This window comes from Centruroides vittatus, unplaced genomic scaffold, assembly GCF_030686945.1.
Source record: "Centruroides vittatus isolate TY-2023 unplaced genomic scaffold, ASM3068694v2 contig_680, whole genome shotgun sequence".
NCBI classification, from domain to species: domain Eukaryota; kingdom Metazoa; phylum Arthropoda; class Arachnida; order Scorpiones; family Buthidae; genus Centruroides; species Centruroides vittatus.
Window position 1 is genome coordinate 3,482,192 of NW_027122427.1, and position 55,369 is coordinate 3,537,560.

General features: G+C 30.0%; 4 protein-coding genes and 1 non-coding gene across 8 annotated transcripts; 3 read left to right on the forward strand and 2 right to left on the reverse strand.

The window, feature by feature from the left end:
• Positions 1-891: 891 nt before the first annotated feature.
• TRNAL-UAG (transfer RNA leucine (anticodon UAG)) lies at positions 892-973 on the reverse strand. Its single transcript has one exon. It is a non-coding gene; the product is annotated as a tRNA-Leu (tRNA).
• A 1,207-nt stretch (positions 974-2,180) lies between these two features.
• On the reverse strand, positions 2,181-15,179 carry LOC136980199 (regulator of microtubule dynamics protein 1-like). The gene is made up of 9 exons (XM_067276270.1): positions 15,026-15,179; positions 9,736-9,847; positions 5,434-5,690; positions 4,417-4,506; positions 3,697-3,752; positions 3,534-3,621; positions 3,324-3,354; positions 2,327-2,460; positions 2,181-2,229 (listed from the first exon to the last, which is right to left on the reverse strand). Exons 1-9 carry the CDS (start codon positions 15,107-15,109, stop codon positions 2,188-2,190), a joined length of 894 nt encoding a protein of 297 aa, XP_067132371.1. The 5' UTR covers positions 15,110-15,179; the 3' UTR covers positions 2,181-2,187.
• A 40-nt stretch (positions 15,180-15,219) lies between these two features.
• On the forward strand, positions 15,220-20,471 carry LOC136980198 (uncharacterized UDP-glucose epimerase YtcB-like). The gene is made up of 2 exons (XM_067276269.1): positions 15,220-16,472; positions 20,094-20,471. The coding sequence occupies exons 1-2, from the start codon at positions 15,335-15,337 to the stop codon at positions 20,150-20,152; spliced, it is 1,197 nt and encodes a 398-aa protein (XP_067132370.1). The 5' UTR covers positions 15,220-15,334; the 3' UTR covers positions 20,153-20,471.
• Positions 20,472-24,595: 4,124 nt separating this feature from the next.
• Positions 24,596-26,172, forward strand: Kyat (Kynurenine aminotransferase). Its single transcript, XM_067276271.1, has one exon. The coding sequence runs from the start codon at positions 24,804-24,806 to the stop codon at positions 26,148-26,150; it is 1,347 nt and encodes a 448-aa protein (XP_067132372.1). The 5' UTR covers positions 24,596-24,803; the 3' UTR covers positions 26,151-26,172.
• A 5,955-nt stretch (positions 26,173-32,127) lies between these two features.
• Positions 32,128-53,924, forward strand: LOC136980202 (uncharacterized). Of its 4 annotated transcripts, none has more exons than XM_067276275.1 (7): positions 32,128-32,218; positions 42,224-42,324; positions 44,788-44,874; positions 48,672-48,755; positions 50,834-51,033; positions 51,114-51,386; positions 52,656-53,924. In XM_067276275.1, the coding sequence occupies exons 2-7, from the start codon at positions 42,263-42,265 to the stop codon at positions 53,843-53,845; spliced, it is 1,896 nt and encodes a 631-aa protein (XP_067132376.1). In that variant the 5' UTR covers positions 32,128-32,218; positions 42,224-42,262; the 3' UTR covers positions 53,846-53,924. The 4 variants fall into 4 exon arrangements, with proteins under 4 accessions (XP_067132376.1, XP_067132373.1, XP_067132374.1 ...); XM_067276272.1 differs by lacking the exon at positions 32,128-32,218 and adding an exon at positions 32,317-32,412; XM_067276273.1 differs by lacking the exon at positions 32,128-32,218 and adding an exon at positions 32,412-32,517.
• The last annotated feature ends 1,445 nt before the right edge of the window (positions 53,925-55,369 follow it).

The following is a 55,369-nucleotide window of genomic DNA, read 5'->3' on the forward strand; positions in this document are numbered from 1 at the left end:
ACTTTTAGTTTAGTTATTTATCGAACTTTCTTTTAAAATAAATTACACTCCTGATCAAAAGTACATACTTGGTGGTGGACTTGCGCTTCCAAGAATAAAATGACTGATTTTGTATGGCTGATTTTTCCTTTTTTACACTGCTTTTATTTTTCAGATTACATTTTTTAAGATAAATCTTGCATAACTATGCTTTTATATGTTGAAACATGGACATGTAAAATACGTTTATTTCATTTTATGATATCATAATATGAATTAAATCTAATCTTATTTAATTTTTATTCCATTGTATTTAAACTTGCGGTTTATATAATTTTATGAAACTCAACACAATTATTGTAGTTTTCTAACTTGTTATCAAATAACAAAAATTTAGCGACGAGTTGCTTAACTTTCCTGGCAACCTCGTTTAAAACTGCACGTGACGCCATCTGTTATGATATTTTGGCATGCCAGTTTAAGTGAGACTATACACCCCTCTCTAGAAGGTGCATTAAAAAAACAACGAGTTTTTATTCTAAAACTGTGAAACTGTCAGCATCAACTACTACGATTATACGTTTAATTTCTTCATTTTGTCTTCTTTCTAACGACGTAAAATTCTATTGGAATTCCGAAAGTGCTTATTTTATTGTTATTTCATTCAAAAATGCAAAAATGAACATATTAAATTTAAGAAACTCGCTGTAAATTATCTCGGATTACACCGATTAACATCGGTTTTATGTGAAATTTGAGAGGCAGTGTTATTTTTAAGGTGAGGATTCAAACGCTTTGCTTCAGCGTTTGTTCAACATTACCATTAAAAAAAAAAACGCAAAAATTCTTAGTACAAATGATGTGGAGGGTAAAAAGAAAGCTTCGTGTTTAAAGAATGCAAAAAAACAGTGTTGATAGAGGTGGGATTCGAACCCACGCCTCCGAAGAGACTGGTGCCTAAAACCAGCGCCTTAGACCGCTCGGCCACCCTACCGGTCGATCATTTTTGACAAATGCCATATCAATCTTCCTAATACTCACCCTAAGGATCAAGTCGATTTGTAAAATTTATTTCTTTATATCTGAGTTTAAATGGTTAGTGAATTAAAGTGATTATTCTATAAACGAATCAGCTTTCGAGTTTCATTTATTATCGACACCAGTAGAATATGGATAAAAGCAAGTAGCCTGTCGGTATCGTATCATCTCTATTCATAACGTATTATCTTGTTTGTTATATAATATTGAATGCACTTATAATAACAAGCTGTGCAAAGTAAAAAGTATTATGGAGTACCTTTATATGAGTGTAACGTGAAAATATAGATTGTGACTTTACAGATAATACAGATTTGAACAAAGTTCAGGGCAGACTTTGCCTCTCTACATCCCACATGCTCCCCTTAGTGTACATATGGAAAAGGGACCATTATCTATATACAAAATATAAAAATATATTCATTATTTATTTAATTTCTTTATAAATGTGATATCACGTGAATATTGTATACTTTGTAGATCGCATGATATAAAGTATTATTGATCTCAGTTTATCGACGGATCAATTCTATACCAACTTTATCGCTCTGTATAGTAAGGTATGCAGAGCGATAAATGGAAATCACACGAGTTCCAGACTAGACCGGAAATTCGTATATAGTTAATTGGGACCTCTGGCTTCTATATCTAAAGATGGGGAGTCAGGAGTAGAATCTTATGGGATTTATGGGAGTCGTGTATTTTTATGCCGACTTTCCTTCCCTTCTGATCTCGATTTTCTCGAGATTAACAAAGAACGGACGGATAGACAATGACTGTGGGAATGCATAGGAGGTCTGCAATTTGAAAATTGGAGCCCAATAACAGTGATTATTTACTGTTGAATTATTGTATCGATGTAATAATAACAGCAAAATCTTCGATATAATAATTTACAAAAACAAAAAATAATAATAATAATAATAATCCTTTATAATGAAATAAAAGTTTATTTAATATCTTTAAAAAATTCTGAGATTTTATTCGGGTACAGTTGTATGATAATTTTATTCTAAATATATATATATAAACTAAGTTCTCGTTTAAAAATTATTATTATGTGTAATTAAACATATCGATATACATCTTAATAATATAAAATTATGAAAATTCTTAGTTTTAGATACATTATTTTTATAAAAATTATGATGAAATATTTCAAATTTTCTTTTATTTTAGTGATTTTAAGAGCTCAACAGCTTCCTTGAATGCCTAACAAAAGTAAAAACGGTGTTAAATTCAATAATATAAGAATTTGAATACTTTGTTTAAAACATATTTAAATATATTTTAAAATTGTTGTTCTTACCTCATGATCATCTCTGGTTTTTAGTGGATAATTTTTTACTTTCTCAAGACAAATAACTGCTTTTTCTTTTTGATTTAGTTTTAAATATGTTTTTCCAAGATATAATAAATTCATACTATAAAAGTTCGGCTCGACTATGGAATAAATTTTATTTTATAAATTATTAACATCATTATCATAACAAATTCTAATTATAAAAAATTGTTTATAATTTATTTATTTATTTAATATAAGAAATAAATATTAAAATAATTTAATTCATCATTTCCTCCTCAGTTTTAAAATAACGGTGTTTGAACCGATTACGTATTGAGATTTAGTTCCTGTTTAGGTGTTACAAACGTGAAGAGAATCCGGAAAACTCTTTTGGTCAGGCGCAAACCCATCAACTACCAATATTCAGTAGTTTTATTCACTTTGGCCACTGGTGTTCAAGTGAATAAAACCATTGAATACTGAAGAATCTATGCACAAGAATCCAAGATATTCTTGTGCTAGAATCCGCATAGTGTATCAAACATATACAGTGTTTGGATCAAGAAATCAAATAATTTCTCAAATTACAATATATTATCAGTGTTTTTTGTATATTTTTTCTAGGTTTATTTGTTTTTCTTTTCAATCTGCTAATTGAAGAAAACATTGTTACTTGATATTTTCCATATTTTGAAGCAAAACATTCTTCTCAAATTAGAGGTATTAGTCGATATTTATACATGGACGTAGCCAGGAAGGGGCATGGGTGGGCACGCCCCCCAGTTAACCTGGTGCCCTTCCCCAGAAAATTACAGCCCGGCCCCCCAGTTAACATGGTGCCCCTTCCCAGAAAATTACATCCTCTACTAGGCCCTCCATAACAAAACCCTGGCTACGCCAATGATTAATACACGAACAAATTTACATAAAAACTACTCGTATTTTAACTAAATTTTTGATTTATTGTATAAATGACTATTATATTAAAATAAATACAACTAAAGAAAAAAAGAAATCTTACTTTCTTCCGCTTTTTCAAAAAACTGTAAAGCCTATCAATAAAAATACATTTCTTTTTAGATTATCTCAATAAAATATTAAACAAATTTATTTAAAAAACTAAAATGGCATATAAAAGACTCGGAATATTTCATTGTTAATTTGTATTTACAAAATCTAAAAAATTCTATAAATAAATAAATATAATCTATAGAGACTGAAAGAATCTTACTTCTTCATACGTTGAAGTTGGTGGAGAGGCGAAAATAACAGATGCAATTTTTCTTTGATACCAGGGTAAATCAGCAAACGAATAACACCTTGATATTTATTGATTCGTACATTAATATTTTACATATATATATATATAATTTGTGAAAAATTAAAATACATACCAATTCCCTAATATATAAAGTGAAGTCGTATCGGTTGGACATATTTCTATCGCTTTCTATATCAATAGATTAAATTTTAATGATGATAAAAGTAATAAATTATTATACTCTTTAAAACAAATTAAAACTGTACTCTTAAATCTATAATTAAAGTATGATATACAGTGTATTCCAGATAAAAATCGGAAGCTTAATTCTTAATATCTCCTGAGCAATTCATTTGCCTAGATATTTGTATTCTTATAAAACATGTCACCGTAAACGAAGGATAGGACTACACTTCACATAGAAAACAAGGTTTTACACTTTCTTATACGGTATTCGAAGAGCGATTTCTCATTGCTATCCAGACAAATTCAATAATGGTTACAATTGGTCACGTGTGCAGACATTATCGACGTGATTATTTTTCGTGGGATCTTTTAAAAAATGAAGTATTCAGACGTCACATAACAAGCCTCGAAGACACGAGAATCCGCATAATTCAAGTTTTACAGACTATTATACCAGAAAAACGAGATCGTGCCATCACGAATTTCTGAATGCGGTTACGCGAATTAGTGTTTTGCAATGGCAGATACATCGCACAATTTATTTGACAACATCCGAAATAAATAAGTGTATGAATTAAATCCTAATAAATAGAACTTCAATTTATAAAAACGATTTGTTCAGGAGATATTGAGAATTAAAATCCCGGCTTTAAGCGAGGATCATTACCTCTATGTGCTTTCGAACAAGTTTCGATTTAATGAGTCGTTCTTTCGTACCAACTTCTTTTGCAACAAAATCCAATAATAAACCATACCACTAAATAAAACATAAAAAATTATTTATTGATTTACATATAGTTTAAATTGTACGGTAATTTGCTAATACAACAATAAATATTTTAAAATTATATTAAATAAAAAATATTGTTGTATTTTGACTTTTCTACCTGTGGGGCCTAAAAGAACCTTTTTACAGGCCCATACCTGTTATGATATTTTGGCATTAAAAACTTTTTATATTTTTAATTATTATAAAATGGCAAAAAGCTTAATTTTGAGAGTTAGGATGGGTTTTATAAAATTTGTAAATGCTAATAACAAGTAAAATCATCATTAAGTCCTACCCTACTCGAGATATGACACATGACTCCCCTCTATCTCCCCACCCCGTCGACCTTTGATCACCAAAATATAACAACGTCGATCTCCATAATACACAAACCTCCCTGCGAAATTTCAGAAATTTTCTAGAAAAATTACAAGTGTTATTAAGCTTCAAATAGGATAAATTAAATCGTACCCCTCACACAGTAACATCCATACAAACAAAAAAAAAAATTTTTTTTGCATTTCCGCCGTTTCAAGGTGTCCCAAGTCCAGGGGCGGATCTAATAGAGCCTAAGCCCTGGGGCCCAATGTCACGGGCCCACAAAAATTGAATTATTATCGTAAATTTTTAATACTTTTTCATTACCAATGAGCACTTATCGTATGCTAAAACAGACAATATAATAATAATGATAATTTATAGTATTATTTGTATTAACAAAAAATGGGATCCCATTGGACTTCAATAAGTCCTAGGCCTCGAAAAACCTAGATCCGACCCCGCCTAAGTCCAAAAATGTAAAAATATTCGGGGTCATTTTTTGACCGATCGCCATACTTTTCCTCTGTTATTTAATGCAGAGCCAAAAAGTAAAAATTAAATCTTAAGATATTTTTAAAAATTACTTAAACGTACCCTGTGAGAATTATTATTGTTGTCATTAATTTGAATTGCTTTTTCTGCGTAAGAGAACGCTTCGCTTAGCAAAGAAACTTTTTTTTCGTTTGCTGTTGTAACGTGAGCTAATTCATAACTTATCCTCGCTAGCCTCCATAAAACGTCATCGTTTTCCATTAAACTTTCTTGGTGTAGAAGATCATAAGCTTCTTTATACTTCTTATTATCGTACATTTCATCGGCTGTTTTAATAACTTTATCGAACTGTCTAGAATCTATAAAAATAAATAAATAAATAAATATAACATAAAAATGAATTGGGCTTAGAGTTGCATATGACAAACACCCAAATATCCTAATTATGACACAGTGGTCCTTAATCTAACGCAAACCGCTAGATGTATTCGTCTGATTTATTTCCTAGTATTAAATTATCAAGTATTTACTTACTCATATCATTTGATTCTGCTATGAACAAATTCTTAGTTAATAATTTTAGTTAATCATATCTTAAAATTTGTTAGAATAAACATAACAATGTTGCTACAAGTTAATTAAAATTCCTGCAACCAGTTGCTTAACTTTCCCGGAAACATTTGGTAGCGCCATCTGTTGCGATATTTTATTTTAAAACCTTTTTATACTTTTAATTATTATAAAATAGCAAAAATACATAATTTTGAGGGTAGGGATGGGTTTTATAAAAAAATTATAAATGCTAATAACGAGTATAATCATCATTAAATCAGACCCTACTCCAGATATAACACATGACTCCTTCTATCTCCCCACCCCCTCGATCTTTAACCACCAAAATTTAATAGCATCAATCCTCCTAATACACAAATCCCCTCACAATTTCAGAAGCACAAGAGCTATTAAGCTTCAAACAGGGTGAACAAAATCGTCCCCTCACAAACATACATACTAACATCCATACATACAGGAAATAAATCCCGAATTTTTCTCTATTTATCGACGTTTCAAGGTCCCCTGAGTCAAAAATGTAAAAAACTTCGGAGGTTACTTTTTGACCGATCGCCATACTTTCCCTCTGTTAATTATAACAGCTGGGAAAGTAAACGTATAAAATACATATAAAGGACTAGACATCGAAAAATGTCACACTTAGCTGATCTGAAAGTTTGATCTATGGCACGTGATCTATATAGGGCTATGTTTGCATTCCGGCAAAACCGAAAATGCCGGCATTATTTGTCTCTGACTCGTGATTTCGTGCCTGTATAATAGGTTATCTCGACTGGACTAAACGGTTCCTCGAAACTGTCTAGAATACGTTTCACGGAAGGAAATCAACGAATAGAAAACATTATCCCGTTTTTACGTGGAAACGGAACCGCAAAAATGAAACGTGAAATCACATTACTCTCAAGTGTGTAGTAATAAATAAAATATTGATACAATATTTGCATGCTGTCTGTTCTATAAACACTTCTAAATTTTTTTACCGATCTGCCCCAAATTTTTCATATTTATTCTCCAGAATCCTTCGAAATATAACTTATAGGCTACCATAAATCCTTGACACTTCCCTGATTTTATTCTCCTTGACACACTTTTATTTCCATAGCAATGATAAATTAAAATAATAAAACTTTTAATGTTTGATGTTTATCCTTCTTACTTTTTCCCGGGCAACGTCGAACATATGTGCTAGTATATCCGTAATTTATCATTTGAAATCGCTAGAGTTTAGAAATTTTATTGACGTATTTAGTTTTAGAACATTTCTTTATCTTTATTATTTTTCCTGCAGACTACAAAAATATAAATCGTTAGAATTCAAAATATTTCTTAGAGGTAAAGTTCGGCAAAGCTCGGCTCAGCTTAAATATTTGGAAATATCGAGCTGGCTGAGCTGAGGTCTGGATAGGCAGGCTGCGAGCTGCGAGCTGAGATGGAGTGTGTTGCAGCAAAGCCCATTTTTATTGTACATTTTTACTCTGTTATCTCTCCAGATAAAAATTTTGTAACTGAATTTTCACCTACTTCTCAACTTATGACCTACTTGGAACTTTGCATATGTGTGTTCCCGATAACAATACATTTTATTTTTTAGTTTCAAACAATTTTAGCGATTAGCAAAACTTAGCGAAAAATTAAATTTGTATATAAAATCTGCTTACAGAAGATGCCATACGTAGCTTAATAAATTGAGTGTACCCTTTACGTTGTGCAAAAGTGACAAGATGGGAAGGGAGTCTCTTTTACCTGATAGGATCGAGGTTGAGGAAAGTTTTTTTTTTTTTTTTTACTTTTATGTAGGCTATATTTCATTGTGACACGGGATGGTAAGGAAAAGTAATACCAATACTGCATTATAGCAGTAGTGGAAACAAAAGCAGCAATTGAAATAAAATGTTGTCGCTGGCTACAGATTGCAAAATCGTAAGGTGAAAAAATTCAGCTCGAGCTGCGGTAAGCTGTTAAGCCAATCTGCGATTTTGGACTCCAGCTGAAAGCTGAACTAATCGTCAAAATTCTGAGATATAGCTCAGCTCAGATCAGCTCATTTGGTAGAACTCTACTTAGACGAAAGTATTATTTCCACGTGCATACTATTTCGACACAACACATATATCAATGTTATGCGTTTATCACGACTTAATCAGCAATTTCACGCAATAATTTCTTTATTATTATTTTCTTTCCTGAAAATACATAATTGAAAATAATATTTTCCTGGAAGTAAAATATATTATTTTCCGCTGTATATTTCAGAGAATTATATTTTCCTTGAGGAAAATATTTATTTATGCTACTCTATCGAGTTTGAAAGAATTTTAACATTACATATGTACTGTACATACATGATACAATTCGTACAATAATCAGCAACTATTATATGTATATACAAGACTCCGACAGTTTAAGCTCGTCGATTAAGCTGCAACCATGTCAGGAGTATCTCATGCGCGAATTAAGTAAATACATTAAAAGGGCTACCGGATTGTAGAAAGACTTACATAAATTATATGATCTAGATTGCTACTCTTCATTTTTCAAGTTCGGAAAACAATCTATATACAACAATCCTGCTAATGGGTAGTCCAATGGCAGAATTGTTATGCGAGTTAGTGATTAGAGAGGTTGAAAGGAAAGTGCTAATCGGATTCGTGGATAATATCCTTCTGTACAGACGATACGTAGATAATGTATTAATAATTAAGAGAAATAAACCTAAGGTGAACGAATTTATATCTCACATAAAACATATACGAAAACGCTACATAGGTTACACTAGACGCAATCTCCCCATAAGAATAACAGAACATGAATACGATGTTAGAAAAGAAAAATACAATACAGTGTTACAGCGCTAACCTCGATACCCGAAAATACTCCGCATTTTGATAAGGCTTTTACGCATCATTGTAAATCCACGGGAAGGACGAACAACTGAGAAAAGTACCGTCTACAAGCATGCTATGAACCACAAAAATACTTACTTGTATATTTCCAATACTCTAATTTATTCAATTTGTATGCAATCCTGAAGATGGCTGCAAACCATCTTCAGGATTGCACCACTGTCAAAGTGTTGTAATAGCTTATATATATACGATAATACTAGTTTAGGAAAGTCACAAAATTTAAATTTCTATTGTAATTATAAATTTATGTTTAGATATAATTATGCTTTAAACTCTATTTTTTTAAGAAAAACAAACCTTTAAAAATGCTTTAGACAGTTATTTTAAAAAATCAGCAACGAGTTGCGTAAGTTTCCCGGCAACATTTAACTACCGAAATTTAATAGCATCAATGCCCCTAATATCTAAACCTCCCTGCAAAATTTCAAAAATTTTCGACAAAGGACACGAGAATTATTAACCTTCAAAGTGAGTGAACAAAAACATGCCCCCCCACACAAACACTAACATCCATACATATGTTTCGAGGTCCCCTGAATCCAAAAATGTAAGCATCTTGAAAAGTCATTTTTTGACCGATTCTTTCCCTCTGTTATATATAACAGCCTGGAAGGTAAAAAATAAGACAGTTTTCGATACACATAAAACTGCAAGTACATTTTACGGAATACACATAAAATATGTAAGGAAACCTGTTTCCCCGGCGCGATGTATATGCCAAGCAGCCTGCTACAAGTGAATAGGACATTGTCTCGATTTTGCTCTATAACTTTTATAAAATTACTTTTTAAAACTTAAAAAGAAAATTATTTTATCTTATAAATTATATTTCTGTAACATTTAATAAAAACTTTCCCAAGTTGTAAAAATATTAACTATTCGTTGAATAATTTTAAAGAATAAGTAGTTGTAAAATTTTAATTACCCAGTTTTTCGTTCTTCTTACAAGCAGCAATGTATAAAACAGTCCAAGATGGCAGAAAACTTATGAACGATGACCTTTGAAGTAATGTACCCAACTGAATTATCTTTCTAAACTGTAAAAGTTAATAATAGATCAACTGTAATTGACCACATAAAATAAACACTTTATACTATTTGTTATCATATCAGTAATACAAGTTTACATAAATTGAATTTACTGTTTATTCGGTTAAGAAGATAGTATATCAGATTACATGCTAATTCATATCAATTAAATATATTGAAAGTATTTACAGTTTCAGTCGTTCTAAAATGACCTTGAACTTTAAATAGGGCGAGTCACGTTGAAAGTGTTTTTGGTTACTTAAAAACTATGAGAAAAATCTCGGATAAGGCATAAATTATGAATCACTATAAGCTGGTCTATTTAACACAATGAATGAAGAGTATCAACTATGGTACAAAACGAGAAGAAAGATGATTTTTCGAAAAGTTAAAAAAAGAAATGAATTTTTATTGAAATTTCTCTTAATATATGAAATAAATAGTAACGTGTAAAAAACAGCAAAATATAAAATTGAAATTTGCGACTTATTTAAATATTTTCGAGTAAATCTCATCATCTTCATCACCATAACCAGCCTAACGATCTATTACAAACCATCCCAATCAATATTTTCTAACAAACGCAATCTCTGTAGTCAAATCGTTCCTTAATTTTTCAGATCCATCAGTCAAAACTACGTTGCAGATGTTAGTCTTCACTATTCTCGACAACCTTCGGTTTCCTGTTGTTACATATAACCGTATACTTGCTCCTGATATAAGAAAGGATATTTGCTTTGTTAAATAAAAAAACCCTGAGATTTTCGTTACGCCTTATTTAATATGTTTCAATGGTTTACAATGTCTTTTCGTCCTCTATTTGGTCAATTTTTGCAACAGTGGAGGATCAAACTAGTGGAGGGCAATCTAGTTTTGAGTCCCTTTTGCTCTAAAATAAAATGAGATCTCGATTTAACGAACAAAATTTCCGGTTCGTATGTCATATTCGAAAATTAACACCCTGTTAATATTAAAATGCTTTTTATACGTAATTAAATTAACATGTTTTTTTCAAATTCGAGAGTCACTGTTGTAACTTCACGCCAAACCGGGAGTGTCTCGATATATCATTCGGAAGATGAATAAATAGGAAATTCTTTTTGTGCTTTTGTCAAATTTTTAAGGACATTATTTATTCGTTTATTTAAATACAGTTAAAGTGTATTTTCCAAAAAAATGTTTGTGTATTTATTTTGATTTAGATCGTATATTTGTTTATTATAGTCTCGGAAGTACGGTGAGTGCGTAAACAATAAATATATACAAAAAAATTTTCTGTGAAATTAAACTTCTCGCACATACTTAATTTTAATTACACAAACAGATAAAATAACGAATGAATTTTACGTATGAAAACGCAGTTTTTTAACGCATGAATTTGGAAAACCTACTTCATCATTTAACGGACTTTCCGCTTTAATAAACACCTTCGCCCAAATTATTCCGTTAAATCGAGTTTTTACTGAACTAAGTAATGTTATCGAATCAATTTATTACTTAATTGAAAAATATTAATCAGTCAATCGTTTCCTTAAAAATATATCTGTAAGCGTCTAGATGAAGATGATATCTGTGCCTGCGATGCGCAGAATATATCTCTTTTTGAAGCTGCCAACTTCCGGAGGTCCCAAGCGCGCACTTCTTGAACTTGTCACTCAGCCATTGTTTCACAACCATATCTTATTATTGATCTCAGATAATTTAGATATAGTATTTCCTTACATTTTCTCAAAAATAGTTTTGATTTCGCAAAATAACATCTTTCCCATTATCGATTGATCTTTTCCCTGTATTTTTTTCATTGTTTTTACAATTATATATACTCCAAGATATTTAAAATTATTTTCCTTAAACAGCTAATTAGTTATCTACAAACAGGTTAGTTGGGTTTTGAATACCTCTTAACAAACGTATATATATACGTATTTTTTTGTATGATGTTTCAATCAGTTCTATTTATTGTTGTCCCTTTCTGAATGAATGTTTTTCACAGCATTGAGCACCCCGAGGGGGGTCAAGGGGTCTTGACGTCCTTCATAGAAAAAAAAACAAACACTAGAAAATTTTCCAAAAATCTTTTTCTAATTAAACTTCATTTTTTATTTATATTGTGTCGTGCCTTCTATTTCTAGATTACTTATAAACTGGTAGTCACATAAGCTGGGAATTTTATTGAATTTACATTAAAAAGTTTTTATCCGTTAAACTCTGCTCTCTCCAAGATTAAATCCGGAGTGCGCCACTGATCTGAGCTCACTGAAACCATCAATACGTCAACATCATCAGCAAAAGTAAAAATTGTATTATTACATGTAAGACTGCATTAAATTTCAACATAATATTATATTTTACATTGTTCCATATATTGATCTTTACCCATTTCTTTAATAACCTTCTTAAGAGAAAAGTTAAAATTGAAGAAGAGCAGGAATGGCGAATGTATGGCGTGTCCAAAGCGAGATGCCTGGCACACAACGTATTGTACAAATTCGTTTAGGAATTTAACTGCAAGAATCTTAAATTCTTTTTCTATTCCTTATTTTAAATTCGATTCTGTTTATTGTCCTTTTCTTCATCAACTCTTTCAAATTTATCCTAATTAAATACATTCAAATCATTACATTCTATTTGAACTCCAAATCATCAGCACCTATGTCTTTTGAATTTAAATATAGGCATACTTTGCGGGTCGTAGGAAGGGAAAAAAATGGTATTCCGGCGCAAAAAGAAAGGTTGTCATGATTACGCCATGATCTCTTAATTTCTCTATAAAGATTTTACTTTCAATAGTTACCTTATCTAGTTACTTTTCTAACTTCTAAATATTCTTAGGAAAAGATTAGGGCTGTCTTAACCCAAAATCTAGAATATCGACATAGTAAACATACATCGATTTCGGTTTCATATATAGGTTATCGGCGCAGCACTAGTAGAGGTATGTGTACTGCCGAGAAAATGATAGTAACACTTTAGAGATAACCCCTTTTCCCTATGAAAAAGTTTAGTTGTGAAGGGAGGGAGAATACTTTGAAAAGCGCTGATGCCTACAAAAGTGCCAAAATGTAATAATTTGAAATTTCATAACACGGTGTACTGGCTGAGAATAATACCGCCTTTACAGACCCGCAATTTTTTTTTTTTTTTTTTTCTTTTTCCTTTTCAGTAGCACGAACCCTCGACAGCCATTCCCGATATCTTTATTGTGGGGAAATATAAATTCGATACTTTTCTTGTAACAATCTCTTTTTGTGACCTCTGCAGGTCACGGTACATTTTTCCAATTATAAAAGATTTCCAGTTTAATGAAGTCCGATACTTCCGTCACATACTCCGTCAATAATAATAATAAGTTAGCTAAGTGCCATGTTTTCTTGGAACAAAACGAAAGTCAGTAGGCCTAACTTAATTGTACGAGTTTCTAATTTTAAAAAATTTACAATAATATTTCAGAGTTAGGAAAGAGATTAGTTTGACACTGTTGCATGCTAGTGAGTAATTTGAAATTACAATTGTATTCGTAATATTTTAGCAAAAAGTAATTGACCATGGCCAGACCGGCTGGACCTGTTCCTAGTGGCTTGCTTTTTTTTTAACTCTTTCCGCCCTGTGGGCACTAAGAGGGCCTCTTTTAGTAGGCCCATTATGGGTTCGGCCAGGCCCACAATGGGGCGACCGGGTGGTGAGGGACGGGGTCCGACATATCCGAACAGACCACCCCCCGAAAAATTCCTGGGGATTATTCGACCCGTTCGGATTCGATCCCGGGTCCCCCAGAGCGGTAGGCCGCCACCTTTACCGCTCGGCCATCCGGCCGTCCCTAGTGGCTTGCTTTCGCACGTAGACTCAAATGCAGAGTTCGTAAATGCAACGTTTCGACAATATTTTCTATGTCAGCAATGTGTGCTTACCACGAGAAAATGAGTGCTGATGATTGCGGTGGTTAAGATATCAGCCTATCGCTCTAGTTCACTCGAAATCGAATTCGGACGGGAAATCCCAAAAATTTTCATTGGCGATCTGTCCCAAATTTGTTGTCACTCGTTCTTTTCCATTGTGGGCCCGACCGAACTGCAATGGTATAGAATAAAGGCTTTCTTAGTGTCTTTTTTAAAAAGCCCTGTGGGCACTAAGCCTCGTGCCGCCCTGTGGGCACTAACAATGTAAGAGGATCCCCTTTAGCAAGCCTATTATAGATTCGACCAGGCCCACAATGGGGCGGCCGGGTGATGAAGGACGGGACCCGACGTATCCGGACGGTCCAATCCCCGATAAATTCCTGGGGATTTTTCGATCCCGGGTCGCCCAGAGTGGTAGGTTGCCACCTTCACCGCTCAGCCATCCGATCTTTGCGCCTTCTTAGTGTTCACAGAACACAGTCAAGACGGTCGGATGGCCGAGCGGTGAAGGTGGCAGCCTACCGCTCTGGGGGACCCGGGATCGAATCCGAACGGGTCGAATAAACCCCAGGAATTTTTCGGGGGGTGGTCCGTTCGGATATGTCGGGCCCCGTCCCTCACCACCCGGTCGCCCCATTGTGGGCCTGGCCGAACCCATAATGGGCCTACTAAAAGAGGCCCTCTTAGTGCCCACAGGGCGGAAAGAGTTAAAAAAAAAGAACACAGTCAAAAAATGAAAACACAAAAAGGGAAACAAATATTTTCATTTTTTGACTCCACCGAGAGAGCCTTTTAATCTGCCAGGCAACAATGCATCCCATTGTTGCCTGGCTGGTAGTGAGAAATGGGGCCCGTGGAAAATTCCTGGTGTTATTCACCCGAATTTGATTCCGTGTCGTTAGAGCGGAAGGCAGACGCCTTAACAGCTTCGACCATCCAGCTTTCAGGCCTTGCCGTCTCGGTCGTCCGGCAGTCAACAAAAATTAAAGTTAAAATCCTGGAGTCAAAAAAATAAAATTAAGCGTTCCAGTTTCGTAGATTTTTATTATTATTTTTTATTTTACACTTTTTTTTAAAATAAAGTTTCATTCCCGCGAAGTGTTACGATATAATCTCGTGTATTTTGAAACGTTGAACAATACTGCAATAATGATTTAAATAACTTATATTACGTCTAATATACTACTGTGCTATTATAATTATACTGTATATATAATACAATACTATTATTAAATACAACTAATCAATAACAAATATAATTTTAAACGTATAAAGTAGTTGCATTCTTACTTCAAATTTAGGATATTTCCAGTTGATATTTTTCATTCGAAAAATGGGAGTTAATATCCTGCTAAATTTTGTTACACCACTCATACTAAACTCGTTACAGTACAGTAGTTCTACGGAACGACGACAAATACGAAGTAAACATTTAATCGAAATATTACTGTTAAAATATAATAAAAGATGGCGGTAATGTCGCTTAGTGTGGAAGAAACGGAAGTTCAATTGACATCTTCCTGTGTGTAACATGATGAGAAGATTGAAATCGACAGATATAATAAATCCTTCATTTTAACATTGCACGCACACTAAAAAATGCTTTTGATATTGGTAACTACTTGTTTATTAATTCAATGTGTTTCTGCTAAAAATATCCTTGTGTTTGGTGGTAATGGGTTTCTCGGATCTGAAGTGGTTTATGATTTGATACTAAAAGGATACGACGTTACAATTGTTAATCGTGGAACTCCTTATTGGGACTTTGAAAGTAGGATAAAACCTTTAGTCAATCATATAATATGTGACAGATACACTGGATTGAAACATTGTTCCTCTTTTGTTTCTTTCATACAAAATGCTAAATTTGATTTTGTCATAGATTTCAGTTGTTATCATTCTAAAGTTTTGGGAGATTCTCTCTCTCTCCTTACTGGTAAAGCTGATCTCTATATCTTTATCAGCACAGATTCAGTCTACGAAGTATGTGTAACTAAGACCCCGGCTACTGAATCTAGTGAAGATGATGCTGTGAGACCAACGAATGAAGAAGAGAGATCAAATCTTAATTCTAAAGATTCTTATGGACATCGTAAATTAGCCTGTGAAGAATTACTGAACAAGCAGCGTTCGGAAGGAGGAATACCGTTTGTGATACTGCGTTTACCCGACGTAATTGGACCGCGCGACAACACCCATCGCTGGTGGATGTATCAGTTGTGGATAAAATATCACAATATCACTGGAACTCCGATATATGTTCCTCAAAAAGTTCTAAGAACTTTAAGCAGCATGGTATATGTTGGTGATGTTAGTAAAGTTATTACTCACATTCTTCATAAGGTTGATAGTAAAGAAAGTAATAATATTGTGAATGAAGTCTTTAATCTAGGTTTCAATGAAAACTTTAATTTGAAAAAAATTTTATACAAAATTCAGACTTTATTAGGAATTAATGGAGTGGAATATCAATATCCTTCATCTGAAGATGCATTTCATCTGTATCCTTCTGTATATCGTGGTCCTGTTAATATTACAAAAGCACAAAAATATCTTGATTGGAATCCCACACCTTGGGATGTTGTTGCAAAAACAAATGTTGAGTTTTATAAACAAGCCTTTTATACTTTTGAACAAGAAAGAAATGAAGTATTACAAAAACTTGAAACTTATGCCGTAGCACCATCTCATATTGATATATTTCAACAGACTACTCGAAAAGATATAGAAAAGCATTGTAAGTAGAAAGCCAGGCCAGTTTTTATAATTACATTATAAAAAAAATATTTACCAGTAATTTTAAATATTCCAGCATTTTGAATAATGTATTTGTATTTAATTGATATATGTATATATGATGTCACAAATTTTTCTTACAAGTAATATTATATATATATATATATATATATACAGTATAATGCTTTTCATAAATTTATATGTTGACACACTAGATTTGAAAATGAATCACATATAATTAAATAACAAATATGGAAACTAAAAATAAACATATGATAATTTTAAGTATATATATATATTTAAAATTATAATATGTTTATTATCATATACATATACAGTGGAACCTCGGTATACGACCTTAATCCGTTCCCGATGTTTGGACTTATACCAAACCAACCTTTCCCATAAGAAGTAATGTAAGAATGATTAATCCGTTCTCATGTAAAAAAACCCCTCTTGATATGGTATATTAATGGGGTTGCAAAATAATTTAAACACTGTTTGAGCACACAGTTTAAAGTTATTACAGTATAATGTATTATATTATTTAAATCATTAAATCAAAATCAAATCAAATCAAACTCTCCTTAATATTAATAATCTGTTTAGAAATTGATTAAACCCCTTTTGCAATGTTAGCAGATTTAATAATGTCTTTATTTTTCACGATTGTCGATATCGTCGTTCTCGGAATACGGTATGCAACAGTTAAATCTCGACACCCATGCCACCTTCATATTTCTCAACAATCTCTTTTTTCAGTTCTGTTGTGATTCTAGTCATTTTTTAGTTTTCTGTTGCTTTTCATTTGCCTTTTTGCAATTCATGATTAATAAAAGCAATAAAATTTTATTTACAAATTAAAATCAGAAGAAATTTAACAAAGTTATAAACCGTGGCACTGCGAACATTTAGTCTGGTCTAGTACACCGATAGTGCTATTTGTTCGTAGATGGCGCAAATAATTGAATTAAGTCGTATACCGAACAAAAGTCGTATACCGAGCAAAATTTGTTTCGTCCAAACAGGACATATTCCGAATTCGATGTATTCTAAAGCAGACGTATATCAAGGTTCCACTGTATATATAAATATAATACTAAAAATTATCATACGTTATTAAAATTATCATATTTTTAGTTTATACTTGTATATATATTTATGATTCAACAATTTTTAATCCATTCTAGACTTTCAGTTAATATTTTGGACTTTATTGACAATTTATAATCTATCAATGATGAAAAAAGTATAAAGATGATTAACTTAACAAAATGAAAAGTTTTCTGAATGAAATACAAAAATTTTTTAAAGTATCAATTATTAAAATAATTGTAAAAATTAATAAGAAATCAACAAACTTAAAATAAATAGAATAGTGTAGCATACTCAAATTCTGAAATATTTGAGAAAACTTCTAGTAGTAGTTTAAGCTTATGTATAATGTTTTGTTCTACAATTTTTGTTTAGAGCTTTTTAAAAATGCTGCAATGTGAAAGAAAAATCAGTTAATGTAACCATTGGTGCCAAGATGGCAGCTCATCTCCGATTCCAGCAAGGAAACAGTGGGATGCAGGTTCTAACCTAACCTAACCTAACCTATTCTAATAATTTGGTTGCTAATAATTATGGTAATTTATTAGAATAGGTTAGGTTAGGTTAGAATGCGTGTCCCACTGTTTCCTTGCTGGAATCAGAGACAAGCTGCCCTCTTGGCACCAAGGGTTACATTAACTGAAAAATCAAAATACTAAGGATTTACTTTTGATTGATTGATAGAAGTTTATTTGTATGGATTAGATCATAGGTTGGTAACTGATGGCAAATGGAATGATTTTTAATTGCATGTAACAGCTTTTAGGTTCAGAGTACAGAAAAACAAACACACGAGCATTGAAAAATAATGCAGAAATATTATATTCATAATTAATTTGTTAACAGTTCACAACAATCTTTCGTCCATTTTGGAATTCCATTTATTGTGTTTAGATCACAAAAACTTTATTCAGCACATTACTTACAAGATTAAATTTCAAAACTTATAAAATTTTAAGTTTGTGATGTGTAACATGAGCTACATAATAGAACACAATAGAAGAGTAATTTATAAGGTTATCTTTTGCTGCTCTTTCATAGTTGTTTACTACCATAACAGTTGTTGACTAAATAAAATGCAACAGAAATAGTAATTTGTTTTTCATAAAATCTATTTGTGATTAAAAGATACAAATATGTAATGCTTATTCTTTCTTCAAAATTATATACTGTCCTAAATGATACTTTATTTTTATTAATGGCATCAATAATTCATTAATGAAAAGTTTATTCATTTATTTCTGATTTTAAAAATGGTTAAGTTAGAATAGATTGTTCTACATTCCATTATATCACTTTTTCTTGAGTCTTAAAAATTATACATATATTTTTCTTGAAAACAGGTGTTTGAGCCATTACATTCTTTTACTTTGGCACGAGAATCATAAAAAGATTGCTGACTCCTGGTTTAGACATTTCATTCATGGTTGAATGCCTATTATAGCAGAATTGCAATTCTATTGTTTCTGGTTTAAAAATTATTAGTTTTTCTTTTTTCTAGTCCAAGCAAAACAACATACAAAATCTACAAGATATGATACAGTGATTCACAACCAGTGTACCATGGCACAACAGCTGAGAATCACTGCTTAGAGTTTTCTTCCAAACTTGTTCAAATTATAATCAAATCAATTTCTTTTTAAATCAATTTACATAATCAGCTGTTTTACAAAATAATTATATTGGAATACAATTTTAGATATATATAACATTTCAAATTATTCATTTAAAGCAGTGATAAGAGTCACTGGCTTAATATAATATGGTAAGAAAGATTACAACAGCTTTCATTTTTAAAAATTCTTATATAAAAAATAATTTTCACTATGTAGAAATCTATAACAGTTCTATTCTATTAGCATATACAGGTAGGCCTCCTACAATGCGGTAGATACATTTCTTGAAAATACTGCGTTATGGGAAATCACGTTATAGGAGACACCAACTTAATACAAAAACTGGGATTCAGTTCTAAAAAGAGAAAAACTGCCTTTTATGGTGTAACATTTTCATCATTTTTTAAAATTTATGTACATAAAAAGCTTAAATAAAATTCGACATCGTATAAAAACCAAAAAGATTATGATTTCAAGTCAAAATCAAAAAGAAACATAATGTTATGCTCACAAATTCCAGTCCTCGTCGTCACTTATTATAGTTGTTCAAGAATGTTTGACTAGCCTTATTTCAAGATCTGAGCTTGTTTCATCAAGTTCCACTGCACTTATGTGATCCGTTGCGATTTTTCTGTTATGTGAAAGATAATTCGTTTCTAAATACCCTAAACCGCATTGTAAAAGTACCGTGTTGTAAGAAAATTTCCGCGTTTTTCCAACCGCGTTGTAAAGGTACCACGTTGTAGGAGGCCTACCTGTATGTAATTATAATCTAATATATAATTTAAAGTTGATATAATTATTGTTAGTCATAAATAAATTTTATATTGATTTAATTAATTATTAATATAAGTTATTTTTTTCACATAAATAGTTTTAAAATACAGGTAACTTTAACTTATTTATTTCAGCACATCATGAAAACAATTGCTTTCAAGAAAAAACTGTTAATAATCATGAAGAACTGTGAATAAGAGTACTTACAGTATTTTTGAAGTAATCCTTTGATATTGTTTAAAATTTTCATTTAATATTGATATGCTTATATATCATTTATAATATGATACAATTGCAAAAATCTTTTACTTAGTCAATTTATAATTTGTATTGCATTTTTTTTTTTATCAGAAATGTGGCCGAAGTATATTTTACAATTATTGCTCTCTTTTATACAGGATTCCATCATATTCAATACATATTTTATATAATTTTTCATTGAGAAATATGCAAATGAATAATTGTATATGTTTAGTAAATAAAGTGTTTTACAATTTTTTTTGCTATATAAATGTTTCATTGTGCCATAGAAAGGGAAAGTAATCATTATGTTAGCCATAAACCTTCTTCATCAATAAAGTGTAAACAGTTAATTTCTTCAAAAGTTCATAAAATACATTAAAGAATATAGGCAACTGAAAATATTTGGATATAGTATACATATACTGTATATTTCTTTTTACTTTAAATGAAATTCAGTCAATATCTTGATTATAAAAAATTAAATGTTATATACAATAGAACTTTCTTTATTCAACTCAAACAGAACCTGGCCCAATCCAGATGACCAAAAACAGATAATCCAGAAGATTTTTAACAATACAAATAACACAGTTTATATACATTTTATTTTATATTTCTAATTTCTTCTCCATTGTAACAACCACTTTTTTTTGTTTAGACATCATTTTCAGGTGTTTGCTTTACATCACAAAAGATTGAAGGTGACTGAAAGTCTGCAAAACAATAGTAACGTGGGTGTTGAGTGAATAATAACTTGTGAGGTTACAAACGATAGACTTATTAATATGTTGAGTGATGAGCAGCACATTTTTATTCAACAGAAAAGTAGCAATTTTTTATAATTGAAAATCTTAAAAAGATTAGAAAAAATTAGATATTAAGTAAACTCAAAGAATACTTCCAAGGAATGAATAACAATCAATGTCATATTTCATCATACACTAAAACCTGTTTTTGTGCGGTCTATTTTTGTGCAATTTGTTTTGTGTGATTTTTTGTGTGCGGTATATGAATTTCAATCAAATTAGTATACTGCACAAAACACATTGCACGTATAAAAAATCGCACAAAAAAAGACCGCACAAAAACAGGTTTGAGTGTATTCTAATTCACAGAAACCAAGTCTATCCTTGCAAGCGTGCAATGTTTTCAGGCAAGAATGTACTTAGGAGTTTTTTGATTTGTTTGCACTTATAGGTTTTCCATATGTCTATCTTTCATACTTCTGAGATTGTGATTATGTTTTATAATCCATATGAACTGGCAATCCAGATTAATGGGATTAAGATAAACATGATTTCACTGTTTCATTGTATTATAATATTTATAAAATTTAATTGAAAATCAAACATTAAATAAAATATAAAAAAATCAAAACTTATGCATATCTATTTGGGTTTTTAAGAATCATTAGATCTAAAATAAACTTTTTAAATCAAAATTTACTTACTAAATTGTTTTATAACATAAGTTAACAAGGATAAAACCATAAACTAATATTATATTACTTTATATGATAAAACAAATACTGCACTATGCTTTAAAACTTTTTACTGTATTTAAAAATATTGGCTAACATGCTGTTAAAACAGTGTGGGTATTAGCCATATGCATTAAATATTATAATAATAATTATGAATTATAAGTAAGTTTATAAATTATTGTAGGTATAAAATAATAAGCCAAATAACAAAACTTCTTCAAAAATTGAAGTTATTTATATATATATTTTTTTGAATGCCAATAATAATTGTTTTTTTTCTAATAAGCTAAAATTATCCTTTACTTTTGATGTTTTTGGGATTAGGACTTTTAAACACGAAGAAATGTTAGACAATCAAACTTTGTCCTGTTAAAATACTTTTCCTTTACTTACTGCTTCTAAAAAATTAATTTAATAATTATCTCAATTAACCAGTTGGTAGAGATATGAAGCTTATCAAACTCTAAAGGAGCCAAGTAATCGGGATCATATTGAGAAATTAACACATTAGTTGAATGCATTTCGGTCATCAATAGTCATCAGTCACAACAATATAAATACAGATACTTGTAATATCCAACATATTATTAACAAGCCACATGGTAACACTGTGACTGTTTGCACCTCCATTCAATTACAATTTCCACTCACAGGAATTGTAATTGTAATAAAACCATAGTTCTTTTAGAAATTCAAGTTTTACTTATTTCTTTGTTTAAAAAATAAATTAACTCTATCTTCAGAATGTCATCTTATGTTTAAGATTCGTAAAGATCATCAGTACCAAGGTGTGCGTGACCATCGGAAATAAAAAATGCCGTGCCGACAAAACCCTTTATGTTCATGGTTTGGAGCACGCAGCTGCAGCAACGGAGCAGCGCGTGTTTACAGAATGTCCAAATGAGCGAACATTTTGTTCGTTGCATGTCACATGGTGCTGAGCTCTCGTCTGTTGCCGCCTTACAAAGCTAGCGACTAGCGAGTAAGCACACCGGTTTGTATCATTCTATTGCTAGTGGTGGGGCTGGGATTAAGTGTTGAGACTTTGAAAGCCATATTATGTGTGAAATAGAATTTAACAAATTCTTGCGAAAAATTTCATGACATTTTAAACGACAGCGATCTATTAAAAAATTCACTCAACTGAGAAATATGCGAAAGAATAAAAAGGTTTTAAAGATTTATAATAGAATATATATTTATTATATTTGTAAATTTTACATATGTTGAAATTTAAAAAAAGGGTCTACTATAGATTACCACCTATGGAATTTCGGGACTTTGAGTATATATTTGAACTCAGAGGACCGAGACGAGTTCAACGGTACCCCTACTTTTGGGCCGGAGGCAAAAAGTAAGAAAGTTATCATAGTTTTTTCGGCGATCGCGCGATATCGGGAGTCGAGTCGCTCTCTCCGCTAAGCCTATCGCGTGTTTAACAGGCAGTCCGGCAAGTCGGCCATATATACCTTCAACAAAGGCAGATGTTGATCCACGAGCATACCGATCGTCTACAGTTCGAGTTAAGCCTTTTTTGCACACCCTCGAGCTCGTCGACCTCGGGGGCTACGGCTCCTCAGTCTCGCTATCGCTCGCTGTCGAGAGTCGCAATGCTTGAACAAAAGAAAAAAAAAGAACTGGTGTTTGTGCTCCCGACGGACTCCCCCCGGGAGGGGAGGCGCCGGCAGGCCGCCGATTGTTTAACGTCACTAGTTATTGATTCACGGTAGTTCTTTAACAAAAGAAAAAAAAGGAAGTGGCGTTCGACTGTTCGTGCAATTTCTTGCCTTTCAGAGTGCTTTTTTTAAAATTTGTTTGCAGACTTTACTGCGAGATGGCAGCACTAGCAACTATGGTGCCGTCTGCATGAAAGCATTAAAAAAGTATGATAACTTAAAAACTATGATAACTTTCTTATTTTTCGTCTCCGGTCCAAAAGTAGGGTATTGTTGAACTCGTCTCGGTCCCCTCAGTTCAGATATATACTTAAAGTTCCGAAATTCTATAGGTGTGATCTATAGTACTCCTAAAAAAATATAACACAATACATCACAAAGCACTCAGCAAAATATATATATTCATACACTTAACACCTTATTCTTGCCGAGAAAATATAAATTTAAATTTATTTAAAACAAACAAACGTTTTCAGCCTGATTCACAGGCCATCTTCAGGTTTAGAATACATTTGAATTAAAAATTCTATCATTGGAACACAAAATTCAAATTCAAAATTAATAAGATACATTTAAACAAAAATTAAATAGACAACATAAATACCAATAAAACTAAAACATAAAATATATAAACATGCAAGAAACGAATATATAAGTATTAATATAACACAATACAATTTTTGCGTTCTTTGATGATAAAATTTTGTTGCTCTCGAACAATTTTTTTTCAACAAGACAACCACTCCCTCCCGTTAATTTTGTCACGCTTCATCGATGTTAAAATTTGGTAACCTTACCTAATGGACCTTGCTAAAAGAGGTCCTCTTATTGCCCACACGGCGAAAAAGAATAAACAAGAGTTATTATTATAGGAACAAGAAATTCAAAATAAAAAATAAATTTCACAAAACGTATACAAACCGTACAAATATTTTAAAATATATATTCATATAATTTAAAAACAAATAATTTAGAAATATTGATACATTTACGAAAGCAAGATATAAAATATTCTGATAAATTAATATATTTTTCCAGTAAATTATGAGTTAAATAATACTAGATGTCGCTGCGTTCGTCATTAAGAGCGGTACCGAAAAACATATCATTTTCTGAATGAACACTTTTTTTAATACATAATTTTAAAAAACATTAACGAAATATAATTAAATATTAATATTTATATTTTTTATGAAATTATTTTTTGTTATTTAAAAATCCAAAAGCAAAAGAAGAAAGTTTAGAATATCTACACTTAAAAACATTGGATGGTGGCTCACCCTATGAATAGTTTCGACCTATGTATCTCCTTGACGGGCTTTAAACTGGATGGTTGTGATGGAGTAGACGGCGCACTTTAAAATGTTTGCTTAATTTACTTTCAATTTGCGTAATTTCCTCGACACTTCTGTAATAACGTAAATATTTTTGTCTATTCGGGAATGATAACGAAACTAACGACTCATCTGAAATACGCAAGACCGTTGTTATTGTTTAGTAATATCAAAGGCAAACAGATAAAGATGTCTTCTTATTGTCCAGCTGATAGACTTAAAGGTATGAAAGAAAGTGTTTGGGTTGAATTTATCCAGCTTGCATTGGAATATAAGCCCGTCAATTTGGGCCAAGGTTTCCCAGATTTTGCTGCACCGACAGAAATTGTCAAAGCTCTGTCTGATGCCACCCAAAGCTCAAATGTTTTGTTAAATCAGTATACAAGAGGTTTTGGTCATCCTAGACTTGTCCAGGCTCTTTCCAAACTGTACTCTCGATTGGTCGGTAGGGATCTGGATCCGATGAAAAATATATTGGTCACCGTCGGAGCGTATGAAGCCATTTATTGTACCATCTTGGGATTAGTTAATCCGGGCGACGAGGTAATAATCATAGAACCTTTCTTTGACTGCTACGAGCCCATGACGAGACTTGCGGGAGGAGTGCCTGTTTTTATTCCGCTGAGATGTGATAAAAAGGAAGGGCCAAATTATAGTAGCGATTGGATATTGGACTTTAAAGAATTAGAATCGAAATTTACAAACAAGACTAAATTAATTATTGTTAATACGCCCCACAATCCTCTTGGCAAGATATTTTCGAGATCGGAACTAGAAACGATTGCGGATCTTTGTAAAAAATATAATGTAATTGCCATAATGGATGAAGTGTACGAATGGATTGTTTACAGGGGACACGAACACGTTCGTATGGCCACTCTTCCCAACATGTGGGAAAGAACTATTACCATTGGTAGTGCAGGTAAAACGTTTAGCGTAACTGGATGGAAATTAGGATGGGCTTACGGTCCCGAAAATTTAATGAAAGCTTTAAGTTTATTACATCAGAATGTCGTATATACCTGTCCGACTCCCATTCAGGAGGCGGTGGCCGTTGGATTTGAAAATGAAATTGAACGATTGGGAACGCCAAATAGTTATTGGAAAGAACTTTCTGATATGTTGGAAGAAAAGCGTGATAAAATGGCAAAATTTCTCTCTTCTTCGGATATAGTACCTACGATTCCCGACGGTGGATATTTTATGATTGCGGATTTCTCGAAACTTGGTTCAAAAATTTCTATAGATGAAGATAAAGGTACTAAAGATTATAAATTTGTAAAATGGTTATCAAAAACTAAAAAGTTGCAGGGTATACCACCAAGTGCCTTCTATTGTGAAGATCACAGATATTTAGCTGAAGATTATATACGGTTCTGTTTTATAAAAGATGATAGCACTTTAGAAAAAGCTGAAAGTATCTTAAAATCGTTAAAAGATTCGATTGATAAATAAGTTTAAGTTATCTAATAATTATTTAATTATAAATTTTTAGAATGGCGAAGCTTTCAGAAAAACTTATTGGTACATAAGTTCATCTCTAAATTATTTTAAAATCCAATAATAAAAGGATTTTAAAATGATCCGATTAGAAATTGATATAGGTAAAAAGTTGATACCTTTAATGAATAGTTATCATTGATATAAATTATAATTTGTTGAAGTTTGTTTAATATGATTTTTTAAAAAAAGTAAATAGGAATATTTTAATACACAAAGTGCTCTGAACTAATAGAATGACAGCTTGGCTAAGTGTGAAATCTTTAGCTGCCTTATTACTTCCTTATATTTTACTAAAATATTAATTGATTATAGTTATGTCTGTACTTGTTTGATAGAGAAAACAACTTATACTATTTTATTGCATAAAATTATTATTAAATATAGTTTTACAAAAATTTTTGTAAACAATCTGAAAATGAATTAATGACAATGTTGATTATGAATTTCTGACTATACTTTTGAGACATTGAAAAAAAATTTTGTAATTTTTAGATTTTAAGAATATTCTAACACAAAATTTGGTTATAAATGTATTCCCATTTACCTTTGTTTATTAATACTGTATTCATAATTTTACTTTAATCAGAAGTTTTGTTGCTGGAAAAACAATGTTTCTGAAGCATAAAATTTGAAGGCTTTTGTTTCAGATTAATTGAATAATTAAATAATAAAAGGTAATAATAATTATTCAATTGTATTTATTAAAATTATGAGCTATGTATTACAACCTGAAGTTAATTTGTTGATTGGCAATTTTGATATCAAATTAAAATTTTTCTGATACAAATGATTGTTTATAATTATTGAGGGGAATATTATTTTTGTAATGTAACAACTGTTTTGTAAAATGGAAGCCTCTAACATTTCAAATTTAATGTTTATTTTACAGCTGCTATCTTTGATTACAATAAATTTATCTGCTTTCTATTTGGATTATAGCAAAACTTTGAAGCTTCTAAATTAATAACAATGAGCAATTATTTAAGTCATTAATTATCAAATACAAATTTTTACTAGTTGGAAAAAAGTTAATAATGAAAGCAATATGTGTTGCTCTTAATTAAACAATTTTAGAAAGAAAGAAGAAAAAACTTTTGATGGGTTGGTAATACAACCCCTTGTTAAAAGTATGGAATAATATTACAAATCCCTGCATCACAACATTTCAAAGGCAAGTTTTAAAAAATATTTAATGTTTGCTTGTCGATTGCTTTTGCAAATTTTGAGATGATATATTTGCATAAACCTGTGCTAAAATGAAATCAGTTTTATGCATTATAAAAGAAAATATTCATTTACTAATAAAGAGTAGAGACAAAAATATGGAGTAATAGCATAGCAGGGACAAAAGTTTAGAATATGATGGGCACGTTCCATATTAAAATTGTGACACCGTTATCGCATAATATCACACTTTGAAATTGAATCTGCAGAACTGTAATGCTTAATGTTTGCATTCTAAAACTATGCCAAAAACACCAGAATTGAGTAATGCAAAGACACTTGATAATTTCATATTTCAGATATGGTGAAAAGCAGCAGGTAATTACAAAACATGTACAATGTGCAAAAATTGCAGTGTCTAAAATTATAGCTTGATATTATAGCACAAGGAACTGTTGGAAAAAAGAACTGTCTCAAATCAACATAGATGTGGATATCCCTACATAACTATGGCGTGAAAAAACAGAAATCTTATCAAATTTGTTAAAGGAACATTCATCCAGAGAGAGAAATGCTGAATGGGAAGAAGCTGATATAGATGTATCTGAAAAACAACTCTCAGAAGGTTAAATGAACATGGCTACATATCAGGAAAAGTAAAGCAGAAACTATAAAACCAACTTCTCGCACAATCCCTGGGAAGGATAAATCACATTACAAATCTTTTTTATATCCCAGTACGAATAGCTTTAGATAAAAACTAACATTTTCGAATTTTATACTGGTCAATAGCCTGACGAAGACCAAGTTTTGGCAAAAACTATATCTGACTGAAAAGAATAAGAAACTATATCTGCAGTGGGCAAAAGCCTACTATAATTGGGATTTCATGCATTGGAAACAAGTTATGTTCACTAACAAGTCACTTACTTGCATGGGATATGGAGATAACAATGGTAGCAAAGTTTGGAGAAAATCCAGTTCAAAGTTTCTATCAGAATGCCTTATTTCAAAAACAAAATTTTCAAATAGAATTATAGTTTGGGGTGCCATAACTACAGCAGGACATTTGGAAATTGTCAATACTACAGTGAATGCAGAGGTTTACTTGGAAATTTTAGACAGTTTTGTGCTAACAACAGCAGAGTTTCTAGTATATTAGAAGGCCAGATGGCTGAGGTGGGGCTCAGCCTTGCCGCTTTGGGAGAATCATGAATTTTTAGAAGCAATCTGTTTCGGATTTGTCGGGCTCCGTCCCTCACCATCCAGTCGATCCATTGAGGGCCTAGTTGGATCTGAAAAAAGGCTGTCTTGGTGCCCACAGAGCGAAGAATCAGGTAAAATACATTAAATTTGTATCGCGAAAATTATGGTAAAGTTTAACAGAATTTTTTCCACTTTTTCAAAAATTAGACTGACTTATGAGCATTTAAAGCCCAAAGCAGGATTTAACGGTATTAGCTTGCTTTTAAACGATCTGCAGTGTTGTTCTAAAAATACTCGTATACAAATATTTGTGCACAAATTCAACAGTGCACAAAGTTTTAATGCCAAATAATGCTAATTCGTTTATGAATGTTTAGTTAGGCTTATTAACATAAAAAATATTTTAATCGGAATCAAGGTGCGGGTGGCATTTACTGAACCCGCATGATGCAAGATGATTACGTTTTACGTATCAGTGCCTTAAATTGTGTAGACTTGGGCGTGCAAGGCGTGAACATGCATGAAGATGTAGACATTTAAACGTACAGTACATTACGCGCGGAAGCTCGCGAGTCGCTACGAATGCACAGGGATGCGAGCCATCTGTTCTATTTTTTGTCACCGCTCAAAAGAAATCAATCGCTCACTTTCTCAGTTTGAATGCTATTATTCCCCACATCTCTTTTGGAGTCAGTTAATTGACGTGGAGCGTCAGCGAAACCTCTTCAATGTGGCTTACAGAATTTTCTGCGTTTTCAAAATCTTCGATCGATTTTGATTAAACTTTGCCATTTGCTATTAATTGCGATGAGATCAAAAAATGTAATAAAAATGGGGATCTATGACTTCGTTTTTGAGATATAAAATCTTAGCATGAGAGCGCGCGACAAAGCGATATGAAAACGTTACTTGCAACAATTGAAATTCGTTGAGAATTTCAATTTCAAAGTTGTTCAACTTTTCCGGCAACATTTAAAATTTTGATGGGGCCACCCGTTATCATATTTTATTTAAAAACTATATTTATAACCTGTAAACTATATTATAGTTGTTTCTAGCTCGATAATTCGACTTTGGTTGGTGTATTGCTTTAATGTATATCGGGTTAGCTGATGATGTTTGTTTATATATATTTCTATTATAAAATAGTAAAAAGTTTAATTTGAAGGTAAGAATGAGTTTAACCATCAAAATCGGTCTGTCAAATTTTGAGAATGAACTCAATTCTAAAAGCCCGTAGAAGACGTGCTAGCCTAGCCACTTTGGAACATCGCCTGACAAAATCGTGCGGTTCGTGTGTTAAATGATAATTTGTAACTAGAGCTGCCAACTCTCCAGGAATTCCGGGATTCTCCTGGAAAAAGACCCTTAATTTTAAAAATCTTCCGACTCCGGGAATGCTGTTAAAATCGCCCGGATTTTTTTCGCGCTGCCCGCACTGAAAAGAAGATTCGGAGCTGCCACTGCCCCTCAACCCTCAGAACATACAGAATGACATAGCAGTTATAGTTTGGCGACTCTACGAGTATTTACAAGAAAATGATCATTTTGACAAAGGACGAGGAAATTCTTTTCTGAATATGCCTATAAATAAGGATAAATTGTATGACGATTACTGTTTACTAAGAGAAATTCATGAAGTCGTGGCAAGCGAAACAAAGAGAGTAGACTTGCGTTGAGTCATTTTTTTGAAAAATGTGTGGGCGAATCTGGCAAAGAAATGAAAAAAAAAACTTGTTGCATTCACTCTATCGACCCCTATCGCAAACGCCGCTGCTGAACGTGTTTCAGCGTAGTAAAAGAACTTCAAAAAGTCGTAATCGACTGAATGAAACATGTAAAATCTGAAATACAAGTGTGAACAAATTTTAAATACACCCGTAAAGAATTTTATGATTTTATCGTCTCCAATCAAAAATATTGCAAGCTGCTTGCAGTGTAAAAAATATTAGATTTTCGTTGTTTTTTTATTTCACCTCCCAGACAGTGCTCTCGAATGCAGCACCCTACCTGGCGGAAAATTCAAAAGTATGAAAACCATATATATTAAACCCAAGATATTTTAAACCCCATAACTCCATTACCTAAGTGTTTTAAAACCTACAGTTAATTTATTTATTGTTTATGTAAAAAACGTTTTTATGGATTCCAAAAAGATATTTTGCAATTTATTTTACATAAACAATAAATTTATTAATTACAATATTAACTGTCCCTCGGGTTATGGGTTTAAAAGCTTATATTATCAGTTATGGGGTTTAAATAGCTTGGGTTTGATATACAGGTATACCTCGAGTTACGTCGTTCCCGATAATACGTGGTTTGTCAAAAAAGTGTATGGAAAAATAAAAAGTCAAGTTTAAGTCAGTTTATTCGACTTTAAATCCGTCCGCCATAAACATTGAAGTCGTAATATCACTAGAAAAGCGTTGAAAGCACATAAAATCATATTAAAATATGTACATTTACAGTAAATGTTAATATAATCATCATAAATCCTAGGGAACGAACCATGAAAACATCTGTGTTTTTGTGTTGTCGTCTTATTTAGCAATCTTTAAGTGCTCATTATTGGCGTTTAGTTACGACGTAAGTCAAAACTACGACTTACGTCGTAACCACACAAGTAAATTCGACTTACGTCGCCTCTCCTAGAACCAATTACCGACGTAAGACGAGGTATACCTTTACATGGTTTTCGTACTTTTGAATTTCCCGCCAGGTAGGGTGCTGCATTCGAGAATACTCCCGGATTTCTGACCCACTGAGTTGGCAACTCTAATTGTAACTATTGTTTTCAATAAACATTTGTGTTTTTAACATTGAGTATTTTCAGCAACTAAAAGCCGACGCAACTAATATAAAGACTGCGCTTATCTGTCGACTAGTTTACAAGGACTTATTTTTACTTTCTGCGGCTTATATCGCAAAAAAATTAGGGTAATAATATAATTTGCTTTAGGGTGTCCAAAATGTGATTTTTTGCGGGACCCGTTACTCTTTGGGCGGTTCTGGCTAAATTAAATCACTAGAAAAGCGGCGACAATTGGGTTAATGTTACCTATGGTTCCAAAATGGCGGCTCGCCTCTGATTCAGGGGGACAAGAGAAAGAAAACAGTTGGGACACACGTTCTGACCTAACCTAACTTAACCTATTTTAATAAATTACCATAATTATTAACAACCAAATTATTGGAATGGGTTAGGTTAGGTTAGAACGTGCGTCCTTACTGTTTTCTTTCTCTTGTCCCCTTGAATCAGAGACGAGCCGCCATTTTGGAACCACAAGTAACATTAACCGACAATTGTAATAATTGCTTTCGGCATTATCACCAAAACTCACAAGAATGAATATGGAGCAACATGTGCCCAAATGCGTGGCACATGCTATTTTTTTTTTGATAAAAATACTCGTACATTCTCAAAAAGGCCCGAGAAAGTACGAATGTACGAGTATTCTGTAGCACCTCAACAGAGACGAATTAAAATACATAATATCGTATGATCCGGGCTTAAATTTCGAATATTGTTTAATGTTGGATTTTTCAGATAATCGGCGTAAGATTTTCTGAAAATTGTAGCCAATGATGTAAAATGTATATCAGAAGTTGAGAGAGCCAATATTTAAGCAGTCATAAAAGATACAAAAGTAGGTAATTTTTAAGCGTGTCTTAAAAATAAGTTTATTATTTTACCAAAAAAGCTTTAAAAAAAAGCAAGCAAACAAATTATTTTAGAGTTTGAAAAATCGAAAGCGCCATTGCTTCTGCCATCTAGCGGGAAAATCTTCACGATAAAGAAGGAGTGTATGTATGAAAACTCTTGTATATTTTGAAAAGTGATGTAAGTTTTCCTTTATTCTCTTAGCCCTTGTTAATGCATGACTCGCAGAAACTCGTCCATCATGTATTTGTTTTCATTTATGAATTTAATAAAGTGATAATCAAGGTTAGATTTCTTTGACAAGGTAAAGCTGCCATTTCCAATTGAATTTATTACTATCAAATTTGTTTACTGTTTTAAAAAAAATCAAAAAACAGAAATTATATGAAATTTATAATTTTATTTTTGACAAACTTCAAAAGATTCATTAAAACAGAATTATGTGATTGTACAGTTTAATTAATAATGAAATATAATTTAGAATTTTTGAGTGGCAAGATCCACAGCTTAATTATGAAAATACAGTATCAATATTCTTATTAAAATAATAGAATATTATGAAATTATATTTTGGTTTGATTAGCAAGATAAAAACAATTAAGTTTTTAACACACGAAGAGATCTATTGTTCAAAAATTGTTGATAATATAACTGAAGTGGTAAAATAACTGCTATAAAGTTTATTCATTGTATAATTATTCATCAAATGAGATGGGAATTACATTGAAAGTCATTGTTTCTAAGATTAAAGTTCAAGTGAAAAAGATTTGTTTGGTATATGAGAGCTACTTTAGAGCAGTGATTCTCAATCTATTTTATCACGCGCGAGTTTAAAAACCTATCGGACCTATTGATGAATCCCTACTAGTTTGTTGAGTGTTAGCAAAGCCTCTTCTATGTGGTTTATACAATTGAGTTTGTTCTTGAAATTTGATTGGTCGATTTTGATTAAACTTTGTCATTTTACGTAATATGAGATGAGGAAATTAAAAGTATAACAAAAATGGGGATCTGTAATTTTGATTTGGTCCCACTTTCGGATGCCGATTAGCACTTGATTCTTAGTTTGTGTAATGTGTATGTGCCTGATATTTCGACCCGACTAAAGTTGTGCTACGAGTTTCGGATACCTTAACCTAAAAACATATGTTTCATTATAAGATTAAAAAGTAAATAAAAATTTAGATATGTACTGATTGATTAATTGTCAAACAACAATTAATTCTCCAATAATCAGAGTAATTGTAAGCTGAGGCGTAGCTACCGTAGAGCAGTTGGAGCAAATTGCTCCAGGCACACGAATCATGAGGGCGCCAAGTTAGAAAGGGTGAAATAAAAACTTGTAAAAACATTTGTAAAAAAATGTTTGCATTTAATAATTAATCAAAACTTATTTAAGAAGCAGCGTGTCACAACACTGTCTTAGTTCTTAGGCTATATCAATTGAAAAAACAATAGCTTGTCATCTTGATTTGGAGAAAGTGATTGACCGATTTGCAAACGAAAAAGCGAGAAAACAACAATTTTGAAGGTTTTTTTTATTTATTATTATGTATTTGTTATGAAACTAAACTTGCATACATTTTGTCAATACAGTTTATATACTGTATAGTGAATATTATTAGGTACTCTGTACTTAAAGAATTATTTTGTTTTATTATTATATAATATTATAGTATTATTATATATTTATTAAATTGAATATCTTATTGTTGAAATGCCTCGAATCTCAAATAAATTAAATAATTAGATATATGTTTTTAAATTAAATGTTCAAAACAAATTTGACGAGACCTCTTCTGAGGAACAAGGGGCGCACCAATTCAACTTGCTCCAGGGCACTGAATATGTAGTTACGCCACTGATTGTAAGTAATTGTACCATTGGAAAAATGCTACTACTATTTAAATTTAAAATTATTAAATTAACATCAAAATTGAATGAATAAGAAATGATAACTTTATTAAAACAATAATTCAGGTGACACATCCAATTCCATTGGAAACTACTGTCTTTTTGTATCGTGAGTTTTCAAATGGAAAATGTTTTAGTTTGGTACTAATAAGGGCTTACAATATATAAAAATTTTGATATCCAAATTAAAAATGCTATCTATTTATTATTTCATTTCAAAACAAAATATATATGCCATCTACATTTACTGTACTTTTTAAAGAATTATTTAATTAATCTATCTTTTTTTCTGAATTACAGAAACTATTTCAAAACAGTTATTTGTTTTAGAATTTTGACCTTATTAAATATTTTCTCTTAATTTTTTTCAAAAAATGCATCTTAAATCTGAAAATTTAAGGAGCATATCGACAGTATGTATAAGATTTTTCAGTAAAGCAAATGGCTATTTAAATCAAAGTATAAATATGTAGAATTAAATAGACCTAATCCTATTTTTACACAATAGATTGGTACCTGGAAATTATGTGTGAAAAATACATTATATATATGGAAAATTAGAAGATTGGCTATGGACCTAAGAAATCAATGAAAAAAATGAAATGAACTATTTGAAAAATCTTGTTATAACAATTTTTTTTGCATGTTATCAAATTTTACTTCATATACATTGCACATAAAAGAAAATGAATTATAGGAACATAAATTTCATTTGAAAAACAAAAAAATATAAAGAATTAATGAACATAAAAATTGGACAGAATATGTAACTTGAGTTATATATAAGATTTTTACATAATGAGTTATATTGTCACTTTCTGACGATAAATGCATATGTTTGTGCATGATTGCAATATTGCTTTCCACTAAAAATGCTTTGGTTATCGTGTTCTTCATCCACAGGTTAAGTTCTTTCTGTAAACTCCTGAACAACTTTAGCAGTAATATCCTGTGCTGCTGATGTTACAATAGTTTTATGAACGAATTCAGTTATTAATGGCTAGGTTTGTATTGTGGCTAGGCCTTTATATAATTCTCTAAGATGACATTAACAATTTCAGATCACATTGAAACTTTAAATCTTGTTCCTTATTAGGTTCATATTTGACAAATTATTTTTAAAATTGTGTTAAATCAAAATCATTTAAAAAAGTTTGTGTAAAAACAGAATTAAGTGTATTTACTTTTAAATAATAATTTTCTTTAAAGATAAAGTTAAAATTAATTAATTTATTTATACTGTATAACTATTTTTTTCCCATGTCAGTTCTATTTTAAGCTATTCTCTAAAGCAGTGTTTTCAAACTAGGTTGCATAAAGGAAAGTAAGGTGTTCTGGGGAAATGCATAATGGTGGAAAAATTTATTGGCAGTCCTAAATATATATGTACACATTCACTATTAATTATTCAGCCACTGATAGCACACAAACAGTCCAATGCTGCTTTACACCAGAACCTTTTTAAAAGACAATTAATTGCTGGTATTTTAAATTTATTTTTGATAAGGATGAGATGATTGTCAAGTTAACTGATTAATTGTTAACTAATTGTTGTCAGGTATTTTTAAAATATCCTATAAATTTTTTTTTTAAATTTAGTTTTTAGTCTTTCTAAGTAATTTAATCTTAATTTAACCTATTTTTTTAATGTTAATTACAGTAGACCCCCTAAAACACGGTAGATACGTTTCATGTTAAATGAATTCCATGTTGTAGAAGTCACTTAGATTTTACAAATACATGAGCTGTTCACCACCCAGCACTTGTGCAGTTTAGGGAGTACGGCTGTTTGAAAGGTTTTTTCTATAAAATTAATCAATTCTAGACTAATTTGACTCGAACATTTCCAAAACACGCATAATTTTTTGGGAATAATCCATATAAACTATGCTATAAACAAAAAAATTGTAGGAATACTTACTGAGTGCACGCCATTCGAAGACGCCATTGCCTAAGCTTGTTTTTGCTGCAGAGTGGCTCACCGAACAGTAGACGTGTTTCCTGATAAGTTATTTTTCTGCAAAAAATTCGCTGAACTTTGGAGATATCATTAATAGAAATATAATTTTTATGGCCATTGAATAATAAATGTTTTTTAGTAGGTTCAGTGCTCATTTAAACTCAATGGTTTGTGCAATATCCACTATTGGTCCAGATTTGACCAATCCTGTCGAGACACGAGTCGGCCATGACAATCTGTCTCATTCTTTTACCGTGTTATACAAGCCTCTTTTAGCGTGTACAAACACGATCGCAATTTTTCCACTGTGTTATACGAATCTGTCTTATATGAACTCGTGTTGTAGGGGGGTCTACTGTGTATACTTTCTTGGCAGTTCTCTACTGATGTCATTCTGAGCAAATGGATGCAATGACTAATATTTCTGGTGGTCTCATTTTTCTGTTATTAATTGATAAATTAATTGACTTATGTCACAATTAATTTCACACATCAGACATCCTTTCAAGTGCAATGTAGTTAACAAAATAACATAAATAATTGGCAAAGTCAACAATTACTTGTTTAAAAATGAAAAATCTCTTTCAAAAGTAGGCAGGTCTGAATGATTCATTTTCAACATTTCAATTTCAGTTGAATGAGATTGAAACTTATTTTTAAAAAAATACATATTTCTAAAAATTTGATTTAACATACTTTGAATTTAACGAACAAAAGATTTTTTCCCCCCTAAAGGAAATAATTATAGAATTTTTTCTTTATTTGCTTATAATGCACATTAAAAGAGGTTGGGTCAATGAGTCAGTGAGAATAAATTATTTAATATACTATACATTATAATCATATTTTATATGTACAGTACTTGGATTATAGCATTATTTTAATACACCCTGCATGCTCATTATCAGTTTGTAAGTAATATATATTTTTAAAATACATTCGATTTAACAAACTTTGCCAATAGCAGAAACTAGATCACAAGTATAGACACACATACGTACAGGCTTATCACACCAGTAAACAAGATTAAATTACAAGATCTTTAATGATTATTTAAACTCCTTCTCAATTAGTTCATTAAATTGAGCATTTACTATATTTTTGTGTTTCAGTGATTGCTTCATCATTTTTATTTTCCATCTGTTTTAAGTATATATTTTCAAACTTTTAATTAGAGAATAGTTTGACTTTAATAGAATTATTCTAAACATAAGTATTCTAATATCAATGTTAAGTTACTTTCTCCAATCAAGTTTTTTTCCATAACTAGTTTTTACAGCTAAAAGCCACATTTAAGATCTATATTTATATAGTACTTGAGCTTTTTTATGATTATTATTCAAATGTATATGAAATTGAAGAATTATTTTAGTTTTATAACATTAGAATTTGATTTTTTAGGTTTCAAGTAGAGATAAGAATATTTTTTTTAGTCTTTGGATATTATCTTTATCATTAGTCATTATTGTCTACTGCAGGACATAAGCCTATCCAGGGATTTCTACCTTGAGTTTTCTGCATCCAGTTCACCCTCAGTCTTTTATATTTCATCTCTTCATCTCATTCTTAGTTGTCCAGGCATCCTTCTTCCTGATCTGATTTTCTTATTCTCTTTGCCAGCAATCATCTGTAGTTCTTCTCATATGTCTAGCCCAACCATGCTTTCTTCCTCTAACCCATTGTATGATATCTCTAATCCTAGTTTTTTTTTTTTTTTTTATTACCTCAATTTTCAGTCTATCTCTTAGGGCAGGGATGGCAAACCTTTTTGAGTCCACGTGCCATATTGTAAGCATACTTAGCTTTAAAGATGTTAATGTGTGCCAAAGTCTTAGACTTTGAATAATGATATTTAAAGAAATTAAACGAATACGCTTTAATTCGAATAAATGTAGAAAAATCTGATTGAAAAAAGAATGATCAGGTGATAAACAGAAAGGATGATTGAAAAGGACAGAAATCATATGATACATTACGTGCCAGATGATTTCCCTTATGTGCCACTTTGGACACGCGTGCCATAGGTTCGCCACTCGTCTTAGGGTTATCCCTAATATAATTCTTTCCATTTTTTTCTATACTATCCTTAACATATTCTTTTGCAATCTTATCAAAGCCCATGTCTCTGAACCATATATCAGCTTAGACAAAATACAACTATCAAATATTTTCTGCTTCAGAAATATTGGTACACTTTTATCTTGGAGAAGTGATGAGTGTTTTTTATATGATGGATTATTAATTATACTATAATTCAATGGAATAATCTATTGCTTTTAGCCTTTAATATTGTTTTACACTTAGTCTAGATCAAATAGAGACATATACAAGTGGGCTTATCATACTAGTGAACAAGATTAAATTACAAAATTTTTGATGATTATTTAACACCTTATTAAAAACTCTATAATAAATTATGGCTATTTTTTGACAATTATATAATACAGAACACTCAAAATATATTTCAGACTCAATACATCCTTCTTTACTTGGTGATCATATATAAATATAAATTATAAAAATTGTAAAATTATACAAATTATAAAAATACATTAAAAGGCTGTTGTAAATATGACAAATTTACAATTATCACAGGTGATGTCTGACAAGTATAATAGTTTTAAGATCATCACTTTCTTAGCATTAGAAGCAAATAAACACCTCAGTTGAACTAGCTGAAACAACTCATTACACAACAGAAACACTGGACTAATATGCACTACCACAGCTTCATTTGTCATATTTACAATAGCCTTTTAATGTATTTTTATAATTTGTATAATTTTATAATTTATATTTATGTATGAACACCAACTGAAGATGGACATATTGAGTCTGAAATGCATTTTCAGTGTTCTGTATTATATGATTGTTAAAAAGAGCTGTAATTTATTGTAGAGTTTTTAATAAGGTGTTAAATAATCATTAAAGATTTTGTAATTTTAATCTTGTTCACTGGTGTAATAAGCCCATATGTATGTGTGTCTATTTGATCTAGACTAAGTGTAAAAAATTATACTATAACTAAATATAAAAAAATAGTGCTTGCTCTAGACTTACAGTTTATATTTATTAAATTCCTACTATTCACACTCTCCCTATATCTTGTTCAAATTTTCAGTCGTTAATAAAATACTTTTTATTCATCCACTCAAGTTCAAATACATTTTTTTAAACTTGTAGTGGATGACACTTGATGTTAATACAGTTTTTTCAAATATTAATTCATTAATTAATTAAATTTAAACTGTGGCGCCCGTCAGCAATATGCCAATATTGCTGACGGGCGCCACAGTTTAAATTTAATATTTCTTGAACTTTCTAATTATTTAATAAAAAGTAACTAAAATAAAATTTTTCTTTGTTGACCTAAGTAGGAATTGACTTAAAAAATTTTTTTTTTAATATTATTATCTTGTTTTTTAATGTTTTTTTGAGAACTTTTTTATTGTCAGAAAATGTATTATTCTAAATTTGATCAGAAAATTTTTTTACTCAATAATCATATGTTTATATATCTAAAAGGTACTTTTTTCCAGATGTATAGATCTTCTATATTTTTAAATAAAAAGTTTTAATAATTGACCAGATTATTTGTTAATTATCATATTAACATACAGATTTGAATTAAATAATTTATAATCTAACATTTATTATATTGAATAACAGTATGTTTTGTTATAACAGGAAGGTTCTCAAATTTTGTGTGCTTGGAATACTTGATTTTAAAATAATGCAATGAAAAATCAGTACATATTGTTGAAAATACATTTATAATTCAAACTTCTATATGGCTTGGGTTTATTCTTTGACTGTTAAGTTACATATGACATGTCCTTCAGGTGATACTGACTATTTGAAAATTTATTGCAGTGAACAGTGAAATAGTTAACTTTTTCAACTATTTTCTTTATGTACCAGCTTTGGAGAAGATCCAAGTGGCTACTGTCAAGTCAACACAAAATTTTTCTTAAATTAACCAAACATAGAACTGTTGAAGTAAAACTAACTTATGTTTAACTATCAGATGAGCTTGGTGTTGCTCAAGCAAAAAGTAATGATGGCAAAGATTAAGATTATTAGATTATAGCCAATCTTACCTGTTTTCACCAGGTACAAGAATTAGGTTTCCCTTTTCTAGACTAGTTAGAGAATTTTTAGATGGTTCTAAAAATGTATACAATTTTCCGCAAAAACGCAAAAAACTACATCTAAAATAGTACAGTAGAAGCCGAGTTCTTCAGGATAATCCTTAACCTCTCCCTCTTCCCCGCAGGGGAAATTTTTAAAAATCCCTTCTTAGTGTACATTCTCATGACATACCCTAACTGTGTAACAAATTTCAACTTTCAACTCCTAACCCTTTGGGCTCTGCACTTATTATTATCAATCCATCTTGATAATATTATAAGATTATTATCTGTTTTTATCTATTCAAATCAATTCTTTATTACCTACTACTAGTACTTCTTGGTTTACATCTTACTTTTTTTGCCTTCTTGTGTTTTAAAAAACCTTAAACCTTTTTTATTTCTTGATTTTAGCTTATTTGAATATTTTTCATTTTATTCATATTAATTGTTAAAATATTATTAAACTATTCATTAATATAGCACATCTTATCATTCATATCTACAGTGTTAATATGCTATACAGTAGATGTTTAAATGTCATGGTTAAATTCACATGTACAAAATTCAACAATGCAGTTTAATTAAAGTGACAGTAAATGCCAAAATTCTGTTCAAATTATGTAAAATTTAAAATGTGTGAATAGAATACAAACTTGTATAATTTGAGAATCCCCTATATTTAAATATGTAATTGTTTTGACTGGTGTTTTTAAAAAGAAATTTGACAACTTAGCAGTAGTGATCTATAGATATATTTTAATTGAATTTGTTTTTATTTATAAATTAATGAATCAAGCAAGAAATTCAAGGTCAGATTTGAGAGTGTTTGTGCAATACTATTTCTAATTTCACACTTAACTTGTCTGGTTTATCATATGGATACAAAATAAATTGGATATTAATGTTTTCTTAATAATAATTTTTTTTAAATATGCTTATAGAATATATTGCATTTTGATATTGAAGAAATAACTATTATTTTTGTAATATAGTATACTCTTGATATCTTGAAATGGAAAGGATAGAGAAAAATTTTTCAATAGTCAGTCCCAGAACCATGTTGTAACACTTACAGAAAAAATTAGTAAAAGTTTTTGAGTCAACAATATTTTAAGTTACAGAAATTATCATTATTTTAATGAGATTATAAATATCACATTACAAACAATATACTTAGATTTAAATACACTACATTTTGTTTTTGGGTTGTAATTTGAAAAAATTATAGACCTATAAATTCTTACTGTTATCTGTTTGTTCATCTGTCCTTCCTTAATCTCGAGAACAGAGTTAGATAGATGAAAGTCAAGACCAGATATAGAAAGCTTCAGGACATGATGCCCCGATTAACTATATGAGAACTTTTGTTGCAAAACTAGAAGTCACATTATTTCAATTAAAAAGTTTTCCCTGAAAGGAGTTAGATGAATAGCACGACTTGATTGCTAAAGGAAAAGTATGATGTACAGGGGCACAACATTAATAATTTGAGGTGGACAGCATATATTTTAAATTAAATTAATTAAAAAATTGCAGCAAATTAAAATAATTGCTCATATAGATATATATATGTGTGTGTAAAATAATAAAAAATTTTCAGATTTATAATTAGGTCAAAAATGTTTTTCTTCATCCACATGAAAGATTAAACTCCTGCTAGTGTTAAGATTAGGTTTTTGATAAATCAATAAAAATTGGAGCCAGAGACAAATGAGATGCCTTCTTACTTTTCCATTCATAGGCATTGGGACCATGCTATTAACTTTTATCCATTGAGAGGCATGCTGGTAATATGTAGATTTCAAGCTGACCCCTACTGATAAATTCTTGTAAAATATTTTCAATTGTAAAATTCATATTTCACTATTTACATAATAATCTACTAATTGTTTCACTTGTATTTATTGTTGTGTATAAATATTGCTAATGTATAAAAATAAATGGAAAACTTATATTTATTGAATTATTATTTTTTATATTTTAGATGTTTTCATGATAACAGTAAAAACATATAACGTTACCCATGAAACGAGGCAATCGATTTTCACCTCCTCGGAGAGAGAGAAATTTCAAAGACAAAGGACGGTAATTAGAGATATTAATTGTGATATGTTAATTAACATTTTGATCTAATTGTATTTTAAAAAATATATAAATTTTATTTGTAAAAGGAAAATTTCTCTATATTAGAGTAAAATTACTAATTTTGATTTTTTTGTATTCACTTTTTGCTTGTCAATAAAAAATGGAATTGTTAATTATTTAATTAGTTTGATACAAGTATGGTGTTTGTACTGTATAAGAGTAAGCTCTGTTTGTTGTTTGGTTACTGAAAAAATCTCTTATGACTGCAGAGAATGTTTAGAGCCTAGTAGGGGAAGAATCCTCCAGATATAAGGCTTATTAAATTATGGAGGAGAAAAGCTTTTGGAAACTGGGTCAGTTGAGAAAGGGAAAAGTACTGGCAGACAGTTTGTTTTTGAATAAACAGAGGCTGAAATTTAAGATGCTGCTATATAATTAGTAAATTTATGAGACAAACTTCATGGCAGTTTATAACAGTCTACAGTGTACAAAGTGTTATGGAAATGTCTACAGCTGTATATCTACAAAGTTCAGCTACTTCAATATTTGAAATAAGATGCTGAATGTGAGGAATTTGCTAACTGTATACAGGTATACCTCACCTTACGTCGGTAATTGGTTCCAGGAGAGGCGACATAAGTCGAATTTACTTGTCACTAGGCTAAACTACAAATTACCATTTCCAGTTCTTTATTTTATTTTAAATGCATTTTTAATAATATATAGTTAATAAGAATCTATTTTAAGCTCACAAAAAAATAAATTTTAGTTTTTAATATAATACAGAAAAAAAGTAATCTAAATTTACAAATACATGTACGTACAGTACATACTTGTAAATGTACATGTTTACAATTTGTTGATGTTTACAGTACATTGCAGACTCTATTTGTGAATGTGCTTTCTCTAACACATTATAAAATAAGATGATTTTTTAAGGTTAAATAACAAATGCAGTTATTAAAATTAATTATATTAACATTTACCATAAATCCACATATTTTAATATGATTTTATGTGCTTTTAATGCTTTTCTAGTGATATTACAACTTCAATATTTGAGGCGGACAGATGTAAAGTCAAATAAAATGACTTAAACTTGATTTTTATTTTTCCATATACTTTTTTGACAAACGACATAACTTGAGATATACCTGTATTGAATAAAATTGATGAGGATAATCAATTTTTGCATGTTTATTTTTCAGATGAAGTCTCATTTCATGTTAGTGGTTTAGTCAATAGACACATTGTGTATATTTGAGGAGCAGAAAATTCACTTGTAATAAGAGAGCATATTCTATCCCAACATTAATGTATGGTATGCCCTATGAAATGATCATATTATTATATCTGTTTTCTCCTTCTTTTAAAACATGATTAGTGCAAATATGTTTCTAGACATGTTCATTATGCTATACCTCAATTTGAACAGATGCAGTGTACTATTATTTCCTAGCTGATTGGAGTATATACTCATTAGACTTAAGTTCACTTGTTGGACAACATGCATTTTGGATGAAACATTTTCAAACTGTTGGGTAGGCAGGGATGGGCCAGTTTTGCAAACTCCAGGTCAATAGACATAATCTGCTAGATTTCTTTCTTTGGGGATATATTAAAGATTTGGTATATATGACAGTATTCTAGATATGGAAACATACAAAAATGGATTACATGTGCAATCGAATGTATCATCCCAAAGATTTTAAATGTATGGAGAGAGATTGAATATCACTTTTATATTCTATATCCCACAAGAGATGTGCATGTTAAACTTTATTGAAGTCCTTATTTGTGGATAAAAACTGGCACAATTTGATAAAATTTAGTTAATGTATTAATACTAATAAAACTGGTAACAAATTGTTATCAGGGTTATCATTTATGCCTTGCATAAAATTAATAAAAGTTTTTATAATCTAGAATTTAATTTTATAAGTATATTAAACATCCCAAAGCCCAATACACAGATACTCAACCAAACAATCACCTTAAACAATTGGGCTATAAATCTGCTATTATTAATGATTAGATACTAATTTGGCACTAGAAGTAGATGTTAGGCACGGATTTATAGCTTGATTGTTTGAGCACCTTTAGTACCAAATACTTAGCATCTAATTATTAATAATAGTGGATTTTTAGCCCGATTGTTTAAGGCAATCATTTGGTTGAGTATTTAATTTTATTTTATCAGAGAATATGTATTATTTAGCACATATTTTGGAAATAATATTTTATTTTATTTCTTAAATAAAAAAATATGTGTTCTAAAAATAAAATTAAAAAATTTATAAAAAAAAAAGATATCAAAAGATTCCAAATTTAAAACTTATTGATATGAATGATATAATATAATATCAGTTGAATTTTTATTATTAACAATCTTAGAGTTTCAAACAATTTATATTTGTTATTTTTTATATGATTATTTAATAATAAAAATTCCGTTTATTTCAGAGACTTTCATCGCTTCAATAAAGGAAATATTCCCGATAGAGATCGCTCTCCTTTAAAAAATTTTGAAAATTATAGGCGAGGAGATAGGTAAAATGTATTACATATCTATACAAATAAATCCCAAAGAGCTGGAATTTTTATGGGCTATTTTTTATGCTATAAATTTAATTAAATTAATAAGACTTTGACATTAAAGGTGGGCGATGCTGTCATTTTGTATTAAATTTACTCATTCAAATTAATTTTTAATTAATAAATAATTTATAAATGTTTATTATATGTGTATTAATTATCATTTATGCATAAATATATAGTCTATAAGAATACAAAATTATTTAGAAGTTTGAATTCAGTATAAAAAACATTAACACCACATTTTATATTATAATCTACTGTAATTTCTTTTATCCACATTGAATATTTTAAACTGTACGACTATAAAGATGGCTACATATTTTAAAAAAGATGATTTAAAAAGGACTTTACAAATTTGAAAGTGTGGGGCAAGCCTCTACTAATTTGAGGTGGAGAGCATATATTTTAAATTAAATAAATTAAAAATATGATTAAAATTTGTAGCCCAGCTTTGTGACAATGTCACAATAAATAATTGCTCATTTTCTGTTTAATTTTTCCTGAATTTATTTTAGCATTTATTATTATCATCACTTATTTTATAATTATATCTACAAGGAATTAAATCATCAAATACAAAATGATTTGGGATAGATTTTGGTTAACTGCTAACAATTATTATTTTATGTTGTTAATATACTAAATTTAGCCTGAATAATCTTGGATTTAATGATTTGGTTATTATAGAATATTCATACTTGGTTGCTTATATCTGTTATGATCAATAGTGTGACATGTAAAATGATGTGAATGTTCATTTATTTACAAGAATGACCAAAGTAACATGATAATGATATCTTTGACCAAACATTCACAATATTATCCAAACACATTAAACATTTATGTATTTTGCCAGATATCATCGTTTTTTTTTCAAGAAAGTATTATCAGTAATGACCAGGTATTGACGTGAATGGTAATTAATCATTTGTCATTACTGAATATCTATATGACAGATTGTTTTTTGTGGTCCAATTTTTTGCATTACACATGACTAAGGACATATATTTATTTATATAATGCAGGCATACACAATATATTTATTTTTTGGAACTTACTTGATCCCACCATTTAAAAGTGAATGCCAACACTAAACATTAGTGTAGGGTTTACATTACTTTTCTGTCTTCTGGATAAGATGGCCTAAATAAAGTCTACTGTATATTAATAAAATAACAAAAACAAATTAAGGTTATGACCTTATTGCAAATCATCCTGTATTTGGTGATTCCATCTTGGCAGTTGTCAAAACAAACTAACTACTTTTCACCCAGTTGTAGGAGAATATATGCAGAACAGAGAAAAGAGTACCAATAAATAGTTAGTTGTTTTCTACTAGTGAAGTTTCTAGTATATTAAGTGAAGTAGAATTAGTAGAAACACAACAGGTTCCTTTTAGAATAGATTGAAAAGTCACTTTTTAAAGTAAAACATAAAATTATCAGAAAATATTTGCATTTTATTTCTTTTGTTTGCAAGTTTATTTATAAAATCATTTTAAGATTAAAAAAAACTATTTTTAATTAATATTTATTTGATATTAAATACTAATTATGTGTTCAAAAATAATAGATAATTTCTTATTATATGTATTTACAGAAATATTTAATATACCCATTTAAATTATGATTTTAAAATGCCATTAATCTTTAGTCAATTTGATTTCCATCCAAGTCTAATGTTCTCATTCAGAATGACAGTGAATTTGATTCAATGTATAATATGAAATATGAAATTATTTTAAAGAAACTATTATGCTTTTACTAATTCTACTTTACTAAACAGATGAAAATTATTAAGGGTTGGAAGGACTACATATTACATTGAATGCAATAGTTGTCATGACAGTTCACATCATTAACTAAGCAGCATTTGGACATTATTGTGTTGCATTGCCAATATTATTTGCTAGAGCAATGTTTTATGTCCCTGCCCTATCCTTTCACATTATTGCCCAAAACAATGTTCAAATGTCCTGAATGACTGACTATTTATGTGATTTCATATATTGACATCATTGACCATGACCATGACATATATATCAACAATTATTTACTAACAGAAATGAAACAGAAGAAACAACTTTTTAACATTTGACATGATACTTTCTAAACTGCATATCAGTTAAGTGTCATGCTTTCCAACAGTTGCTCTTCAGATACAGTCATACAGGATAGGTGAAGATTTTATTTTTGTTCTAGCAATTTTTTGCTAGATATATGCCAGTGTGGGTTATCTGCACAAAGTTATGATAGATATTTAATGAATAACAAATATGAAATTTTTCTGAATTGTACAATTTTATGAAATAACTATTATCTGATAATGAGAATTGTGATAACACAAGTTTTTAATCTGATAAGAATTTCTTGTATGAAATGTAAACTATCCCAGAATATATTTATTTTGCAAATGATTCCTGAAGTGTTTACAGCAAATTTATTTTGTAATGCTTTTCCTTAGACAATCTCACCTAATTATTTTTTATTGGAAGTATTCCTTTCAATATACGAGTATTTACAAGTTGTTTGTAATAAGGATATTTACTTGATAGACTTCTATAACAGATATTGAAAATATGTTAGGAACTGCATGTGAATAAAATTCATGCACCAACATTGTCATGTGATTATTTACTTTTGAATATTTTACAGAAAAGGTTTTGCTTTTATAATTTATTTTGGTAAACTGTAAAATATTAATTGTTTGTTTCAATCTTATTTTATTTATCTTTATGCTTTTCCTGTTTTAGAATTAATATTTTTGCAGTATTTAAGTTTTCTTGAATAACTGATGATTCTTTTTTTTTAAATTTGTTGAATTTTTACAAAAACCATTCAAAGCATTAATTACACAATAAATTAGACATTTATATTAATTTCAAATGTTTAATTCAAATAAATTATTTTTAAATTTCATTCACATGATAAATGAATAGATTAATGAATAATTATATATTATACTTTATTAAATTAATAAATCCATTTTAATTTTACTAATACCAAACAATCTGCAAGATTGTATTAGACCATATTATGATTTTATTTATATGAATGTAGCCATAATATAGTCCAATATAATCTGGTAGATTGTTTGGCATTAACCACAGTTGGGTTATTTAATGTTTATAATTTTACTGAATAATAACAGCATTTAATATCTGATATCATATTTATATATTTGGTAACAATTTCCTAATATATTTGATGTAAGGTTTACAAGTTCAGTACATTGAATATGCACTGAACTACTGTAATAGTACTTATGAGAGTTGACAATTTCACTTAATTTTCATTTTATTTCTAGAAAGAAGAATGTGAAGTATATTCAGTGAAATGTGATTATATTTTAATAAAATTAAATTGATTGTTGAACATTTGATGAAAGTATTAATCAAAAAGCAGAGATGCAGAAAATTTAATGTATTTTTTATTGGAATCAAATATGTATTAGATGAATTAAAATTATATGTAACATCACATTATTAGAGATAGACAAAAATCTAACTTTCTAATTACATTGCTAACAAATATTATTTTAATAAATTTTGTTTCACTTTTGTAAAAAATTATTACACTAGATAAAACTTCTTTAAATAGTAACAAAGTAATAATAATTTCAATAAACACGCTCCAACAAACTTAAAATACAGTGTTTTTCTTTACTTGGCAGTTGTGAATTATTATTATAATATTTTGAATAGATTAATTTGCATATTTTAAATGTTAAATGTTTAATTTTTCATATAGTTCTGGATCAGCCCAAATGCCATTTAGAGATCATTTTGATTCTCAACCGAATGACTGTGAAATTGTTGTTAGTAGACAACAAAGGTAAGTTTATTATTTTAAGGTACAATAAATGTATATATTTATTACATTGAAAATTTTGGTTTTTAAATGAATTTTAAATAATATCTAATTAGTATTAATAATATAATGAAATGTTTATTAATTAAACAGACTTTTGTAATTGTATTTAACTATGTTTTAGTGATTATAGTATATTTATATTAGAGAAGGATAAAAGATATTTCAAGTTTTTCTACAGGTTTTATTTGAAATATAATACTTTCTAATGAAAATGAGAGTTGTTATTACACTTACTTGTTTCTTATCTTTATAAAATATTAAGTTATCAAAAGTGCTTGCCAGTAATAAATGTTTTATCTTTTTATATGATGTTTTACAAACTTTATTAATAGCGAGGTTGAGGCCGAAGTTTTCAATGTGAAAATGTGTACGTCGGACGTTCAGCACCTCTTTCCTGTAAGCCTAGAAATTTGACAATGGTGTTTGGAAAGTCAGTGGAATCATGCTTGACATTCCAAATGCCATTGTCAAACTTCTAGGCTTACAGGAAAGCGGTGCTGAATGTTCAACATACATGTTTTCACGTTTAAAACTTCGGCCTCAACCTTGCTATTCTTATTTAAATGTATTAACAACTGAAGAAAGTTTATTTATCATTCTAAAATTGTGCTTTTTATTTTACAAAGTTGGAAATCTTAATCTGTTAGCTGTTTAGTGTACATTAACTTTGGATGTTTTTACTGAAAATCACAGAATTTACAAATTATGACAAGTTTAAACCAATATTTCAAGTGAGCTAAAAATAAAAACTAATATCTGGATTAAGAAAAGAAATATTTTAGCAAGTTGCCAAAAAATGATTGCTGAAGTAGGTAGAAAAATGGAAAAACAGTTTACAGGTTTAGCTGTTAGGTTACATGGAAGATATGACAATACTTCATTTGTCATGTTGCTGCATACAGTATGATAGAACTATACTGCAAATTTAGTATACTGGTATATCCTAGATGTGAGAGATTAAAAATGTGTTTAATAAATAAATTTTGTCTAATAAAATAATAGAAAACTTGGTAGAATTTAAAAAATGAATTTTTAACAATCCATTAAACACAATGTTAACAAACAATTTAAAATAAATAAATTGGTTTATTAATAGATAAACAACATAAGTAGAAAAATACTATTAATAAATATTGCATCATAGAATTAAAAAATTTCAGTTAGGATTAATATAGAATTAATATATATGTGGTAATATATTCATTGGATAACAACAATTGTTGTAGGTATTATTATATTCTGTTACAGAATAAATTAATATCTGTTTATCATTAGTATTTTAGTTTTAATTTTACATTAGAACATAATTTTATAAAAGTATTTTTATTTTATTTAAAAATATGATAACATTTTAATCTTTATTTATTAATAATTTAATGTATGGTTTAATAAATATTTATTTTAATATTGTGTGAAATTTCAAAATGTACAATATATTTTCTTAGAATGATAAACATTTCCAAAGATTAGCATCTCCTTATTAGGAATAATATAACAAATTAAAAAAATATCTTGAATGTAATCAAGATTTAAGACTTGATTTATTTAGAACTAATTAATTGTTTATTGAATAACCTATCTTTGTTGAACTTTAAGTGTTTCAACTATGTTTAAATGAAGCACTTAAAAGGTTATAGAAACGAAGAGTATTCTTAGAATTAACATTTATATCATTTGGCTGCATGGAGGATGCAAAGTTTTATTGAATGTTTTCTGTTTGTTGGTATAATTTTCAATACTATATGAAATTTTTCATTCTCTAGGGAGTCATTATTGAAATAAAGTTATCAATTTTCTATCTTAGAGGTTTTTCTACAATAGAGAAAAAAACAAGGATGTTTTTATAGTATTGAAGTTTTTACTAAAAGCAAGAAAAAATTCTGATTTACAGAATGCAATGCTGTTATGTCATTGAAAGTTATCAGTTTATTGAATATGCTTCATTTAATGAGATAGAATAAATTTAATAATAAGCTTTGTTTAATTATTTTGATGTGTTATTTTTTAAATTTGTAGTAAAAATATTTTATTTATTACAGAATATATGCAGAATCAATTGAAACTAGACTGAAAAATATTGGTTTTCGAGTCGATATTCTCTTTCTTAAAGAAGATAATCTTCTTGTCCAAACAGTAGATGATATATCAGAACGTGGATGTCTTTATGCAATGGTTATCACTCCTCAAAATGAAATTCATAATTCAGTTACTTTAAATATTCTTCATGGACGTCCACAAGGTATTAATTAAAATATAAACATTGAATTTATTTTAAAATTAATATTTTAATTAATAATTTATAAACTTTTGTTTATCTAGAACATCGAAATATGCCTATAGATGATGCTATAAAATTAATTGCTCGTAATTACCATGAATATATTCAAAATCAAAGAGAGAAAATGAATTTAAATGCTATTCATGGTCAGTTTGGAAACTCGCTTATGAAATCTCCAGAAACTCAGTTTTTACTTAATATGCTTGCTGATGGTAGATTTCTGACTATAGTGGAATTAGAAGTAATAATTAATTATTTAGGTGATGTGAAAAATAAATTATTGGGAATTGACAAAAGCAAAGAAATAATATCTGGTAAGTAATTTTACTTTATTTTTACAGAAACATCAAAATAGTAATTTAAAATTTTAACAATATTCAATACATTTTTTTACAATACTTCCTCAAATCTAACACTTTTCTCTCTAAAATACTTTTTGAAAATTAAGTATAACTGATAAGAAAAATATTCAAAATGTCGCAAAAACTTTTCAGTATAATGAATACTTTTCCTTTAAAATTTTGTCTTTGGAATTATTTAACCTGATCAAAAAATATTCTGTATTAAAATTTTTGTTACACAATGAGAAATACTATAACTGAATGATAATCTGTTGGATGTTCAAATTGAAATTGTAGATTTTGTCATTTGTTTTATATTTTTTTTTCTAAATTAATTTTTTATTTTTTCTTTTTTTAAGATTTTTTAATTTTAATGATTGTTTACATTTTTCTCATTAATTGAAACATAACAAGAGTAGAAACAAATTATTAGATCTGTATTATTAGATATTTATGCACTGGTATTATATTCTGACCAGTAAACTGTGATGAATGGTTGAAGGAATATACAGGGTGTTCGGAAATTCCCGTTACAAACTTCTAGGACTTGTAGAGGGGAGTGAGTACATAATATTTTGATTAGGAACCCATGTCCGGAAATGTGCCATTTCCATTCTACGACAGTTTCAATTCAGGTGTTTAACTCTTCCACTTCTGCTGAGGGAAAGAAAAGTCTCAGAGTTGCTTTTCCTGGTATGCAATAAGGTAGACAGGATGACGTGTAGAATAATTAAATTTCCTAGTAATTGCACTGCATCATGGCTAATTCAAATTCTTCAAGCAGAAGTGAAAGAGTTAAACATCTGAATTGAAACCATCGTAGAATGGAAATGGTACATTTCCAGACATGGGTTCCTAATCAAAATATTATGTACTCACTCCCCTCTACAAGTCCTAGAAGTTTGTAATGGGAATTTCTGAACACCCTGTATAAAACCAGAGCTGTATTTTGAATACTTTTATAAAATAAAGAGAATTGAAATTTAATATGTAATAATATCTTTTAAATCAATCAACTAAATCTTTAATTTAATACTAGTATTTAAGTTGACTCAAACGAAATTGATACTTTTGATCTATCATAATTCAAGATATTTAAATTTATAAAATTTAATGTCAGAAAGTAAATGAAATCATTTACTTGAAATAGATGTAAGAAATAGACATAATTAAATAACATAAGATTTAATTACATTTTCTTTTTATTTGCTTACGAATAATAATAATTTTTAATGATCTTAGGTGAGCAGGGAACAATTGATCAACCAGTTATGTCACCTAATATGTTGAATATGGTTAATCCGGTTCAAGTTCCATCAGTTGATATATCTGGAGTTTTTGGAAACAAGGAAGATCCTAAATTGATGCAAACAGAAATAAATCCTGTAGAACCAGTAAATTCAACATACATTAATTTTAATAATCCTAATGTACAAAAGGCATTAGATAATCTTATGCAAAATAGTTCATGTTTATTAAGAAATTTTAGTTTAAACTCAGGATTAATGTCAAATATTGGTAATGAAAATACTCTTCCTGTTCAAAATCCTGACACGTCTGAACAGATGAGTGCCATTATGAATAGAGAGAACTTGATGAATGATCCTAATAATCAAAATTTATTAGGATCTAATAAAGATTTTGCAGCAAATAAAAGTCTCCTTGGTTCAGGACCAGCTGGAATTAATAAAGGATTATTAGGTTCTGCTCCTATTAATCAGAGTTTACTTGGATCTGGGCCAATTGATGGTAGTCAAAATTTGCTTGGATCCAGATCAGACCTGAGTGCTCAAAGTTTACTCGGTACAGGACCAGGTGGTAACTTGGGTCTATTAGGATCGAGACCTCCCGGAAATCAAAATCCGCTCGGACAAGACACTGACATGCTTGGACCACGATCGGATATCATTAATCAAGGATTATTGGGTACAAGACCCGACGTAAAAAATTCAGGCTTACTCGGAACCAGACCCGACTCTAGTATTCAAGGACTATTAGGTTCACGACCAGACGGTAGAGGAGATAATCAAGGATTATTAGGCTCCAGACCCGACGGTAATAATCAAGGTCTGCTGGGATCAAGACCCGACGGTAATCAAGGTCTATTAGGAACAAGACCAGAAGGTGGAAATTCTGGTCTACTAGGATCAAGACCAGATACCGGTAATCAAAATTTTCACAATTCAAGATCTGGAATGAATAACCAGAATATTTCTGGGTCAAGAGGTGATTCCAGCCCTCAAGGTTTACTCGGTTCACGACCGGATAACAATCAGAGCTTACTTGGATCAAGACCAGAGTTTGGTAACCAAAGTCTGCTTGGATCAAGACCAGATTTTGGTAATCAGAGTCTTCTCGGTTCTAGACCGGCTTCCAATAACCAAAGTCTGCTCGGCCCAAGACCGCATTTTAATGCAAGACATAGGTTTTAAGTTCAGCATCATATCATCACTAATGATGATTCCATTTCATTTAACACTTGTCAAGAATTAAAATATACTTTTTATTGCATATTGTGTTTCATTTAATAAAATAAGATATATTATAAATTTTCTTCAAACTAATTCTTGAAAAAGTTAAATCACTTAAATTTTTAAAACAAAATTTAATGTAGATAAGTAGCATATTTTTTAATTGTGGTAGAAAATAAAATTGATATAAAACTGAAATTAATAACAAAAAATTAAACATTCAGAAATGATTTCATCAATACCTATCCTCCTTTAAAACGAAATTATTCAGAATAGATATTAATCTTATCCAAGAAAAATCCAGAGTTAGATTTACTGTATTTGTCCTATTTCTGTATATAAGATATATTACATATACACGGACGGATATAGATTTTTCGGGGCCTAAGGCTTATTGAAGTCCAATGGGGCCCCATTTTTCGTTAGATTAAGAATCTTTAAATTGGGGTTTAAAATTCATTTTTAATAAATCAAAATCAGAGTTGAAACATATTTATTTATGAAATGGTGTTGAATGAAAACTTTATATCGATAAGTGCTCATTGTTAATGGAAAAGTATTAAAAATTTACGATAATTTTTGTGGGCCCTTGACACTTAAGAATGCATTTCAGATTGGTAATTTTCTAATCCCTATTCCGGCTGCCGGCTTCAGTGTCTCCAACATAACGAACAAAAGTTTAGTTCGTCTTAATATACTTGTGTTATACACAATGATGGATATAGTGCACATCTTAATGGCGTAGTTTCTACATATCAGTCTCTTGCACTTACTGGCATGATTTCTTCGTCTATTTTTGATGGGCAAATGCAACGCTTCTTCCATTTTCCACTCCTTATTACCTCTTAGAAGGATTTTAACTTCAATATTGTGGTTCATAACACGACAAAGGTCAAAATGTGCTTATTCATTCTAAATATTTTCACGAGATGAAACCAGTTTTCACAAACTATAAGTACGAACAATTATTTATTGTGACATGGTCACAATGCCGGGCTGCAATTTTTAATCGTATTTTTAAATCATTTAATTTAAAATATATGCTCTCCACCTCAAATTAGTAGTGGCTTGCCCCTGTACATCATACTTTTTCTTTAACGATAGATTCGTGCCGGTCATCTATTAACTGCTTTCGGGGAGGGGGAGTTTTGGATTGAAAAACCATTACTTCCGGTTTGCATCGGAAATTCTTATATAGTTAATTGGGCCTCCCGTTTCTGAGGTTTCCATATCTGGTCTCGGATTTCATCTAACTCCGTTCTCGAGATTAACGTGGACAGAGGACAGCGGGAATTTAGACGTTACAATTTTTTCCAATTGCAGCCCCCTGAGGTCACGGGTCGACGCGAACTAACGGTGTGCAACACCGATGGGAAAAATCTAGCTTCGACTGTGACTCTCGTAGACTTGACAAAATTTCTAAATAAATGTAGCATTTCTTTAAAGGCGAAATTGTCGCGTTGTAAGTAATAAAGGCAAAAAAAA

Bases quoted from the DNA above. Each gene is read 5' to 3' on its own strand.
- LOC136980198 (XM_067276269.1), top strand. From the start codon at position 15,335: ATGCTTTTGATATTGGTAACTACTTGTTTATTAATTCAATGTGTTTCT. The intron at 16,473-20,093 runs GTAAGTAGAAAG...TATTTATTTCAG, and splicing joins AAAAGATATAGAAAAGCATT to CACATCATGAAAACAATTGC.
- LOC136980199 (XM_067276270.1), bottom strand. From the start codon at position 15,109: ATGAGTGGTGTAACAAAATTTAGCAGGATATTAACTCCCATTTTTCGA. The intron at 4,507-5,433 runs GTACGTTTAAGT...TGTTTTATTTAG, and splicing joins ACAATAATAATTCTCACAGG to TGGTATGGTTTATTATTGGA. The intron at 3,753-4,416 runs GTAATGATCCTC...CTATTGATATAG, and splicing joins TTGTTCGAAAGCACATAGAG to AAAGCGATAGAAATATGTCC.
- LOC136980202 (XM_067276275.1), top strand. From the start codon at position 42,263: ATGAAACGAGGCAATCGATTTTCACCTCCTCGGAGAGAGAGAAATTTC. The intron at 51,034-51,113 runs GTATTAATTAAA...TTGTTTATCTAG, and splicing joins TCTTCATGGACGTCCACAAG to AACATCGAAATATGCCTATA. The intron at 51,387-52,655 runs GTAAGTAATTTT...TAATGATCTTAG, and splicing joins AAGCAAAGAAATAATATCTG to GTGAGCAGGGAACAATTGAT.
- Kyat (XM_067276271.1), top strand. From the start codon at position 24,804: ATGATAACGAAACTAACGACTCATCTGAAATACGCAAGACCGTTGTTA.